Raw genomic sequence first — 60,948 nt, forward strand, 5'->3', positions numbered from 1 at the left:
GGAACTCTCTGGTTTGTGCGATCGTAAAAAGAAATCGAGATCTGAGGTATGTCGAGACTGAAATAAATAACCAACATTTTTATAGATGATAAAAACGTTTTCCACTACAACTATATTTTTTAAAAAAAATCATAGTATTCCTTGAAAAATGATTTTAAAAGAACATTTATTTACTTTAAGCAAAAAAATATGTAATTCATTAATATACATACAGGCTGCTGCGCGTAAAACACTTCCAATAGGAAATAACATAAATTAGAATGAAGTGTCGGAAAGGATTTATACCAACCGCCGGATTGATAGATGATGATGCCATGGAGACTTTAAAACTATCAATGTTGTGCGAGTTGGGTTTCCATTTTTGTAGAGCTTTAAAATGTGGAAGAAGAAGTTAGTCGATTCATAAACGACAGAAGCAAAATGCCATCTTGCTTATTCTCTTTCGTGTAGTTTCTTCTTGCACGTTGCTTGCCGACGCTTCTATCCCGCAATTTTTTCAACCACAATTTCCATACGGTTTTCACCTGACTGACAAATCACAATAGCCCTGGATTAGTGCGGTTTTTTATTTGAGTGTCAAGAGAAGTTATTTTCCTTTCTGAGTGATAATACTGTTGTAATACTGTTCCTATTTGTATTAATACTAATATTTATTATAGTCTTTTAGATTTGTTATTTATTGTTACCTTATAATTTAAAAGGGCCGCAAGGAAAAGGACGGTAAACCGTAGGTCCCGTCTCCTGTATCTTCAGTCTTATAACAGGGGACGTTAAAGAACCCACACACTATTCGAAAAGAGTAGGGCACGAAGCTCCCGGTGTTGTGGTCTGGCCTTTGAGACTTGAATAAGTAGATGTACATGTACAGCGCATTTGAACATATATACATGAAAAATGCGCTATATAAATTCATTATATTTTTTTTTATTATTATTTATCAAATGCTTTTTAATTCCACAGGATTCCTATAAATTTCCTTATTGTCAACCTGGCTGTAGCAGATATCCTGTTCGCGGCGTTTATTACTCCAAGTGTTTTTTCCGACCTTACTTACACCAACCATCCAGACGGAGTGGCAGGTACAGTTCTTTGCAAACTATTTACGCATGGTAACGTCGCTTGGCTTGCAGCAGCCTCCTCGATTGTCACTTTGGTAGCAATCTCCATTGAACGATATCACGCAGTAATGCATCCTCTTGATAACAAATGGAAGCTTACCGTAAACAAGCTGAAGGTTTGTCAACTGAAGGTTATTTCCCTTTCTGAGTGAGATTTAATTTTAGGGTTTTTTAAATTAAATTTATTATATTTTTGCCAAATTTTCAATGACAATAAAGAAAAAAATTGAAATCTTTTTGAAAATTTAAAAATCCAAAAAAATATATTTTGGAGATATGACGTCATTGTTGCATGTGACGTTAAAATAAACAATTTTTGAAGCTCGTTTAAAACATTGCAACTTCCATAAGTATCGCGTGGATACTTTTGGAGATGCAATAATGAAGTTGATTAAGACGGAATCCGCCAGAACTTTGAGTATTCATTGGCCAAAATAATGTACCAAAATTATCTACATCTTATTAAAAACGTCAGTGTAACTGATTCAAATATCTTGTCAAAAAGGAATGATTTCTAACAACACCAAACATCGCAAACAAATTTCGAAGGTACACTGAATTCCACTAAATCGCTTAGAAGGCGGTAGCTACACGTGAAATTTTACCTACAAGATACATGGTTCTTGTGAACTTTGAAATTCATTTTCTCATGCTTTGCTAAGAAATTGTTGTTGATGTTATCACGGAAAATTACTTGCATCTTAGGTTTTAAAAAGGGTAGAAATTACGCAATAGGATTTTAATTATTTTGGTACTCCAACTGGAATATTACTCGATTTCCTGATGGATTCTATCTTAAACCTTACGTTTTCAGTGGGTCATCTCTGGTAGCTGGGTCATTGCAGTTATACCCTCTCTCCCACTTTTCCTTGCCACGGATATTGTAAAGGACGAGCACAGCACATTCTGCTTGTATGTTTGGCCTCAGAGTTGGATGGCGCAGGGTCATAGCTTGGCATGGTTACTCTACACACTCCTCCCAATGATGCTGATGATTGTGTTGTACGCCAAAGTCGTGTACACTTTGTGGTTTAAACGTAATGACAACAGTCAACTCACCCACCAACAAATGGTAAGTGTATAACTGTTGGTAGAATCCACAAAAAAGTATCTGTCATTTCTTGCCACGTGGTTTCCTTAGCTGAAAAAAATGCGGTTAAGTGATCATTTTGAACTAGACAGAAAACTTCAAAAAAGAACTCAGCTGGGATATTAATGTTTGATTTAGGACTTGATGTTCGAATCTCATTGCTTTTTTCTTGCATGATTTTGATTTGGACAATTTAACTTTCGAGATTTGGATGTCTAAGTGATTCCTATTTGTCATTGTTTCAGTTTAAATACGACAACGTTATTAAAATAAAGTGTATCCGCAATACAATTCTTATAAAGAAGCTGAGCAAAACATTAACCACCCTCCTCCGAAATAATCCCACCCTTTTCCAAAATCTCAGATGCAAATCCCCTCCAAAAAGAAGGCCTCCTGAATTTAGGCCTGTTTGCTCAGCTGAAGACGATAAACTTTCTTGAATCTTTTGTCCCTTTCTGTTCACCTCATTATGTCTAAGTTTTATATAGTATTGCTATACGTGTCTTAATAGACCTTTGCATCTCTCTATACACAGGGTGTCATAAAGGTTCGGAAGCGTGTCACCTTGATGGTTGTTACTGTCACTGCCATATTTGGTATCTGTTGGGGTGCAGACGCAAGTCGATATGCTGCCTACAACATTGCTCCTGTTCCAGTTGCCATTACTAACACAATGGTCTTATTCAATTCTGCCGTCAACCCCTTTGTGTATGCGCTGTTGAACCAACAATTCAGAGAGAAGATGAAAGGAATGATATGCTGCACTCGGTCCTTGGCAGCAAGGGTCCACCCAACATCGGAACTTCACAACATGGGCAGTGCCATCAACATCGCCAACTCGACCCACAACACAAGACCAAGTGTCACGCAGTGATGAGTTATTTTTTTTCTTCGGATTTTATTTGAGTGTCGACAATACCCCCATTTGTTTGAATTTAGTTGAACAACACGATGCTGATAACCTCAGCCAATAATAAATATAATTAAACTTTCAAAATGCAAACAGCTGACAAACCACAGGGGGGAGGGTCTAGCGGGAGGGTGCCCCCCCCCCCCCCCAAGATAACTTGCGGCCTTATATTCGCTTCCAAAATATGTTTACGTCACCAGTCACCATTCCTTAGTGGTGCACCACCTCCTAATATCAATACTGGATCCGCCCATGAACTACCTGTGAATTTTCTGCGACAGTAACTAATAAAACGTTTTCCATTTTTGCTAGATGAAGAACGTTCTAACTTAAGAAAGTCATATCATAATTTATCATGGTATTTTTGCTTTCATGAGGTTGCGTTTGCTGGACGCTTGACATCGCAACGTGTTATTACTACAAAAGGAAATGGTTGTATTTTTTTATTATTATTTTGTGCCTTTTTTGTTTGAAATTTGGGTGGTGTAAATCCCTATTTTAGGTGAACTTCTCCGGTTTAGGTGTTTTAACGGTCCCTAATTAAGCAAAACCCTTTTTAGTTAATTTGTTAATTTTAATGTTTAATCTTACACTAGTTCCAACTGTGTGATGTACGATAGCTGCCATCGCTCCTGCTTGTTTGTATTTACTGAGGCGAAGAAGAGATAAATATTTAATAGTGCTCACTGAGTCTGAATATTATTTTACAGGTGAATATCACATTTGTAGCGTAATTAAAGAACTGAAACATGGCAACAACACACGCAAATGCTCCCTTGATGAAAATCATTGTTGGTGACTTCAAATGAATTCTATTTTTAGTTAGTGATTGTATGTAAGATTAAGTCGAAAACAAATACGAATAACGCTCTGAATAAAATAGTAATTCAAGAAGGAATACAAACATGTTAGAAAGCAGAAATGCAGAGAAAAGCAGGCGAAGCATTTTGTAACTTAGAATTGTCAGCCAAAAGAAAAAGGGAAGAACGCAAGATTTTCCTGCTAATAACCCTTCTGCAATATTTTCAGTTGTCAGCTGTTAAACAAAATAAAATAGACCTCATTTTTCATGGTCTTTTTACACCCTTGGTAAACACTCTTCGTGATCTACAGGAAATCAATTAATGTGAAAGTGCATGATATGTTTCTCGATCGAGGATATTTTTAAAAAGGATACGGTGTTTTCTAATTTTTGGCTAAGATAAACTAACATAAATCAATAATTTGTCGTGTTTCTCCAGAGACCGCACGAGTTTCTCTTAAAAGTGAAGTTTGCCACACAAACTGTTCAAGGAAGACCGGACATGAGGGGATAGTGGCCCTTTGCCGAGAGTATCGGCACAAGCGCTTATAAAGAGCGCTTACGGGATTATTGTGAGGTGTGCAACAGGTATAGGGGAACAAAACGTTGATTTTGAGGTTTAATTACAGTCAAACCAGATGTCCTTTTCCGCGCAACTTTGCAATTTTGCAAAGGCTCTCTTTCAGTTGTTTTTCTTTATTTGTCTACCGACCAGCCCAATTTCACTAGCTAGAGAGGAAAACGGGAAAAGAAACATTTTTTGTTAAGGGCTGTATACACAAAAACTGAAAACCGGAATGAAATATCAAACCGAACTTGACAACTTTAACGAGTCAGTTAAATAACAAACTGCCAATTAGTTCTGAAAATGCTGTGTGTAAATACTGCCAATCAGTATTATTATCAATACACGCGGCCAAATTGAAAACTTCCCTATTGAAAACACGCGCTTTGCGGGCCGCAAATGACTCCTAGCGGCCATGCAGCTGATTGGTTCTCAGTTCATCACCCGATTAACTTTAACCAATCAGCGTCGCTGACGCGGGAAAACCATTCAGGTGCGTACGCGTACAGCAAGAGTCTCGAACAGTTTTTGGACAAGCGAATTGTGTTCGGTAAGGACAAATCAGAGTCTATTTGTTGTAAATGGGACAAAATACAGCCAAAAAATCAGATTTAGAAGCAAATGCACAAGACGAAGAGACAAAGAGAGCAACTCCTAGGAGTTGCTCTCTTTGTCTCTTCTTCTCAGTGTTGTCTTGCGAGAAACGAAACGGTCGAGCTAATTTAGCTAAAGCAGTTGCAGGAATTGTACGCCGAAGTTCAATCGGAAAATGTAAGTTTGTAAAGTATTATTATCCAGAATCAAACCATTGCTAATTATTTTTAGAGACACTGCAGCTAGCTCTTTTATACTACAACTACACAATAAGAGCCTCAGTAGCATCGTGTATGTTAATTTTCATTGCGACGAAGTACTTGTGTTATTTGAATTGAAAATCATGATGCTAATTTCATTAAACTGAATGTGTTACCTATCTGGATGTTATTTGGCCTTGTTTATTGACAATAATGATAATAAAATGACTTTTTTCGGGAATATTGTTTATTTGCGCCCTTGTAGTGTCGTTTGTGGCCCTTGCGCTTCGCGCTCGGGCCACAAATGACACTATGCGGGCGCAAATAAACAATATTCCCTTAAAAAGTCATTTTATTCCCTTATTGTAAAGTTGCGAGTAAAAAACTTCCAGACGTCTAGTTTAACCCTCGGACGTACAAGGCAAAGGGGGGGGGGGGGGAGGTGGATGCCACCCCCTCCCCCCTTTGAGGTTTTTTCGAAAGTTTGTTCTTTCATCAAGTGCGGAAATTTTGATATGTCAATCATGTACATGTGGCCATGATATTTGACGCTGCAATGGCAACATCGTATTTACAAGCGGGTCCTGCCAAAAATCGTCATTTTAACATTTTTCTTTATTTTTTTTAGTTTTTTGAAAGACAATTGCACGATTTGAGTATTTTTGCATTCCATAAGCATTCTGGCTTGATAAAATGCAAAATCAATGGTGAAATCTGAGATGGCATATCCAAGGTGGCGGCTATAATGACGTAACTAGACGTCATATAACGTCACAGTCAGCAAAAAAATATGTCACCTTGAAGAGTTCGCTACGGGCTTTCTAGTCAGTGAAAAAATATTTCGCTGAAAACTTTGACGAAAACTCTGGTGGGGTTCCATCCTCCCCTGTACGATGGTGGAGGTGTGAATTTGCTTGTACGTCCGAGGGTTAACCGTAATTAGTAGAAAGTAGGTAACGGGCGAGAACAAAAACTCGGCAGCTGTACAAATGAGTAATTTTCCCCTTTCGTTAAACATGTTTGCAGTTGTTTTTTTTTTTAGTTTAATTTCGTACTGCTTCGTTGTCTTTTCTCGACTTATATCCTTGAAATTACATCACATTCAACGTTTCTTTTAGAGTTCTGTCCCGTCATGCTAAGAGCAGAGTGAAGCCTGGGGGTGCTTACTAGACCAGTTGGCTGTCGCAAAGATAGTATGGGCTGTGGGCCGGGGATGGTTTTAGGAGATGTTATCATAAAAAAATAGTGTTTGGCGTAAGTCACCTCATTGTCTCCTTTTCGGCAATTGTCTGTCTCGAGAGACAATGTGCCATGGGTTAGTCAAATGGAAGGGTTGAAACGCCTGCTCTGTTGGATGAACTCTGCTCGTAAATTGGAGTATTTTGTCTCCAGGCAATGCTGATTAAAAGAGCGTTTTTTTCAAGCAACTAAATTATTCTGAACAGCTGTCTGACATCTTTAAATTAGTAATACGGCGCTGGCAGGACCTCGCAAAGATCGGGGAGTAAATATTCCGTTTTAGGTGAGTTATTTGCAGTTTTGTTTATTGGATGTTGGGGAATAGGGATGTTATTTAAACGAAAAACTGATTAAAGAGGGTGGGGGCGCACTGACTGGGTGCATGTAGTTTAAAGGTGAGGAAGTTGTATTGATCAAAAATACACGGAAGAGTTAAGATAGACAGTTGCTGCTTCTATTTGCGCGTTCTTAAGCTTCAATAGAAAAACTTTCTTTGATTGTAAAACCTAGGCTCAGCATGAAATTATTTTGAATTTTGGTTAGGTGCTAAATGACTGTAAAGAATGCAGCCTTACACCAAATGCGTCATAGAACAACACAACAAAGTCAAAGTTGTAAATGCTAAAACAGCGCTAACTTCTTGGCTTTTACAGAACATTCCGTTTCGTGAAAGAGCAATTTGTTCATTTCTCTCAATCTTTTGGTTTCTATGAATAAAATTAACATGCGTTGAAGATGTTTTAAAATGAAATTCGCTTCGAGTAGCTTTCAATATCGCACCTAATTGATATGCAAGATTTTTATTTTGACTCGAACATTCGCATCCTCGGAGACCCAGGGGCAGTTAGTGGGGCAAGGGAAACGCGAAAAAGCGGGTAAAAAATAGTGCGAAACTGCCAGTTACATAAATCAGCATATAAAAGTTCTATTGACTGAAAGTGCCCCTGGGGAAAGATTCTTACCAGACCAGTTCAAAAAGCTCTCTGAATACTGCCTCGTGATTGGGCAGAAAAATCTTTTGTTTTCCCTTTGTATTATTCTGCCCAATCGGCGAACAGCTTGACTGCGGTCCTTTTGTTGTGTTCTCATGCAAACGAAGTATGTACATAAAGCCAGTTCGCTCGCTATATCTGTCTTGCTTTTTAGCGGAGAATTTGCTCGGGAAGGAAAAGTTTCGGCTAGTGCCTCCCCTGGTCGAAAACGTCGAAAGTTTGACGGCCATGCTCGCGGAGAAACGGCGGATTCTTCAGATTGTGGTCGATCGCAGGAATCGTAACACTTGAATGCTGCTTGCGAGCTATTAAAGTTTGTGTGCGATATGCAGCTTGTTGCACTGCTATAAAAATGGATGTTTTTCAGATCTTTTACGGAAAGATTGATGACAGTTTGAGGCGAAACTTTTCCAAACAAGAGTATATTTTTCACGAACAAACCAGGCAGATGTGTCAAGCGGCCGATCGCGACTAGCTACGCGTGCAAAGCGTGCAGCAGCGATTCTAGCACTGGCTTTTGTGTACAAAAGGACCGAAGTAAAGCTGTTCGCCGATTGGGCAGAATAATACAAAGGGAAAACAAAATATTTTTCTGCCCAATCACGAGGCAGTATTCAGAGAGCTTTTTGAACTGGTCTGGTAAGAATCTTTCCCCAGGGGCACTTTCAGTCAATAGAACTTTTATATGCTGATTTATGTAACTGGCTGTTTCGCGCTATTTTTTACCCGCTTTTTCGCGTTTCTCTTGCCCCACAAACTGCCCCTGGGTCTCCGAGGATGGAACATTCGCAGTTAACGTTCCTTTGAGAAACCGGTAGGAATCGCAAACCATTCTTATTTTTCGAAATAAAAAAAAAAAAAACATTCTTATCACTACAAAATACATGTATACAAATAAGATAAAACAAGTAAAATGCAATGCTAGCATTACGCAAAGGACACTTTTAGTAGGCCAATATTTATTTTGTCTAGTTCTACTAGACTTTTTCAGGGCCAGTGCTATTATGGAAGATAAAAAAATAAACAACAATTCAAATTATAACGTAAACAAAAGTAGTAATAGTTAACTAGTGTACATGACAAAAATCATGTAACAATATAATGTATATACGATAATTAAAATACATGAAAAATACTCGAATGATACACAAAAGATATAAAAGATACAATCTAAAAATGACATATAAAAAACGGCTAAAGGTAAAGTACAATATAGGAATTAATTAATTCTCTAAGGAAGTTTGATTATTGATTGTTTCGTTGCTTTTAACCAGCAGAAGATTCTCTGTCTGTTGTGCCTCTTTCAATTAAGCAAATATTTAATCACCATATACAGTACGCAATGACACTTTTAATACTTATTCAAAATCGCGAAACACTTAATATATATTCTACTATACTCTGTCACCACTTTTCTTTGCGTTAATATTCAAAACTTCAACAGCCGTGTTTTCTTGACAATGGCGCCAAGATGTCTTTGAATCATCGTATTGTAATTTCGCTAATTTTTCATTATTAATTTGTATCACAAAATATTTTGTTACCAGCTCGAAAAAATCGGTCATTGAAGTGATTCCAATAACGGAAATTCAGGAAAAACAGTAGTTAAGAAAAGAGTATAGTTGCTATATATCGACGCTAAATTTATTCAAATACTGATATTTCAGCTAATGGAAGAGAACCATATGGTCCAAGTAATATGAAATAGGTAGGCATTTCTAATAACTTCCAGTATAAACCTTAATGAAAACTGACTTCAAAATTTGTTGAAGAAATGTATGAATTTGTTTTTATGCGTTTTTGAAGAAAGATGTGAAATTGATTTCTGTTTTCTTTTTTTTTTTTTTTCGTTCAATATTCTGAATTCTGTATTTGTATTTAAATTCGAATCTACAACTGTCATACTACCTAATGGTGCCAAGATGGCTTTGAAACGTTAAAGTTTTATTTCGCCATTTTTTATTATAAAACTTATTTTAAATTTTGCCTTCAGTTTTTCAAGGTAAGGATCAAAGGTTTCCTTTATTACCATGCTTGCTTTTTGATGCGAAAAGATCAAAGATCCTACGGAACTAGTTTAAAACTAAAAAATTAACATAATGGTCGGTGTTCCTTTTAATGGTTTATAATCTTTTACGATCGCGTCGCGTTTGAAAACGTTCTGTTTTTAAAATCCGTAGAACCTTTGATTCGCTCATACAACAAAACATTTTAGAATTAAGATGCTTGAAAAAATTAAAACGCTGAGTTTTGTGTCAGAAACAAACTATCAAGTATGCGTTTTTTAAACAATTCTGTACACAGATCTGCTTTTCAGCTGTATCCGGATGAGAACGCTGTCAGCTCGAGCAATATCTTCTTATTGGGCTGGTCTACAATCTTGAAAATCCCAGCAAAGTCCATGAAAAGGAGAAGGTGAATTATTATTATTTTTAATGGGGATTTATCTTATCTTTTTCTTATCTTATCCATCGTATGTGGTTGGAAAAGGAATGGAAATCTGCTTTTTGCCAAGTCGTTACTGGGTTATAGTTATTTAATTCAACTTGTATTCACTGTGTATTGTTTAGGAAGGCTTAAACCTTCAAAATCTCCAAACTTTACCAGATGTGAGAAAAACAATTATAGGTTTGATCCGTTATGGTTTGTTTTAACTGATATTTCAAGCTCAAAATGACCGACTATTTTTTTTTTAAACAAAATGTTATCAAGCAAGCAGTTCGTCGTTCCCAAAGACAGGTGGTTACTAACTATTAGTTTATTTTAAATAAAAAATATTGTTCCTTTCTATTAATACATTGCACTCAAATAGCGAATGCTAAATATCGATTAGCGATTTCCGCGTCGCATGCATCTTAAATCCCTTAAGGTGGATTTCCACTGTCGCGTAAAACGCGCATTAAAGAACGTACGTTGACAAATTTCCACTGTCGCGTAAAAAAGTAATAAAAAGCAGTTCTCTTTTACGTGCGTTGAACAAACGTAAATGCCCGTCATCCTGATTTTTGGCGCCAAAAAGCAAAGAGAACGCGGGTAATTCGATTGCCTGCCGCCAAAGTAATGGCACCCGCTGTAGATAAGCGTTTCCTTATCCTTTTTTAACTCGGCAAAGACATAATAGACTCGTAAGAGAAGACAGAAATACCGCAAGAGATATTGGGTAAGACCGTTAAACCGTTATCAAGCGGGTGAAAACCACATCCTAGTAAACGTTTTCTTTCATTACTGCGTTCTTGTAATTTGGGTCTGTTTTCAGTTCCATATTGCTTGAAGTTGAAGTTCATCGGTGCTTCTACATTTGAATATTTTCCGATGTTTACATCGACAGCGATTTAAAACAAAATGGCGTCTACATGGTAACTGGTGTCATGTGACAAAATTCAAAAGTATGATTGGTAAAACCGCTGCGTAATTCGCCGACAGCCGCGAAAAAAGTTGAACTCAGCTCAACTTTTTCGAAAACCCTCACGATCGGTACGTGCGTATACGTGCGTGCAGCGTACGTTAATACCAAGAAAAAGCGTGGCATTGGAAATTGGACAACGTAAAGTCAACGAACGTAACCGCGCGAGAAAAATTTCATTTTTACGTACGTTTATAATTGCCACGTATGTTAACGTGCGTAAAAAAAAAATATTGGCTGTGGAAATCCACCTTTATTATTTTACAACGTGTGATTAGCTGTTATCAACTCTTTAAGGCCGTTTAAAGGCCTCACGCATCCTAATGTTGTTTTATATCCAGGTCACGGAACAAACCTTGACACCCTCCAAACATGTCTGAATCAGCTGATGTTGCCATAACAACGGTACTCTCCTTCCTCGTCATTGTGGATATCGTGGGAAACTCTCTCGTTTGTTCGATCATAAAGAGAAATCGAGACATGAGGTATGCTGAGACTTAATTAACAATAGTTTATTGTTTATTTGTATTCAGTTTTTTAAATGCACAACAGCAAATTAAACATAATAACCTTATTACTTTTTTTGAGGTGAGACCAAAATGGTTGTTATAAATGACTAATAACCTTCATATCTTGGCCTTAGTATCCTGGGTTTATAGGTTTTGGTCATATTTGTTCTAGTTGAGGTTGCCTTCAAATTCGGTAAGTCGCGTGACAAGAACACAAAAAATCTAAAAAATCACACAGTTTACATTTTTTCGTTTTTAATCAACATCACGGGTAGAATGCATTTAGAAGCAAAATATATAGCATGGATTTGTTGAAATTTACATTATTTATGACGTCATTGATTTTTAAGTAACGTGAATTTTTACAAATCCATGCTTCAGATTTTGCTTCTAAATGCACTTTATCCGTGGTGTTCATATAAAAAGAGACAAATGTAAGCTGTGTGAGTTTTTAGGGTTTTTAGGGATCCAGTTAGGGCTTTCCACAAGTTGCTCGAGATTTCCCAAAAAGTTGCCCGTAATTTCTCAAAAAGTTCTCAAAAGTTGCTCCAAAACTCCAAAAAAGTTGCTTCTGATATGAAAAGTTGCTCCAAAAAATCCAAAACGCTGCTTCTAATCAAGAGAATTTCGTAAAATATATGCTAATTTCTCTTTGAGGGTTAGATTTCTAAGCAGTTTTATGCAAGTTTACAGCACAAGAAGTATCTAAATAACATATCAAGGGGAAAATTTGAGAAATGATCACGTCATGTTTGCTGAGGATTTTTTGTAATGTTTTAATGCAGAATGAGCCGAAAGTTGAAACGTCTTCAAGCGTTTCTAGAAATTCTTCGCCAAACTTCGTAAATCTTCGGAAACGTTCGTATGGTCCTTAAACATCATTCGGATAATCTTCGGAGATCTTCGGTCTGGAAATTGCTCAAAATGCAACAAGTTGCTCGAGTGGAAAAAAGTTGCTCGAAGGGAAAAAAGTTGCTCGAAACATGAAAAGTTGCCAAAAAGTTGCCGAGCAACTTGTGGAAAGCCCTAGATCCAGTGCACGCGCGAAGGGAGCTCAAGATATGACGGTTAAAAGTTATCCGTAGTAGCCATTATGTTGTTTAGGGATCCCCTATTCAAAAAACATAATAACACTTATTACAAAAATTTGGGTAGAAGAAGAAAAACAAAATATTATTAACAAAACAAAAAAACTACTGATGACAATAGATATATGAAAAGAAAGAAAAGGCGACTTCTCTGCCTAAAACTTATTTTGTTTAATTAATTACCCTGATTACTACGTATACTCGGATACTTACACTTTAGTGAACACTACTCACATTACTTGTAAGGCTTGCGGTGCCACAATTTCACTACACACCTTAAAATGCATGCTTTGCAATACTTACACTGCAGAATAATTTCATTATTTGGGTGCATTTTTCGCCATTTTTGGACATTTTTTTTATTTTCCAAGGGGTAGTCTGTTCCCGAGGGTGACGCCAAGGAGCATAATATTGATGTTTTGGAGCACAATTTGCCAACCCCTGCCCTCTATTTAATCCAAACTGCTAGTGGTGTTTCTAATATCAACGTTTCTTGCACATGTGCATGAGCACCGTGCGTCTGTCCGTTTCTGTCATTTTAACTAAATAAATTCTTTTCAATATTCAAAGGATTCCTATAAATTATCTACTTGTGAACCTGGCTGTAGCGGATATCCTGTACGCCACGTTTATAGCTCCAAGGATTTTCTACAAACTTCCTTTCTCCCACCCAGACGGCGTGATTGGTCCAGTTTTATGCAAATTTCTGACAGATGGAAATGTCGCTTGGATTGGATCAGCTTCTTCGTTTGTGACTCTGGTTGCAATCGCCATTGAACGATATTATGCAGTAATGTATCCTCTTAGTAACAAAGGGACGCTTACTCAACGTAAACTGAAGGTATTTCGTACGACAAACTAATAAATACATTTTTTATTCTAAAAAAAATAATTTAATCCGCTTGCTAATGATTACAGCGTAATTGAACGTTCAGTCGTTTTGCAGCGTGCACTGATTTTAATTCTTATTTTCTTTAAAAAAAATATATATTAGGAGGTTTCTCACAGCTCAATGTACGTAGTAACAAATTTGCTTCAAGAATAAGAGTTCCAATAAGAAAAAAAAACTCATTTAACGTCATTACCAACAACAATTGTGTCATATTGTAGGGCTATCTACTCAATGAAATATAATTTTGCTGTGTCTTAACAGAACGAAAATCTCTGGGGTCCATCAGTCTACCTCTTAGATCACTGTAGGGTAATTGGTAGTTTGTACGTCTGAGGCTAGAAATATGCACTAATGGAATAAATATATGTTAACAGGTTTACAATTTACAATTTCAGGTAGTTATTGCAGCTAGCTGGGTCTTCGCTTTAATACTCAATCTCCCGCTGTTCCTTGTCAGGGACACGGTGAAGAAAAAAGAAGAGCGGCAACTCCTGCGTGACTGCCTGGCCTGAGAAGTGGATGAGTGAGGCGTATACCATGACATGGTCGGTCGTGGTACTTCTTCTCTTGGTGCTGATGGCAGCAGTGTATTCCAGAGTCGCGTATACTTTGTGGTTCAAACAAAATGAAGACAATCAGCTCACCCACCAGCAAAACGTAAGTGGAACATGTAATATCAATCAAGAACAAGAGAGGAAACGAGGAGAAAGTTTCCCTTCTCGTCCTATCGAGTGGTCTCCCCATTAGAAAATATAATATAATATAATATAATATAATATAATATAATATAATATAATATAATATAATATAATATAATATAATATAATATAATATAATATAATATAATATAATATAATATAATATAATATAATATAATATAATATAATATAATATAATATAATATAATATAATATAATATAATATAATATAATATAATATAATATAATATAATATAATATAATATAATATAATATAATATAATATAATATAATATAATATAATAATATAATATAATCAAATATAAGAAAATAAATGAGAATATTTATAGGGTCTTTGTCTAAACTGTTCTGAAATAAGTGGTAGGCAACTTAACCCGTGAAAATCATTGTCTTTTAACATTTAAAAGAAGGTATAAACTTTATTTGGGGATAGAAATCAAACTTCTGCTATAAATATCAATTTCATTGAGGGCACTCGGAAACAACTTGAAAACGTTGGATAACGTTTTCAAATTGCAATCCATTTCCATCTGAGCCATCCGCAGACAAACGCGCTTTTAAACAACTATAGTGCTCTAAACAGCAATTGTTAATTAAAATGGACCCTTTTTAGGTATTCTACGGTACAAATATAAATGTGTGCTGTTCAAAAATCTCGGTTAAAATTTGTGACATGGTTCCTTAAAAAATATACATCTGTGAGTTGTTCAACAGTTCATTCTAAAATAGCTTAGGAAATGCAAATTTTGCTTGATGTTAATCAGAATTTGCATCTTTCTGCACACAGCTAGGGGTTATGAGGGTGCGCAAGCGAGTTACCTTGATGGTCGTAGCTGTAACTGCCATATTTGGAATCTGTTGGGGCACGAATTCAGTTGTGTACGTCTTGAATGTTGCTAAATCCTACAACATTGGGCCCGCCCTACTCGCCATTGTTGATACAATGGTATTGTTTAATTCTTCTGTCAACCCGTTTGTATACGCTCTGTTGAACCAGCAATTCAGGAAGAGGATGAAAAGGTTGTTATGCTGTACTGATCCATCTGCACCAAGAGTTCATCCTACGCGGGAACCTCTGAGTCAGGACATCGAGTTTGACAGCAAGCAGCAAGTGCGCACCCACCCGACCCACACAGAAGGACAATGACTAAGACGTGATGGGTTATTGTCGTTTTAAAGTTACGAACCAATTTTACAATGTAACGAATGATAAGCTTTGGAGAGTATCACTTGCTTTACGGGAACAGAAAATCACTCGTCACTGAAAACAGCTATTAAGGTCATTACCCTGAAATAGAACTGAACATAGATATTTAACCAAACTTTGCCCACTGTTTTTTTACTTTAAGGGAACTTAAATTTTGAAATAAAAAAGGGGGGGTCACCAGATTTGTTTAGATGCAGGAAGACCTTGTATATTCCATATAATTCCTTTATAATTCCTCTGGGAATACTAGCAAAGTACACGTTTTTATCGATTATTTAGTTTTCAAACACAAGAATTAATCTGTTTTCATTTTACAGAAAGAATTTGATCGCCATACCCAAAATATGAGAAAAAATTGATAGGTCACCAGACTCGTTTACGAGAAAGCAACAATTTACTTCTCTCGCGGACTAAGCCGCATAGAAAAAAGCCGCCATTATGTTTATGTGCGCGCGCTAATTACGCGTAAAATTCTGCGCAGTAAGGATGCGCAATGCAATACAGGGCAATGACCTTAAAGTGCGGTAGCTTATTTTTGATTTTCACAAACGTTTATCTCAACAAGTATATAACACTTATTCAATTTGAGATACAAAGCGTAATTCGTTTGAAGATTTCTAACTTAATTGGAATCCTAGATTCATTTTCATAACATGCCATTACTCAAATATATTGAAATAAAATACTTCAAATATAGTAACCGATAATAGTTCATTATAATAGTATCACGACCTGAAGTACACGTCATCTTCCCAAAGCCATCAAATGAGAATGAGCTTAAAAGACTACCAAAGATGTCCGAAGATTACCGAAGATTTTCGAAAGGGAAATCCGAAAATTATCTCTAAGATCATAATTGATTTTATCCGACTTTTCAAAAGCAGATAAGAATTTACAATGCTAAAATTTTTCACGAAAAAAACCTCCAAACACTTAACAGTATTTTCTCCGATAAAAGTAAACATTAAATAATTGGCCAATGTAACAGCAAACACTAAAAATTATGGGAAAATAACATTAAACACTAATAATATAATTTAAGCGACTTTTACATGTAACGTTTGTTATGTATTTTAATAAGCGCAATAAAGACATTTTATTTATTTATTTATTTATTTATTTATTTATTTATTTATTTATTTATTTATTTACTAAACCCCATTCAGTCCTCCTCTTAAAAAACCATCGTGGTTGGTTTCGAAAGCTAGTCAAACACTATACTCTAATATGGTTTATTATATTACTAGCTCCGTGAGCGGTCAAGATGAAACGAATCCCGTGTTCTGATTGGCTACCCGAGCAGTCAAGCTGCAGCCATCTTGACCGCTCGGGATCGCCCGCTGTGTTCCCGCAAGCGAAAAACTTTTCAGTTCCGTCGACGCTACTACAAAAAGCCTTTCCGTCGTAAACTTGAGCTATGAAACCATTTTCCGAAACAACACAAATATTCTCTGCCGGTTTCTAGCGAAAGAGAGTCCGATTACAATAAAACAAAAAACAAAGGTCTTGAAGCGAACGAGAACAAAATCAAACAACAAATGTTAACGAGTTTCGTGAATTTTATTTGCCACAACAACCAGCTATAAATACAAAAATTAAAACGCAAAGCGACTTGAAGATATGATATCGGTTTTGTTCGGCGGAAAAGGGAGAGAAGTCAGTGACATACCTGAAGAATAAAGAATTCGGCAAACTTGTCGTTTTCGAGTGTAAATCTTGATGGAGAAAGCGAACGGCAAGACGGACCAGGCACTGTAAGCTTTTAAAACATCTTTTCACCAAAGCCTCTAACGCCCACGTCGAATAAGGTCGGGTCGAACATTTAAATCAATGATGTAGGAAAGTTCAAGCGTTTCCCGTGAATTTATAAGTCTCAAACGATTTCAATATTCAGCTCGTGTCACCGTGACGGCAGGTTTGTACCACAAAAGCACCAGAAGCGAGCAAATACTCTGCAAAACGTCTAATAGTTAAACGCTGGCGGCCAGATGGAATGGACATGCTTGTTTTAAGGCTTCAAACTCAACCTTGATTGGCAATTTTTAGCCATTTCAATACCCTTTTGAGGGTTAAAAAGAGGTGAATTTCGCTGTTGTCGCGTCGTTTTACTTTGTATCGTTTCATTCAAGAATTTGACAGTCACTCATTAAACTTTTAAACCAATGAAATGATTTTAGCGTGCGCCATTGAATGTGCATGCAACTGGCTTCCTTTTCAGTACTCGAAAAAAGTCATCCTTTATTGACCAAGCTTGGTCGGTTTCTGAAAACGTAAATACCGTATTCATTAGGTTAAGCGTCCAAGGCGCTTTTTAAATTTATGGACCTTTAGAGTGGGCGCTTATTCGAGGGGGGGGGGGGGGGGGCGCTCATTGGAGGCTGGGCGCTTATTAAATTTTCACCATTTCAACAAGTAGTAGGTTTATTTTGCAACGAACCATTGAATAATAACAAGACTTGAAGATGTACTAAAGCAGAATTTAAACTGTTCATTGAAAGTTTCTGTAAAATACGAAGAAACCTCGGTCTTCTGAAAAGCCTTTTTAGTAGTACTTAGTTGACAACATTCAACCCAATTGTCACTAAATAAGGTCAATACTCTTCTTGTACATTTCAGGTTTTTTGGAGGATTGAGGCGGGGTGGGCGCTTATTCGAGGCTTGGCGCTTATTAACTTTTACTGCCGATAGATTGTGCGCTTATTCGAAGTTGGGCGCTTAATCGAATAAATGCGGTATCCTGGATGTCAACAAGCTTACTTTTACAAGACAAGCTATACTGTTATACGTTTTTATCTGCACGCTGCTTGCAAACTCATCATTAAATAAATGCTTGCTTATTTTCGAAGTTCAGTGTTCTGTAAGAAGTCAGTATATGGAAAGTTGGATGCCAGAGGGCTTATATCGATGAATTATTGTTTACTTAGCGGGCAGATGGGTCTTTAAGCGGGGGAAAAGGGGGCTGGGGGTGGGTCTTATTATCTTTCTACAGAATACAAAGGAAATGTACATCAACAATAACAACAACAAAACGTTCTCTACCTTAATTTGAAGCACACTTTATATATTCATCGTTGAGTTCTTAAAAACTTCCCCTTATTGTACTAGGATGTACCTCATTGCTTTGATATGTTTGTCTCCATTATCTGGGTTCCAGGCTTTCTCGTGTCCACATGTTTTTGAGTCATCAAGAGATCCACCACATCTAACACATTTTTTGGACTGAAAGGGCACCCCCTTCAGTACGGAGACCTATGTAATTGGCGGGTTCTCGCTAAAGCTATTTCGAACAAACATTTACAATTCTGCTAAAATCCGACCAAGATTATAGTACGTCATGTAAATGTTGTCAATTCCCCATCTCCACATCCAAAACGTTCTTATGTGACAAAAAAACGGAAGTTGGTGTTAGGCCAAATAATTAAACTGTGGGATACCAAACAATGGGTAGCTCGAGTGTTCTACCAGCTAATAATATATAAATTTCGGGGATTTTTACAATTTTTGCTGCCAAACATGCAGCAAAATATTAAAAGTACGGTTGCCAAATCCACCGCCACCCCCATCTTTATTCAACGCGGCTTGTACACTGTATTTATGATTTCATACTGTGTAATGACCTGCTGACATGTGATTCTCTAAAATATGCTAATAAAGATTTTGCCCCTAAGCCTGATACGAAACACTGTTGTACAAAAAGTGCTTATTGAGTTAAAAGAAAATACTACATTGCTGCATAACTCTGCATATGCTAATGCAATATGATACAGGTGGTATATTGTTTGATTTTTGCATAAGACTTATAACGTTTTATAAAGGAATAAGCATTTTTATTTTTTAATGTCCACGTTAATATTTTATTACTGCGATTGGTTCTGTTTAATTTGATTTCGAAGTGTAAAAAAAAGCCTTGAGAATCGCCACATATCACAAGATAACAATCTGGATCTGTTTTTGTTTTGTGTACACTGACGGTCTACGCCAACAAGCAACGTTTTTCCCTCGATATTTGGAGAAAATCGTCAAAATTTAAATGCCTGTTCTATTTTAATCAATTTGATTCCATACGTGAGTATATGGTGATATTGAAAGTGCTTGGTGATTATTAATTGTCAAATCTTCACACATCAGTGCTTTGTTTTTAACCAGGTCACGGAACTAACATTGGCACGCTTACATTATGCCTGAATCAGCCGCAACTATTGCTATAACGACGGTTCTTGCCATACTCGTCATTTTCGATATCGTGGGGAACTCACTTGTTTGTGCAATCATAAAAAGAAATCGTGATATGAGGTATGAAGAGACTGAAAAACAAAGACACTAATAATGTTTCAAGCTATAACTTTTCGTAAGGATTTGAGACGGAATCCGCCAGGACTTCGAGTGTTACTATTTGGACAAAATTATGAACCAAAAATATTTACATCGTATTACAAACTTCAGTGTTGCTGTTTCAAATATCTTTTCAACAAAATCGTTTCTAACAACACAAAACATCAAGACAAATTTTGGATTCAACTAAATTCCATTGAATTGCTTAAAATAACGATTTAACAAAATAGCTACATGTTATATTTTACCTAAAATCAGTTTACATGGCTCTTGTGAACTTAAGATTTCGTATTTTCAGTCTCTGATAAGAAATTTTTGTTAGTATTATCACAGATAATTACTTATATCTTTGAAAACGGTAAAAAATAATGCAAAATGATATGATATTTTTTCTCTATTGAAATAAACATTTATTAAAGAAAAATGCAAAATGATTTTAATTATTCTAGTGCTCTATTTATGTCAAATTAAAATTAATATTACTCGATTTCCTGATGAAATCCGTCTTCAAATTTCCTTGGAGAATTAACTTCTGTATTAATCATAAGTTTTGCATTGCAATATCACAGGACTCCCATAAATTATCTTCTTGTGAACCTGGCTATAGCTGATTTAATGTTCGCGACGTCCAACTTTAATTAATATTACTCGATTTCCTGATGGATTCCGTCTTAAACATACCTTGGAAAATTAATTTCTGTTTTAATTATAAGTTTTGCATTACAATACCACAGGACTCCCATGAATTATCTACTTGTGAACCTGGCTATAGCGGAAATAATGTTCGGGACGTTTATCGCCATAAAGGTTGTTTTCAAGCTAAACAACGTTAACCACCCAGACGGGATGACTGGTACAGTTTTCTGCAAACTCCTAACAGATGGACATGTCGCGTAGATTGGAGCAGCTTCCTCGATAGTCACTCTGGTTGTAATTGCCATTGAACGATATTATGCAGTTATATATCCTCTTGGAAAAAAATGGGAACTTACACACCGTAAACTGAAGGTGGGTCACTTGAAATAGAAACATTTCCCGCGTTGGTCTCGATTTTTCTAGACAGTCAGCTGTTTTCTGTTAAAAATCAGATAATCAAATATCGGGGTTTTGTAATTAAACCCAGAATCAAATCTCGGGGTTTTGTAATTAAACCCAGAGTCTTAAAAGATTCTGAGTTTTAGAATTTTGATGACTTCATGGGAAATCCAAGAATATAATGAAGCTTACACTTTTGAATTTCAGGTGATTATTTCTAGTATTTGGATCTTCGCATTTATATTTAACATTCCACCATTTCTTGTCGCGGGCGTTAAGAAGAAAAGTCGCAGAAACTTCTGCGTTTTAATCTGGCCTGAAGATTGGATGGGGGAAGCTTATAGCTGGTCATGGCTAGTGTTAGCAATTCTTTCCTTGGTACTGATGATTGGGTTGTATTCAAGAGTAGTGTACACTTTGTGGCTCAAACGTGCTGATGATAGTCCTCTAAACAATCAACAAAGTGTAAGTATGTTACTGGTTTTCTTAATAGTTGCTATCGACTTTTGAACTGGAATTTCGATTTTTATGAACACATTATTACTTCTATTACAAGACTAAAGTAATCAGAGGGCCAATAATCGATCGAATTGTCCTATTTGCGTTCACAGATATATTAAACAGATATATTATCAGATATATTAAACATCCCAGGCGTTTACTTCAAATTTGGCCTGGTGGATCCGTCGTTTATTAAAGCCGGCGGTGTCCAGCGTTTATTAACAAAGCGCAATTCTTCTGTCATTTTCTCAGGATGATTTATTATGACCCATCCTTCGAAACCCACCATTTGTGTTGTCCTGCCCCGACAAACCGTCCAAGGGTCTCCGAAGATGAATGTTGCCAAAGTAACAGTGTTGTATACGGTTATAAACGTCCTTTTCTACTGTTACAAACAGCAGTGCGTCAGTCATTACAATATGAACGCGAACATTGCTATGTTAAATTTTGCTGTACAGCATCCATCCTAGTAAAGTTACGCCGAACGTTTCCTTGAACATTATTAAACTAGTTTGTCTTAAAAGTGCTATTAAATAGAATATATATTGTCTGCTCGACCTCAAACAAACGCCGGACCCCGAAACGCCCCCGGAATTATAGTGACACGATGTTTATACGAAGCCGGTGATAAATTGGGTCCAGCGTTTAATCAAGAAAATACCGTTAAAACAGAAATTTACTTCTCTCTATACACAGGGTGTCACGAGGGTGCGGAAGCGTGTCACATTGATGGTCGTTACAGTCACTACCATATTTGGAATCTGTTGGGGTGTAGAGTCAGTTGAATACGTCCTCAGGCAATTTCCCTCCCTGAATATCAATCCAGCCGTAGTCGCTATAGTTGACATAATGGTTTTGTTCAACTCTGCTATAAACCCATTCGTGTACGCGCTGTTTAACCAGCAATTCAGGAAGAAGATGAAGAAAATGATTTGCTGTAATGGTTCCTCAGCACTCAGGGTTCATCCTATACCGGAAGCTCAGGACATAGGGTCTGCTGACAACACTACCTACCCGACCCACGCAGTCGGACCATTCTCTACAGAGTGATGCGTTTATTTCGATCTAGGTGTTTTGCTATCAAAGTGACAAAGATGGAAAACAATATTGCGAAAATAAGGCCTAAAAAATCAGGCTTCTAGTTCGGAATTCAAACCCGTGACCTTTGCGATACCGATCGATGCAGTGCTCTTACCAACTGAGCTATCGAGCTAACAGTACTGCATTAATCTTTCAAGATCAATACGACTAATAGGCATTTAAATACAGATAACTTATTTAAAATTCATCGTTTTATTCTAGAGAAACATGAAGTTTTTTTCCCTAATTTTGGGCAACTTTAATTTCTACATTTTAATCACAGACAAAGTGTATGTAATGTTAACTAAATATATATGGTAATATAATCAATTTGGTGGAAGTCTAGCGTTATTTATGCAAATATTTCAGTTAGATTGAGTGAGCTACAAGTCGTTTTTTAGAGCCTGAGCTGAAATGTGAAGCACTATTTATTTTAGAGCAAAAAAAAGAACAATTTGAAGCGTTCCTAAAATGGTCAATTTTTGGTACTTTTGAATCACGTATTTCAGATGGTAACCATTATCAAACTAGTGTGTAAAAATACATTTCACATTAATAGACACTTTAAATTGAATTTCTTGGCTTTGCTTCGAACTGCGTTTGCTTGACACTAAATCGGCATCCTTGTTATGGGCAAACAGCATCCACGTTTTTTTTCTAATTTGCTTTTTTTTTTTTGTTTTACTTATTTGTTGAAGGAAACGGAAAGGATACTTTTCGTATCGCAACGAAACGCATACTTAAAAAAGAAAAAAACAGAACGTATAATTTTAGGCACTGGGAATAGAATAATTATAATGACATTGAAAACACTACGTGGAGACTATCTGGTAAAGCGAAGAACCGAAGTTAAATAGCGAAAAATATTCCGACGGTTTCAGGTGTCTATTGGCTGTGAATTATGAAGTGATGGCAAAAACAAGCAGGAATAATTTTTCGAAAAAAAGTGTATTGTAAGTGCCAAAAAGTTCATTATAAACCAAACGTTTCGGGCTTAGCCCTTCATCAGTGGTGAATTGGTCGTAAATAAAACGACCGTTAAAAATACACCACGAGAGTATGTATTTAAAGTCATGTCTCTAGCACGCGCGCGCTAGAGACATGACTTTAAATAGCGAACAAAGATTTATTCTTTAAAACTAGGAATAATTTTTGTCCGTTACCTTGATGGAAATGGGCTTTTTTACCCCAGTGATTAATTGAAGTAAATGAAATCTGCATATTTAAATGGAACTGAGGTGTACTGAATTGTACGACACGAACTCAAGTTACCAATAATCAAATTAATAGCAATATCTTTTAGGCAGCAAGTCGATCATATCTTCCATCATTATTAACAACAGTATAGATAACAGCAAGACTCAGAACCCATTTGAATGCACGTAATTGACGGGCGAGTGGCAGCTTTAATTGGACATCCACGTCGCGATCACGCTCCACTTACAAGAACCAATCAGGAACGAGATGTTTGTTATTGATACGTGATCTTTGAACACCTGCCGACGGCTGACGTAGAGGAGCTCTAAGGAAATATAAAACTCATAATAGCAAAAATTGGTTTTATTTGCATTGTCTCTCGAATGAAAGACTTAAATCGGTTAGCTCATCGGCTTCTTGACCTGTCCAACCTGCTACGTTACCTGACTGATCTACTTTTGAGAGCAAGATATAAAAATACAGCAACTTCAGGTAAACCACTTTTTTGCATCAATTGCATAAACATTTGAGTAGCCCTAGAAAGTATGGCCAATATATGGTCGTTACCTCAGTTCGACTATAGTCGACGATATCGTCGACTATGGTTTCGACAATAGTTTTTCAAAACATCGTTCAACCAGTTGCATTATTCAAAGAAGGTTTCCAGATCTCGCTATGAATAGTTAGGTTTGTCGCTTTGCAAACGACAAATTCTTCCCATGAGCAAGAAAAGATACTCGCAAAGAAAGTTAGTTGTAAATTGAAGGTACTGAATTTTATGCTCTGGGGTTACATTTTATTTCTTATTATACTCTGCTATTTCAACTTATGTTGCATATTAAATAACTCCTTAATCAAATCCTTAAGAATATATAACATGACAGTTAAAATATAGGCGAGAACAAAAGCGTGATCACGGGTAAAAAGAACTTTTACTCGTGATCATGCAATAAACTATAATGAGAGGTGAACACTCTTATATAGCTGATAACGTTATCAAGCCCTGAATTACGCCGACATGATCACGTTCGATTACGTGTTTGATGAAATTATACTGGAAATGTATGTAAAATTATTTAGGTTAAATAATACCACGCACTTTCGATGCGTCAACTAGCGGCCGATTGCGACTACGAGCACACAATCCATCGGCAAGCAATTAACTTCTCTAATCTGTGATCATCAATCTAGCTTTGCAGTAAGTTCGTATTTTGATTAGTCAGTTAGCCTGCGTGGCCGGCGTTCAAAAACAACTCTGAAACAACTAAATGCACCTCGATTAAAAAACATTGATTAGGTCTTTATTTGCCTCGACACGCGAAAATATCATCATTTTGCAATATTAATAGAATATATTGTGGACCGTACGAATGAAATCTATAAAAAAAATCTTCTTGAGAAAAAAACGCTACTGTGATTATCTAAATTATCATGTCAACCAAATGAATTGCAAAATAAACGGAATAAACGAATTTTAATAAGCAGCAGTTGGCTGTTCGGTGAGCGCGTTCTGGAAAAGCATCAGTGTGTTTCGATATTCGCTACTGCTCACCTCGATCTGTCTCTCCCTTTCCATCGCAAAATTAAATTAGACAGGAACCTTGTACCCATGATTCGTAGAGTCGACAACCAGTTCATCTTAAAAACAGACTGGAGAACAACTTCCCCTACGAGTATTTTCGCTTCGATCTTTCCTTGATAAGTCGGGAAACAGGGAGGCGACTTGGCCCTTCCTTTTCCCGTCTTTTCTAGAAAGATCGAAGGGAGATCTGCTTTCAAGGTAAGAACAACTTGAAGTAAATTCAACTTGCCGAACAGACTCGAGAATGTAAACAAATATGTGCTTTTTATGATGTATCCATGGAATGCATTGTTCACGAATAAGCAAATATTTTTATATGTATGCGTATTGTTGCATACGTACTGAACATTACAAATCTGTCACCACAAAACCTAAAAATATTTTTCTTAAATTGTTAATCAGAGAAAACTACGCCCTCTATATCATGGACGTGCCAAAAGTCTTGCCAAAATGAGTAGACATATTTCCAGAAACACTCATAATAAGGCGCGCATGTTTACCCACTGTTTCCCAGTTTTGCCACACGGGAAGCATTGTTTCCACCATCAATTATTTTTTTCCAAGGAGCGAATCTTTTTTTCTGCAACACGTACGGCAGAAAAATTACGTGTTTCCGGGCGGCATTGAGCCATGGGAAGATGAGGAAACAATTATGGAAACAAAACAAAAAAAAAACGCTTTTCCTCGTTTTGCCGGGCCCTCTTTTTTTTAGTCCCTTGAGCGTGAAGTGACAAAGATGAACGCGGGTGGAAAATGACCACCCGAAATCTGGGGGTGAGACGAACGAAAAAAAGAGCTTTCCAAATTTTCAATTATCAAATCTTAACTTCGACATCCCTCCCCAGGCATATACCCCGGGCATTTAAGTCAATGGAATACCAAAGCGGGTGATCGAGGTTGAATTTATACTTCAAAGGAAATACGCTTCTGTTCTGTTCTATTGCTTGTTTTCCCCATTTTAATATATATGCCCTAGGGGTAGGGAAATTTCATCACGAAATGTGACCATTAGCTGGGGACATTTATATACACTATTTTTGGCCCGGGAATGGAAATTTGAACAACCAAAACTTCAAAGTTCAAATGCCTTGTGGGTTGTCCCGATGGGATGTTGAAGTTTAGAATTGATCATTACATTAGGTTTTACGCATCCTGATGTTGCTTTTTCAAGGTCACTGAACTAACATTGACCATTAGTCTTGGACCACTCGTTGGATCATGTCCGAGTCAGCTGGTGTTGCCATAACAACGGTACTGTCAATACTCGTCGTTGTGGATATCGTGGGAAACTCTGTCGTTGTTTGTGCGATCATAAAGAGAAATCGAGATATGAGGTATGCCAAGTCTGAAATAATTAAATAGGGCTTAAAGCTAGTTGCTAATAACGTTGTACATAAGTAATGTTGTACATTACTTAATTTAAATCCTGGAGCACCTGGAAACTAGCGAACAGCTATGAGTATACTTGTCCACGTTAAATAAAATATGTCTATGTCTAACGCTTCCTATCTTAACACTTTGTTTTAATTGTAAAATTGCTTTTTTTTTTGTAAAATTCATATTGCACTCGCTCAATATTAGTTTTTCCTCGCAGCATTTGCGCTTTTCACTGCCTTTCTATTACTACTGCCTTCAATCATATTTATGGCGACAGCTAATGAACCTCGAAAAAGGAAACTAACAAAGTGCTGAAAGTGGATAGAAATCTACTAATCACAACCGACAGACGTGACGATTTCATTTCAACCGGTAAAAGCTATATAAGTGAACTTCTCTTTCCAAAAACCAGATTATTACTTATACAAACTAGTAGCAATCCCGCTGAATCATTATAAATGGTTGAATGGTAAATCTAAATTGCAAGTGATATTACTAATACTGAAGTTTTTTACACATGTGCGTTCCGAACATATCTGCGCGTTTTCTTATTTCTATTTCCTATATGTATTTATCATTTCCTTTTCAATACCACAGGATTCCCATCAATTACCTACTTGTAAACCTGGCTGTAGCAGATATCGTGTACGCAACGTTTGTTGCCCCAAAAGTATTATTTGTTCGGCTTTCTTTCATCCATCATCCAGACGGGGTGATTGGTAGAGTGTTATGTACAACGCTGACAGGTGGAATTTTTGCGTGGATTGGAGCAGCGTCTCCGTTGTCACTTTGGTTGCAATCGCCATTGAACGATATTATGCAGTAATGTATCCCCTTGGCAACAAAGGGAAACTTACAAAGCGTAAACTGAAGGTAAGCATGGCTGGGAACCTTTAGTGCTGCTAAATATGAAGTATCTTTTTTTTTTAATTTTCTCTTTAAATTAACAATTGTGTCATGCTTCAGGGTGCACTATCGAGTTATGGCGTCAAAATCATTTTTGCATCCCAGACATAAGTTTGCTTCCGAAACATATGTTGCCAAGTTAAACCACCTTGGAAGCAATGTTGACTAATTTCAAGTGCTTCTGATTAAAAGCGTTCCGTAGCAACAGCCCGCTCGCATATTATGTGCATGATTTACACTTTGTTCGCGGAACATTGTTTCCTAGTTTGGCCATCCGCGCGGACAGCAAAACATTTTCCTTGCTTCCTTGCTTATTTAGGCACCTAGAAGACAAGACAAGGAACAATGTTTCCTAGTTTAGCCAGGTCTTTAAACTAACAACTTACACGGTTTTCTACAGTAGTTCGACTAGAATTTGGTCGATAACCAGAAAACAGGCACATGAGCCATAGTTATACATTGTATATCCGGCCACTCATCGCATTGTTCTTGTGACACAATAATTAATGACCTGACAAATAATTCGATGCCTACTTTCCCAAACATTTTCCAAAACTGTCGATTTAGGAATTGATTTCAATGAATCATTGTTACACTGTTTATGGGTTGCTTATCAAACTATTCTGGTGACGAAATAACAGTGACGACACATGTGGCTCCATATCGGGCAATATGTCGAGAAAGTTCGATTTTGGCACCAAAAGTGTTTAACATATGTATGAATTACGATTGCGATGCTTACACTTTTCAATTTCAGGTGATCATTCCCGGTAGTTGGGCCTTAGCTTTAATCCTCAATTCCCCGCTGTTCCTTTTCAAAGACATTGAGAAGAAAGAAGATGGTCTCTTCTGCTTGTCTATCTGGCCAGAAAGGTGGATGGAAAAGGCTTATGGTGTGACGTGGTTTCTCGTGGTAGCTCTTCCCTTATCATTAATGGTTGGGTTATATTCCAGAATCGTGTACGCTTTGTGGTTCAAACGTAATGAGGACAATCAGCTTAACCACCAAAAGACAGTAAGTGTTTTATATAGGAGTGTCTGGTGAGTTTTAATAGTTTTACCGAATTGATTTATCGCGAAATGCTTTGAAATTTAATCCAATTTGGGATCACTTCTTACGCGATTAGAAATGAGAGTGCTTCGGTTTTATCAACTTGAATTTGAACGGAAAACTTGTTTTTCCTACAAGAACAAAACAAGAAAAGCAACCTAACGCCAGGGGTTAAAACCCGCACTTTCGCAAAATAGTAATTTTGATAAATTACTAGTTTGCGAGAGCTGTTAAAGTCGCCAAACAGATCAGAACTACCAAAAGGTTTATGTTACAAGAACGACAGGTATATATTAACGCAAGAGTAAAATAGTAAACTCTGTAACATAGTAAAATTACTATTTTGCGAGATAGGTTGTAATAATTATGCGTTAGGTAATACGAAATGGAAGAATGTTGGTACAGAAAGGACGAGAATTTTACCGAGAACAGGAGATAATATAGAACAAACATCGTTCTCACGAAAACGCAAGTCCCATGATGCAGTATCTATCCAATAAAAAAAACCCTCCAGTATTGGGCAGCCGCCCAGATACCTGATAATGTCTTGCTGCTCATATATTTTCCATTTCTTAAATATTAACTGCGCTTTGCATCTCTCTATACACACTCAGGGTGTTGTGAAGGTTCGGAAGCGTGTCACCTTGATGGTCGTAGCTGTCACTGCCATATTTGGAATCTGTTGGTGTACTGCCTCAGTTGTCTTCCTCTTACAAAACGCAGCATCCTACAACATTGGTCCGATCCCATTCGCCATATCGAACAAAATGGTTTTGTTCAATTCAGCCGTCAACCCATTTGTGTACGCTCTGTTGAACCAGCAATTCAGGGAAAAGATGAAAGGAATGTTTTGTTGCAATAGCAATGCTCCTTCCATGGTTCATCCTACGGTGAAGCTTCGGAACATTGGGCTTGTCGAAAACAACACCCCGCAGACCCACACAGTAGAACAATGTTCCACAGAGTGATGTGTTCATTATAATCTCGTCGTTTCGAGTCAATTAACACATTCTAAAGGATATTTTTCATTCGCGAGAATTAACATGGAAAATATCCATGCATGGATTGGATATGCATGGATATGCATATTATGTATATTAGTGGACTTTAATTAACATCGAAATAGTACAGCAAGGAATATAGCTCTAGCTAGAGTGCTTGGTTGACTACTACTAACTAAAGACTAACTAAAGTTATTTATTTCCATGCCAGAAAAAAACAATAGCGGAGCTCCACAGAGGCCCAAAGGGCAGCAAAGCGGAGCCCCCAAAAGAAAATCCACAGATATAGGAAAACCATGAACTTGAGTTTTCATGGTCAACAATGAACCATGTTTTCAACCATGTTTTCAATTTTCTTGGACATCACGGCTAGCGGCATAGCTCGCGGGCGCGTGCGTCATTACGTACGTCGCCCACTTCAGAAATAGATTTATCCTAACCTCTTTGATTCAGGGCATCCACGTTATGTTCAATCGACAGCTGTCAGTACAAGGTGTCCGCTGATCAGTATCACGTGACCATATTGCGGGATCAGGTGTATAACTCGTGGTCATGTGGATCGCGGGCTCAAGTGTTATTTTTTATGAATTCAGATATATAAATAAAGGGCAAAGTAAATTACCGTGGAGCTCCGCTTTTAGGCTTGGCTAAATCTATTTAATAATATATTACTGCTGTGTCCTACGCATGTCATGGCGATAGTTATAACTGCTCCTGTCTGTACGTTTGTATTGGATGTTTGTCATAATATTATATCATACGTTATATTTTTGTCGATACCATTGTCACTGTCATTGTTACTAACTATAATCTTACTTAACAAGTTTTATTCGATTTAAAATCAACTTCACGATGAAGGCAATTCAGTTTAGCGAATGTCTGCTGTTCTACTGCATGTCGAAAGTCGTGATAATATAAATTTCACGGAAGACCGTATCGCTCAACAATCACCTGAGACGCCTGTAGATTTAAATTCAAGCAGGGGAGTTCGTGTAAGGGCTATGCCAGCTTTCGTGGGATCTTGATAGTATCTGATGTTAAGCCATAACTACTGAGACAGAGAAGTACTCGTTTCCATTGTAACATGTTAAATGATCTTTATTCATCAAAACCCTGACCCTACATCAAGTGAATTTCTAGTTCTACAGAATTATAGTAGTTTTACATAATGCAGTAGTTCACAATTCATTACAGTAACTAATAATCAGAATGTTAGCATAAGCGGTTGCTATAGTGATGAAACACTGCAATATCATTTGGATGAAACATATCCATTATTTACCAAAAATTATCGATAGTCTGATCTGCTACTGTTTAACAAATGGACTACATTTTCCATTATAGGATTATGCAGTTTCCAGCATCCTCAAGTAAATTTGTTGATTCGCAACAAAGTAGTTGGAAAATATTGCTCTTACACTATTTAAAACCAGTTGGGGGTAAACTTGTTTTAGGATGTGGATTTGATATAAAGAAACTTCCGATAAAATTGCCAAAATTTTATGAGGAATGTTTTCAAATTTTTTCTGAGCATTCTGTAGCGACTGCAGTAAACGTTCAATGCTTGAATAACATTTCTAGGGCGGATATAATCATATGGAACAATAAACATATTTGTGTCGATGATAAATCAATTTTCCGTCACACATTGTTTGAGAAAGGAATAATTACGCTTGAAAATCTTATAAATGACAACAATGATTTAATCATTAAGAATCCTCGTAGCTCAATTTTTACACCGGTAGAAGTGTTTTCTCTGATGCAAGTCATTGATGCGCTGCCAATACAATGGCGAAATTCCTTAACCGCCTGTGGGCACAAGTGCAATAAAGCATTTGTTCTAAATGATCACATTAAATTGCGTTTGAATAATCAAGAAGTGTTGATTAACAAGGCTGTTTCAAAAAACGTTTATCGTGAAGTTCGATCCAAGTATGAAACCCCTCCAACTGCGCAAATGAAATATTCGGAGCAGTATTCTAGTGCGTGCTTAGAATGGCGAGAAATTTACAGTCTATCCTCTAAGGTACTCATAGACACAAAGTCGAGAGAATTTCAGTATAAAATCTTAAACAGATACTTAACAACCAACTCATTTCTTCACAAAATTGGTTTGATTGCCTCACCATTATGTACTTTTTGTGGATTAGAGAGCGAGTCCCTCGAGCATTTACTTATCACATGTTCATTTACCAGTGATTTTTGGCTAGACTTCATTGACTGGTGCAGAAATACAAACATTGTTTTGGAGGAACTTTCTGATATAGATAAGCTCTTTGGAGTTTGGAAAAGAAAAGAAGATTTCTTACTACTTAATCATCTTTTAATTCTAGCTAAATATCACATTTATGAATGCCGGAAGAACAACAACCGTCCATCTCTTCGAGTATTCATTAAAATTGTTAACTATACATACCAACTGGAATTATATGCAATGAAATCACAAAATCAGGAAGACAGCCAAAATGTTAATCTTAAAAGGAAAAAATATACCGAGAGTTTATAGATTTCTTAGTGGGTAACTCCTTTGTAGCCAAATAGTATTCTTTAATTTAGTATATAAATTAAGCCATATAAATTGTAAGTAATGGTTATTGTAAGTTATGTAATCCTGTGTTAATTGTATTATTATCAGCAGCACAAAACGAAATCGTATAGAAGTGGAAGTGATTGTAGATGTAATTGTAGTCGTGTTGTAAATGATGTAAGTAGCGCTTTTAGTATTGTAATTTAAGTAAGGTGACTGTATTGTAGTGCAAGTAGCTGTGTTGTATAACATTTGTATTATAAGTAGTGTGTTGTAATGAACTGTATTTAGCCTCAGTGTTGTAAGTAGGGTTGGCAAATTCATTAAAAAAAAAATTAAGCTAAAAAAAAAAAAAAAAAAAAAAAAAAAAAAGCATCCTCAAGTACATGAAATAAATTTCAGTTCCACTTAACTTAATGCAAGTGCAACGCCGTCCATTCACTTTGTATTACACGAGTTTGTCTCCTTTGCAACAAATTTACTATGCAAATACGTTACGGCGATCTGCTCTTGAAACACCTCTCCATGGAGTACTCAGCAAACGATAAAGAAGTAAAGCAGAGTTGCAGAACTGATAAGCGACATTATATCGATGCGTTGGCCATAGAGGCTGAGACAGCAGCAAAAAACAATGACATGAGGACTCTGTACAAAACCACCAAGAAAATGAGAGGAGACTATGGAACCAGCCAAGATAAGCCAGTAAAAACTGTCGATGGCAGGTTAATCAAGGGGGAAAGTGAGAAAATCAACAGGTGGAAAGAGTACTTTGAGACAACCCTTAGCAGACCAGTACCACTGCAAACACCAGACATACCTGAAAGGGTGGAGGACATCGACATACCCACAGACCCCATCACAGTGGAAGAGGTGAAACAAGCAATCAAGAAGTTGAAATACCGGAAGGCACCAGAGGAGGATGAAGTGTGTGCAGAAATGCTGAAAGCCGGTGGTGAAGAAACTGCCAAGTTTTTGTTTCAGATATTGCAAAATGTCTGGGAGACGGAGCAAATTCCAGAGGATTGGAAAACAGGGCTTATTATACCACTGCCGAAGAAAGGAGATCTTAGCGACTGCGGGAATTGGAGGGGCGTCATGCTCCTTTCTATTACCAGCTAAGTCTTCTGTCGTACTCTGCTTAATAGGATTTCTGCGACTGTAGAAGAGAATATCAGAAACGAACAGGCCGGTTTCAGAAAAGGGAGATCGTGTATAGACCAAATCTTTGCCCTCAGGCAAATCCTTGAGCAACCCATAGAATGGAACAGCAACCTCTATGTGTTATTTATCGACTTTGAAAAGGCTTTTGATAGCTTGAATCGCGAGTCGCTGTGGATCATTCTTCGAAGCTATGGTTTTCCTCGGAAGATTGTTAACATCATCAGGATGCTGTACGAAGACTTTCAGTGCAAAGTGGTATGCGGGCAACATCTGACCGACAGCTTCAGAGTTGAGACAGGGGTTAATCAAGGATGCATCTTATCTCCTTTCCTCTTCCTCCTGGCCATGGACTGGCTTATGAGGAGAACAACAGCTGGCAAGTAGAGAGGGATCCAATGGACACTGACCACAACGCTTGAAGATCTGGATTTTGGAGACGACATTGGCCTGCTATCCAACCGCCATAATGACATCCGAGAGAAGTATCTCACCTCAATTGCAAGCCGAATTGGCTTGAGCGTCAATGTAAGGAAGACAAAACTGATGAAACTGAACACCACAAACAACCAACCGGTTACAATTAACAACCAGCAATTAGAGGAAGGGAATGAATTCACCTACTTGGGAAGCAAAGTCTCTACTGATGGTGACAGTGGGAAGGATGTATCGACCCGACTATCCAAGGAAAACCAGGCCTTCGGACTCCTGAATCCAGTTTGGAGATCTACCAAACTCACCCTGCAAACCAAGCTCAGGATATTTAAGAGCAATGTGCTATTGGTTCTACTGTATGGAAGTGAATGCTGGAAAGCGACCAAGGAAATTTCAAGGAAGCTGGACGTCTTCCAGACTAAATGCCTGCGGCGCATCAAACGCATCTTTTGGCCAAACAAGATCAGCAACAAAGACCTATTGTCATCATGTAATCTTGAACCAGTTTCAATTGTTGTGCAAAAGAGAAGGTGGAGATGGCTGGGACATGTCCTACGGATGAGAGCAGACCCAGTGCCAAGGGTTGTATTGAGATGGACACCCCAAGGAAAGCGTAGCAGAGGTAGGCCTAAGGAGACCTGGAGAAGAACAGTGCAGAAAGACTTGTTGGAGCATGGCCTCACAATGGAAGCAGCAAGACAACAGGCAGAGGACCGGCAAATGTGGAGATCCCTGATGGAAGCCCCATGTGCCACCAGGCACTATGGGTCCTAAAGAAGAAGATCTGCTCTTGACTGGTCTCAGTCATAGCTCATTTGGTCAGAGCAGCAACAACCTTTTTTTAAGTATTTCTTCGCCAGAAATATGAATGACATGATAACAGCACAATAGGCCAGAGACAGACATTGAATGATCTGTTATGTGGCAAGAGAAAGAACTTTAATTGCTAGTTTTCACTGTCACGCCACTGTCAAGCCGCAAAAAAGTCAATCCAAAACAATCAAGTCAAAAAAAAAATCAAGAATATTACAATTTGTAGCAAATTACTATATAGTCTACTTGTCCAAGTCTCAGGTCTGAAAGGTATTCCGTCAAAATGTTCCACACAAATTAAGAGGGCACAGTATGGAAACGCCATGTTCATGTGCCCATGGCGGTAGGGAATAAATGAAAACATCTGGAATTTACTTCTGCTATAAAACGCGGTCAGTTCACCCTCATGAACAAGTAAACATTCACATAAGCTCTTCTTGCAAAATCCCAACTGTTCAGATTGTTAAAAAACACAGGAGGAGGAATTTTTTTAAGCATAAGTGACAGCCTTCTGGCGGCCATCTCAGTTGATGTCGTGTGGCGTGAAACTCCGAAATTTAAAATGCTCCATACTAAAGACGGCGGATGCTATCAAGCTAAAAACCTCCAACAAGATATTTATTAAGGACGTCTTATTGCCAGTGAAGAATAAAAAAAATCAGGGTTCTTGCGATTTTGGATTTTATAATTTAGAGGAAGTCACGTGAAAAACAAGAAAAAAATCAAGAGTGGATACAGCACATGGTCAATTCACAACACAAGGCTGCCAAAAAAAGTAAATAAATAGAAACGAAATGAACTTATTAAGTGAAATTTCTAACACTCAGCGACGCTATCAGCTTCAAAAGTCTTTCTTTGGGTCAGCTGCGAGGTTAGGAATAAATGGAGTTATACATTTTTTTTTTCGTGGGGTGAGTTTGTAAAACTAGTAGACATTCACTGTCTTTGGAAATAACAGAATAAAAAAATGAATCACCAGGGAGTAGAGAATCTAAGTACAGCATCATAGTATCTCTTACACTAACATCCACTTAAGTGCAACAACGGGCAAAAGTGGTGCGTAATATTGCACTGTAATCATGTTGCATTTACAGCGGAACAGTTTCATTGGTGGATGTCACGTGACCAGGAAGTTTCCAATGAAAATAAGAGCTATATAATAAGTAAAATATGCAACAATATTTACGAACTGCTGCGCTTCCCAAACTTCCGTTGGTGGAATGAACACACTGGTCGATAGTTATATATGATTTCGGGCTGCAACAATTATTTCAGATTCTTCCATCAGCTTCCTAAGGTAACAATCGTTTTATTTTTCTATTCATCAGTTTTTACCTTGTTACCAAACATTTTCAATTTTAATATACAATTGACGGAATTGGCTTAAATACGACCATTGGCTGGTATTGCCTTCAATATTTTAATCACGGTATAATTGACACTATGGTGGTTATAATATTAGAACCGGTCTGAATTAAGCATAAATTTTAAATGTAACTATTATGTTATGATTAGGACGCTCGAAAATTTGAAAATTCGAAAATTTGTGACACCGAGTTCAGTAAGCTGATCAGGAACCGTAACAAAGGACGTGTTTTAAGTAAAACCGGTTTACAGATCGGCATTTTGATATTAATGTATTTTCAAAGAGTGACAGTTATTAATCGAAATAATTTTTCTTCGATTTAGTTGTGAAATCTACTCGTGAGAACACGCTTCATTCTTGTTGCAGGTTAAATTAAGGGAAGTTAGTTAAGACGAGAGCAAAATTTGTAGTGTATTCCTATATTATGGTGAACTTTATTCAACGCGGCTCGTACACTGTATTTGAGTGAATGGACACTGTTTGCATAATAACCTGCTGACATGTGAATCTACAATACAGTAAAGTAAAAACCCACGTATAAGAACCTAGATCTCTCCAACTTAGTCTAAATAAAGGTTCCTATATAGAAATCATATTTAGTAGGATTTTAGGCTACTTAGGTTTTTATATTGTTTCTTAATTTAATAGGGGCACTAGCGATCAGCACACAAAACTACTACAGGGCGTATGTGATAGGGAATACATGTATATTGCTTTACAAAATAAATACCTAGAATACAGTTTAGATGATAACCAAAGACTTTTTTCTGTATTTTTATCTGTGCCTTCATTTTTGTCAAATAAGAGCCTATTAAAAATTTTAGGCTAAATGGGTTCTTATGAGAAGGGGGTTTAAAATGAAAGTTTTAGCCAAACAGGTTTTAGGTTCTTATACGTGGGTTTTTACTATGCTAATTAAGCGGTTGCCAATGAGCCTGATACAAAACACTGTTGCACAAGAAGTGCTTATTGACTCAAAGGTAAACAATGCACTCCTGCAAAATGCTGTATATGCTAATGTGATATGATACAGGTGGTATATTGTTTGATTTTCCATTAGCCTTAGCGTTTTAAAAAGGAACTGGCATCTGTTTATTTTACCATGTCGACGTTAATATTTTATTAAAATTGGTTTTGGTAATTTGATTTCATAGTGTTTTTTTTTTAAAGCCTCGAGAATCGCCAGACTTCAAGAGATAACAGACTAGGTCTGTTTTTTTGTCTTCTGTACACTGATATTTTACGCCAACAAGCAACGTTTTGTTCTCGATATTCATTTTGTTTTCTAAACTAAGTATTCGATGATATTGAAAGTGCTCCCAAGGTGATTATCAATTATCAAAGCTTCACGAATCAATGTTTTGTTTTTATCCAGGTCACGGAACGAACATTGACACTCTTCCATCATGTCCGAACCAGCCGCAACTACAGCCATAACAACGGTACTCTCCATACTCGTCATTATAGATATCGTGGGGAACTCTCTGGTTTGTGCGATCATAAAAAGAAATCGAGAAATGAGGTATGAAGAAACTGAAAAAAGGAATTTTAGACGCAAATAGGACTTCAGACGGAATCCGCCAGGACTTCGAGCATTTTATTGGAAAAACATTGAGCATCAAAAATATTTACATATTATTACAAACTTCTGTGTTACTGTTTTAAATATCTAATTTAAAAAATCATATCGAAAAACACCAAACATCAAAACAAATTTTGAAGTTCAACTGAATTCTATTAGTACCAGTAATCACATGATTTCGAGTGCAATTTGGAATAAATAAGCACGAGTAAATTTTTCAAAGGCTAACAAAATTGCACGAGCCCGCAGGGCAAGTGCAATTTGTAGCCTTTGAAAAATTTACAAGTGCTTATTTATTCCAAATTGCACGAGAAAAATCATGTGATTACTTGTTAATAATATACAAGCGACAATTTCGGTCACGCTTTGATAATTTTCGTGACAACTTCAGAGTAGCGCCTGGCTAAAAATTTTGACGTGTGAATTCATGCGTAAATATTCATTCACTCTCTGGAAGTGCTGCATGAAAAGTTTTCAGAACAGTCTTTTGACTCTTTTCGCCGTTGAATTTGAAGAATGTGAATGACAAAGCAAGGAAAAAATTCCTAAGGTTCTGCTGCTGTTCTTGGCTGAATTTTTTTGGTAATAATAATAATAATAATAAATATATTTTTATAGCGCCTATCCAGGCCTGCTCTAGGCGCTTTACAAATGTTTAAAAATATATATATATATATATATATATATATATATATATATATATAATAAAATCAATAAAAAATTTGTTAAAATTAGCTGAATAAATCTTAAAATTAAAAATTTGCATTAAAAGTAATAAAAAGTAAAAATCGCTAAGAGTAATAAGTTTTAAAAAGAAACGTTTTGAGTTTTGATTTAAAAGAACTTAAATTGTCACACGAGCGGATAAAAACAGGCAAACTGTTCCAAAGTTCAGGCGAGGAAACAGAAAAAGCTCGAGACCCATAGGACTTGAGGTGGAATTTGACAGGGTTGAGACGTGAAGAGTGTGATGATCGGAGGGTTCTTGAAGGTTGGTAGTACGTTAGCAAATCTTGAATGTAGATAGGAGATTGTTGATGGAGAGCTTTGAAGGTAAGTAGCAGAATCTTGAATTTAATGCGTTCAGAAACAGGAAGCCAGTGTAGTTCTTTCAGTATTGGAGTGATGTGGTCGTATTTTCGGGAACAAGTGATAAGTCGAGCAGCGGCGTTCTGAACAGACTGGAGCTTTTTTGGTACGTTTTATCAGTGCTGTGTTTAATTTGTGTTCGCTCGAACAGAAATCAACCTCAGTTCAACACATGTTGCTCTAGCTGACAAATTAGTCAAACTAGAATACCGAACTGAAATACTGAACTATAAAAATCTACCGAACGGATTTTCTTAGTACAGATGAGCACTCTGCTACAACTCCGCATTGCTACCTGATTTCACTGGACGTTTTACAGGTTAGATTTGCCTCTTACAGTTGTAAAACTATCTTTTGTGCCTTTTGTTGTTGAGCGAGCTTTTAAATAAACAAGCTTCGGCTATTATTAAACAATCATGAAATGAAATGCTTGCTCCTTCTGTGTTCAAAACTAGGTAACCGGTTCCTTGGAAGTCTGGTCAGTACTTCTTCGCGTTTCGCTTCAAAGAAGTGAAGCAATGTTTCGGCGAGAATTTTAATTTACTATAGGCCGTCGGCCGTGAGCTTATTTCGAGTTTAGTTTATGTCTTGTCCTCTTTGCCTTTTTGATAATTCTACGTCTTTTACAGTAAGTAATGTTTGTTGTTCTTCTGTACTTTGAGTCGTTTTCAAGTCTTTTAATTAAAATTGCGTTATTAAGTTTAAATTTTGTCTCACTTTCGTCCGCCATTTTGTTTGTTCAAGATGTATTTTTCATGAGGCTGTTGTCAATTACACCGTTTTGCACTGCCAATTACACTTTTTGCACTGCCAATTACACGTTTTGCACTGCCAATTACACTTTTTGCACTGGTTTGGGATAAATTGACGTGTTCTTAGCCAATCAGAATGGAGAAATTGCTGCTTGTATATTATTAGGATCTAAATGGTTAAAAAACGATTTTACAAAATAGCTACACGTGAGATTTTCCCTACAGTTTACATGGCTCTTGTGGACTTTGAAATTCATTTTCTCAGGTTCTGATAAGAAATTGTTGCTGGTGTTATCATAGATAATAACTAAATGCTGCCATTAAAGATGTGAATATTGTTCATCGTGGTGTAAGATAGGTAATGAACGTTTATTCGTTTGTCTCACGATAGAATCGCTTTGAGATGTTGATCGCGACGTTTCGACTGCAATACTGCTAGTCTTCATCAGGCGATGAGGTCGATTGTTTACGCGTCGCTATTTATGCACGTTGGTTCGCTGTTATTGGTGCATTTCAATCCTCATTATTATTCCGACTAACAGATCTAGATGATGTTCCCTCAGAGGTCCGCTTTGTAGTTGAACGGCTGTTGTGCTTTCTGATCGTAGGTATCCATGCTTCAGGAATTTCAATTCCGCTATCTCTATTGATGTTAATAGAATGAAGTCTTATTTGGATAGCCTCTTTGACCCTGCTTGTGTATCGGTGAGGGTCACGATCGATTAACTTGACTTGATTCCATAAAGGAATATGCCCCGTTTCGTTTGCGTGCTCCGAAACTGCGGAGGTTTGTGTATGAGCAAGTCTTATGCCTCTGTCGTGTTCTTTTATCCTGTCTTGCATCGCTCTCCCTGTTTCCCCTATATATCTATATACTTTGCCGCATTCACATGGAATTTTGTACACAACACCGTCTTGTTTGCCTGGTTCTAGGGCGTCTTTCGGTCGTACTAAGTAAGACCGAAGAGTTGTGTCAGATTTAAAGACGGTGCGAACGCCTTGTTGTTGTAGGGGAAAAGGTTAAGAATCCGATCCAAACAACGCGTCGGTCAACGCGCCGGCCATATGAACATGATAACCGAGGATAAATTGTGCGTCGGTGGTGCGTCGGCGACTTTTTCTCTTGAAATAAAAGCTTACAATGATTAAGTTTGGTGTTGTCTTTCTCATTATTTAAAATTTCGAAGTCATTTGATTAGTTTTTTTGTCGACGCCATTTTGTTTATTTTCCGACATCGACCTAGTCCCCACGCCTCCGACCTTAATTCCAGCATTCAGAATCTTGTTAGAACAGATTGTTCTCAGCTCACTCAGCGCACGGATCACGGTAGGCTTTGAAAGCCCAGTCAGCCTCGAGATTTGACTTCCAGACAGATTCGTAGACCACAGGAACATTAGATGAAGCCACGTACTCAAGGGGATGTTGGAACCTTCGAAGTATCAGCCTGACCTTATAGACAGCTAGGTTCGACAGCGGCTATTTACACACCGCCACATGTAGCCATCATTTACACACAGTTCGTTTTTCGTCAGTTATGGACAGTTCGTCCGAGAGGCTGAGGAGCGCACAGCTGACTACCGATGATCAAACGCCTGCGTGTTGCCAAGAAACTGCTCCCTCTAACTGTCGACGACAGTTTCTACTCTTAAACAACTCTGTTGAGACTCAAACAAAAACGGCTCCTTTAGGAGCCACCATATTTGAAAAAATTCAATGACCAACAGCGTGATTATTCTTAATTGTTAGTTTCCCTTTTTTCAATAAAGTTCTTTCAAATAATTAAAACGCAAATACTAGCATGTGTGCATGTTTACGTGAATCACCTAAAAACATTGAGAAAAACTGGGTACTAGATTTCTGCTTCAAAGATGGGAGCCTAGTTACGAGTTTAAGTTTTAAAGATGACGTCGGTATTACATAGAGGACGAAGGATAATCCGAATAAGTTCATTGTGTCCAACAATTCAGACCACAAATGAAGATCTTGATAAATAGATTGTTATATTTCGGTATGAACTATACCATCATCAGACTAATAAAATTAACATACAAGCTAGATCTTAAATACTGCGAGTGAGGAGACGAATACAATAAGTTTACTCAGAAGAATATTACGTTGTCGTCTTTCTGTCTTTCCCACTGCTTGCAAAGACTGAAAAGTAAGTAAAAAAATAATAGTTCAACAAACAAGCAACATAACAAAGAATAGTGTACGTAGCCTTCGCATCTGTACTGGGTTTGTCGGCGTTCGTAGCCTTCGCGTCGGCATTGGTAGGCGTTTGCAGTCTTTGTCTTTGTCGGTGATGTGTCGGCCGACGCGTCGGTAATGTGTCGGCCGACGCGTCGATAGTGTGTCGGTGGTGTGTCAGCCGACACTTTGGCCAACGCGGTGACCGACGCGTTGTTTGGATCGAGATTCTTAACCAGCGGCGAAGAACCTCTGATACACCTTTAATGTAGGGTAAAACCGCAGTAGGTTTAAATTCCTGCGTGGGTTCGTTGTTGGCTGTTGGTCTTGTGGTCTTAGTAAGTTTTCGTATCAACGAAGAAAGATAACCATTAGAAACAAGTACCGATGATAAATGTTTCTTTTCTTGAGAGATAACTGATGGTTTTGTTATGAGGTGTTTAGCTCGGCCATATAGACACTTAACAATACCACGCTTCACTGACTGAGGATGGTGTGAGTCATATGCAAAGTACTTTTCAGTGTATGTGGGCTTTCTATATACACTGGTAGTAAGAAGGCCGTTTGAGTCCCATATGTCGAGAAAGGGAATGTTGTTATCTTTCTCGATTTCTATGGTAAAAGGAATAGTGGGCTGTTGGTTGTTAAGATGTTGTAAAAAGCCGTCGACTTGGCCTCGATCTAATATAGTAAAAGTGGCGTCTACATATCGCTTCCAGATCTTAGGTTTGTAGATTGCACTTGCTATCGATCGCACGCTCCTCAAAATCTTCCATGAAGATGCTGGCTATAACCGCGGAGACAGGGCTCCCCATAGCGGCTCCGTCCTTTTGTTCGTAAATTGATCCATTGTACTGGAAATACGTGGATCGAAAAACAAAGTGTAAAAGGTCGGCTATTTGTGTAGGTGTTAGGTTTGTGCGGTCGGCAAGACCGGGATCGTTTTCTAGTTTGCGAAGTGCGGCCTTCACGGCGTCTTCGATTGGCACGTTCCTAAATAAAGATTCTACGTCAAATGATACCATGATTTCCTTTTCTTATATTCTTTCATGGTTGATGGTATTCACGAAATGAGTAGAGTTGGTAACTGCATACTCTGATTTGCCTGTCAGTGGGGACAGGATGTCAGCTAAATGAGCCGACAAATCATAAGCAAAGGTGTTTATACATGATACAATAGGTCTCAATGGTATATTTTGGTTTGTGTATCTTAGGCTGACCGTTGATCCTAGGTGGCTGTTTGTGCTTGGGCCTGCATGATCTTGTTGTAGACAGTTTCTGATAAATGTCCACTTCGTTTTAAGCTAAGAAGCTTCTCACTGAGTTTATGGCAGAGTCGATCCGTGGGGTCTTTATTAAGGAGTTGATATGGACCCGTTTCGATTAGTGTCTTCATTTTATCATGGTAGGTGTTAGTGTCTAGAGCTACACTTGCGCGACCTCAGGGGCGGATCCAGGGGAGGGGGGGGGGGGTGGATTGGGTGGCTAGCCACCCGCCTTGATTCACCAGGTTTCACCAGGTTTCACCAGGATTCACCAGGATTCACCAGGTTTAAAAATTTCCACGCACGTGGGTGAACAAAAAAACGCATATCTTTTCATTCCTGTAAGTTCGTGGCTTGTCAACTTTAAATTTCAATCACTGTTCAGTTCATAACAACTAGGGTTTTTCTCCGAAAAATAACTCAAGGTAAGTTGAAGAAAGAATGTTTTGCCAAATTATCAAGGAAAAACAGTGGTTTAATAACTAAATTGACAACTGTACAAAGCTGCTCCAATTTTCTGAGGGGGACATGCCCCTAGATTTCCCCCCCCCCCCCCAAGGGGATGGAAATAATGGCCTTAGGCCCAAGATAATTTGCACTCCCACTTTCAAAAACTGCCTAAAAACCTAAAACCCCTCTTCCTTCCCCATAAAAAACTGGGGCTTGATCAATATGGTAAACAAAAATATTATTGGTAAACAGCCACCCCCCATTGAAAAATCCTGGATCCGCCCCTGGACCTTTGTCGGCTGGTAGTATCATAATAGAATCGTCTTGTTTTAAGTTGTTTTAAAGGGCTTCATGCTTTGTTTTTAAGGGCTTCATGCTTTAGCTTAAAAAGGGTAGAATATAACGCAATAGGATACAAATTGTTTTGAGAATCGTTTTGTTCAACCAAAATTAATATTACTCGATTTCCTGATTATCCTATCTTAAACATACCTTGGAAATTGATATCTGTATTAATCATAAGATTTGCATTGCAATACCACAGGACTCCCATAAATTATCTACTTGTGAACCTGGCTATAGCGGATATTATGTTTGCAACGTTCATCGCCCTCAAAGTTGTTTTCAGGCTAACCAACGTTAACCACCCAGACGGGATGACTGGTACAGTTTTGTGCAAACTCCTGACAGATGGAAATGTCGCCTGGGTTGGAGGAGCGTCCTCGATTTTCACTTTGGTAGCAGTCGCCATTGAACGATATTATGCAGTAACTTATCCCCTTGGAAACAAAGGGGAACTAACTCAGTGTAAACTGAAGGTGTGTCACCTGATAAAGAAAATAATTTCTTTGTTGGTATCGAGTTTTACTTGAAACTCAGCCGTGTTATGTTTAACTCCGCGAATCTAATTTGTTCGCTCATTGTCTTTTATTTAAACAATAAAGGGTTTCTGTCGAGGAACATGATCGGCTGATAGTTACCCCGCGGAAAGTTGATGTTCTTGGTATGTTCTTAAAACAATTATTAGCTCTGGAAGCGAAGCTTCGATGGCTCATTTGCTAGTTTATAAACAACAAATTTCCAAGGGGTAAATAAGACTGATTGTTCCCAGCGCGATCATCCTGAATTGTTTTTAACTTTTTAAGATAAAAAAAATTAAAAGCCGCATTGAAACATACGAAACAAAATTAGACAAGAAACCCAAATGTAATATAAACCTAAATGTAGGTAAATTAATGTTATTCATCAAATATAGTGTATCTCCGCGAATGAACACTATCGCGTCACGTGATGAATCAAAGCACATCACAATGGGCACTGGCATGTATTCTAACTGTTAAATACACTCACAAGTGGAATTTTGGGAGAACAAGAAATGCTGTGAGAACACAATTGCAAACCGCAGGGTTTTTTTCCTATTCTTCTACGAGTTCCTTCTACAACTCGATGAAAACGGACAATTATTATCATTATCATTTTCATAATCATTATCATTATTTCTTTAAGAAGACGTAAGTTCTCCTTGCTCGCGCCATTATTACATCGACAGCTCTAGTTTTGTGTTACGATCGTTAAATCTTAGCGCTAGCAAGTTAATCAATATGATGATGTTAATTTACACTATTCAATTTCAGGTGATTATTTCTTGTAGTTGGATCTTCGGCTTGATAGTTAACATTCCGCTGTTTCTTGTCGCGTACATTAAGAAGGAAAGGGATAGAAACTTCTGCGTTGTAATCTGGCCTGAGGATTGGATGGAAGAGGCTTATAGCTGGTCATGGCTAGTGTTAGCAATTCTTCCCTTGGTACTGATGATTGGGTTGTATTCAAGAGTAGTGTACACTTTGTGGCTCAAACGTGCTGATGATAGTCCTCTAACCAATCAACAAAGAGTAAGTATGTTGCCGGTATTTAAAATAGTTTTTTTTTTTCAAACTGGCACTTCAATTTTTATCAACTCATTATTGCTTCTATTAAAAGACTAAAGTAGTCAGAGGGCCAACAAGTAAAATCAACCGCTTCAATTGTCCTATTGCCCTTCCAATATATATAATTTCTAAGCTTTGGACGGTGTATTGTCCCGAATACTTACAGGAATTTGCATCTCTCTATACACAGGGTGTCACGAGGGTACGGAAGCGTGTCACCTTGATGGTTGTAACCGTCACTACCATATTTGGAATCTGTTGGGGGGCAGAGTCAGTGGAATACGTCCTAAGGCAATTTCCTTCCCTGGACATCAGTCCAGCCGTAGTCGCTATTGTCGACATAATGGTTTTGTTCAATTCTGCTGTCAACCCGTTTGTGTACGCGTTGTTTAACCAGCAATTCAGAGAGAAAATGAAGAAAATGATATGCTGCATTGGCTTCTCTGCACACAAGGTTCATCCTGCGCTGGAAGCTCAGGACATGGAGCTTGCTGACAACACCACCCACCCGACACACACAACAGGACCATGCTCCAAAGAATGATTCATCCGATCTAAATTTAAAACACAAAATTTTCGGCGGCCTCTGTCCACCTTCATCAGAGTAAAATGTTTCTAAAAATACTTACTCGTTAGAACTTAGTTGAATAAAATGAGCCTTGTCAGGCTTTAAGTAATAGATCAAAAACGAGTGCGAGTTTTTCATCAGGGGTTCCAAACACCGAGGAACAGATGAAAGCACGACGCCGAAGGCGGAGTGCTTTTATTGTTTCGAGGTGTTTGGAACCCCTGATGAAAAACGAAGCACGAGTTTTTGAGCTGGCTTCTCAAACTAGCATGAGAATTTTTTTCGAAGATTGGGCAATTAGTAGGAGTGCTCAATAGGCTATTGTCTGTTTTTTATTCATATGGTAAATGAAATGAATATTTTATATGTGGCCATGTGGGCAAGTTTTAAAGGTTGAATTTTTAATAAATTAACATTATGCCGCGTGATGGAGAGCGAGTCCAGATCAGAACGTTTTCGAGTTCCAAAAACCTCTTCTCAAGAAAATGTTTTGGTGAATGATGCTGTTCCAGCCTCAACTAAGTATAAAAACAAGTGGGCTGTGAACATTTTTGCCGAATGGCAGAGGTTGAGAGAGGTTAAAGTTCCGGTATTAGATTGTGGCGGTCTCTTCAAGGACTACGATTTACACAAGGTTACCGCTGTGAGTTCAGATATTGCTGGAATGGACGCTCTGTCGCTGAACTATTGGTTGTCAAAATTTGTGATGGAGGTAGCTAAAAAGTCCGGTGAAAGATACCCTCCCAAGTCTGTTTATGGTATCATTTGTGCCCTCAAGCGTTATTTGGAGGAGAAACATGGATCAGAAGCTTTGAATCCTCTGGGCGCTAGTGACAAAAGGTACTTGACAACTTTTAGACCGAATTGGTTAGTAATTTAAAATGTGTGTTATTTTTTGAAGGTTTGTCCTTTTCCGACGTTGCTTAGATGCCGAGATGAAGAATGGCGTTCGAAAAGGGCTTCACATTAACGATGTGTAAGAAGGAATAATATGTTGCTGTATTGTTATTGTAAGCAATCATTTAAGCGGGGAAAATGCTGTATTTAGAATTATAATTAAGACTGATTAAAATTCAAGTTTCTTGATCAGTGTCTTGATCAGTTTTTGAACTAATCTACCGTGTCTTGATCGGTATGTTCATTGGGTATCAACATACATGCACCTGACCCAACTGATGCGAGCTGATTGGGCCATCAGCTCATGAATAATTAATGAGTTTGAGAATGGGTTTTAACTTTCAAATTATAACGGCAAGGAGCAGAAGCGCTTGGTAGAATGCTTGAAGATCTCATAAACAAAAACTAATAATAAGATGGATACCACCGGGATAAAAGCAGCCAGGCAGTGGAAAAAGACCCGAGATCGTCAGCGTACTATGCCCTATAAACTTAAATAAAATGAAGAAAACTATGTATGTCACTTAATCCCAAAATTAGACTTTCACAGTAAGACAAGGTATTACAGTTTATTTTTTTTTTAATGAAATTAAAAGTCAGTTGATGAAGATGAATAAATAAAGACAAAATCTGAGTCCCCGACAGGAATCGAACCCATGGCCCCCCAGATACCGGTATCGCGCTCTAGCCACTGCTGAGCTGGGTCATTTCCTAGGTACATATGTGACACGCGTCCTGTATACTGTTAGGATCAACAATGTCAAAGCGTCAAGTATGAAATAAATAATGGGACAAAGAAAAAAGATAATTTCTACCATCATATATTTACCATATCTATTATTTAAAGGTCCTTTTTTTTTAAAAAAAGAATACATTTCATGGGGCTGCGTTGGACTATTATCCCATCCAGGGGGAGTAGAAATATTCCTATTCGCTTGATGCTATGGAAACCGGCATAAACTCCGGCAGTATGGGCCACTTGGCTCGGGGCTTCCCTTTACCTCTGGAGATTAGGAAGTTATAAAATGTAAATAGCTTTAGAAGGCTTTAGAGGAGCTTGAAATATAAAATGCACCTTTTCAAGCAGGCGTATAACTTGTAGGATATTTATATTTTTAGTCTGTACATACATGTAATTAAAATTTTACAATATTTTTTTTTTTAATTTTTGTAATCAACTGTAATAGCTTTATAAATCTAGCAATTTAATTTATAGCAATTAAATTAGTTATGTAAAGCTCCTTGGACAAGTAGATGTTTCGCGCTATATAGATGTTTAAATTATTATTTATTAAAATATTGTATAAGGTTAATGAAATATGTTTGCGATCGAGGTATTTGTATTTTTTGTTCGAGTTATTAATTTTGAAGTTTACACGTAGATGTGCAAACTTTAAATGTTAACCGTAAACAGGCTAACCTAATTGAATAGAAGGCTAACCGAAGTGGAAAGTAGGCTAACCGGAGTGAATAGATGGATAAAGGGTTCTGATCATGAGTTGTTGACAAATTAAACCGTTTACCTTACATCTATTGATAGCTAACCGTAAACAGGCTAACCAAAGTGAATAGTAGGCGCACTCTTGAAAAGGGAAATATTATCACGTGATTCCATTTCATGGAGAAATATTGGGGCCGTGTTTTTGTGGTCAGCGGTTGCAGCAGGAAGGTTATGACACGGTGGCAGGCACGCGAGACCTTTTTACAAGACTCTTAGTGACCGCGGACCGCGGTGGCAGCCAGATAAGGTACGTTAATTAGAGAGACGACCGCGGTGACAGGCTATTTAAACACCAAACTGACCGTGGACCGTGGACCTCGGTGGCATTAACATCAGTTCCGCATTAAATTATGAAATTTACGTAGTGACTGCGGACCGCGGTGGCAGTGATTTGAGTTATGCAAAAAGTGGTGGGGTATTCTACAATCTAGCCGTTTCTTTTATACAAATGAACCCACAAGTTCGGAAGGTCATGCTAGTGGGATGTGATTGGTGGATTTATATCTGTCTTGTTTGTTTAGCATGTCGAAGAGGTAGCTGCTATGCACGTAACACTTAAAGTGGGTGTAATTATTCTATTCAAGTTGATGTTGTATACCATAATGTTTAAAAAAAAGCCTTCAGAATCGCCGTGCTTTACAAGAAGACAGACGAAAAGGATTCTAGGTTGGATCTGTTCTTGTTTAATGTTAACTGATATAATTGTTCTCCAACAGGCAACTGTTTAAAAAGTTTTTGCATAATAAACAGTCTTGGGTATTTTATTAAAAGGGTTTGCATTGACTTTGTTCATTGTTTGGAAGATGTTTCGACTAATTTCTAAGCTTTCTTCAGTAAGCACTGCTGCAAGAAGAACAAAGTCACTGCAAAACCCTTTTAATAAAATACCTAAGACTATTTATCATGTGAAATTTTGCTCGCTTCATATTACTGGAGCTCCATAAATCAGATTAACATGATGAAAAGAAGCACATTATGAAATAAATGGACTTTTCTGTTAAGCTAAAATACTTAAGACCGTTTATGATGCAACATTTTTGCTCGCTTCCGACTGCTCGATCTAGCTTCAAAAATTATCATACAGAATTTTACTCGCTTCAGAAGTCGAACTGCTTTAGCCCCAAAAGTCAGATTTACATGAGCACGTTTTGAAATAAATTGACCATTTCTCTTAATGTCAATATTGAAACTCCTGACTACTCGTATTCAATATTTAAACAGGCAACTTTTTCCTCGATACTTAGAGATGTCTTGTCTCTTTAAACAATTCAATATATAAAGTCTTTCGCGATTTTTAAAATGCTTGGTGTTTATCATTTTTAACAACTTCACGCATTGATGCTTTGTTTTTATCCAGGTCACGGAAATAGCATTGACACTCTTCCATCATGTTCGAACCAGCTACAGCTATTGCCATAACAACGGTACTCTCCATACTCGTGCATGGGGAACTCACTTGTTTGTGCAATCATAAAGAGAAATCGAGACATGAGGTACGATCAAATAATAAAATGACGCGAATAGTGCATAGCTTAGCAGCTAGATGTTTTCTCTCACCCAAACCGAGTAAAAACTGAGAAAACACAACGGCTCATCTACAGTAAGACATTAAGTTTTCCAATGGGAATTGCATAGCAACAAACGAAAACTTGTAAGATCTGTTTGGGCCGAATTGGCGAAATAATGCTCCTTTTACTACTAGACCAGAAGCTTTGGACGAGACATTACTTTGAAAGATAGATAATAATAATAATAATAAATATATTTTTATAGCGCCTATCCAGGCCTGCTCTAGGCGCTTTACAAATGTTTAAAAAAATATATATATATATAATAAAATCAATAAAAATTGTGTTAAAATTAGCTGAAAAAATCTTAAAATTAAAAATTTGCATTAAAAGTAATAAAAAGTAAAAATCGCTAAGAGTAATAAGTTTTAAAAAGAAACGTTTTGAGTTTTGATTTAAAAGAACTTAAATTGTCACACGAGCGGATAAAAACAGGCAAACTGTTCCAAAGTTCAGGCGAGGAAACAGAAAAAGCTCGAGACCCATAGGACTTGAGGTGGAATTTGACAGGGTTGAGACGTGAAGAGTGTGATGATCGGAGGGTTCTTGAAGGTTGGTAGTACGTTAGCAAATCTTGAATGTAGATAGGAGATTGTTGATGGAGAGCTTTGAAGGTAAGTAGCAGAATCTTGAATTTAATGCGTTCAGAAACAGGAAGCCAGTGTAGTTCTTTCAGTATTGGAGTGATGTGGTCGTATTTTCGGGAACAAGTGATAAGTCGAGCAGCGGCGTTCTGAACAGACTGGAGCTTTTTTAAAGCGTACTTCGGCACATTATACAAGAGAGAGTTGCAGTGGTCGAGTTTGGATGATACAAAAGCATGGACCAAGATCTCGGTTGTTTTCGTGGATAAGTATTTCCTTGTACGGGAGATGTTGCGAAGATGATAAGAGGCAGATTTACAAATAGAACTGATATGTGGAAGCATAGTCATGATTCTGTCAAATATCACACCGATGTTTCTGGCAAACTGAGATGGCTGAATTATATCTTGACCAAAACGGATTGGAGGTAAAGGCTGCTGCGGATTGTGCTTCGAGTAAAGGTAGAGAAGTTCAGTTTTGTCCTTATTCAGTTTTAGCTTGTTAATAGACATCCACTTGTCAAGATCAGACAAACATTCCTCGATTTTTCCGATTGTATTGGTTAATTCGACATCGTTGTTTGTTGAAAAAGAGATATATAGCTGAGTATCGTCAGCGTAGAAGTGAAATTGCATTTCGTGATGTCGTAGAATGTCAGCCAGTGGTGCAGTATAAAGTAAGTACAGGATAGGCCCTAAGACCGAGCCCTGGGGGACTCCACATTTGAGCTCATGAGACTGCGATTTAGTTCCATCGATTAAGGTAAATTGTGTACGGTTGGTAAGATATGAACGAAACCATTCAAGAGCAGTGCCACAGATTGAAAACTTGGAGTTCAATCTTCCTAGTAGAATGTCGTGATCGACAGTGTCAAAAGCAGCAGATAGATCCAGTAGCAGGAGTATAACACAGTGACGATCGTCAATGTCACGCAAAATATCATTGTGTACACGTATAAGAGCAGTTTCACAGCTATGAAGTCGCTTATAGGCTGATTGTAGCGGTTCATTAAGTTGGTTGGTTTCCAGGTAGTCCTGAAGACGTACTGCAACAACTTTTTCGATCATTTTTGAAATGACCTTGAGATTTGAGATAGGCCTATAATTACTGAGAATTTCGTGATCCAGTGATGGTTTCTTGAGTAGTGGCAATAAGACGGCAGTTTTTAGAGAAATAGGCACATATCCAGATTCCAGGGACAAGTTTTCAATCCTACATAGTGTTGGTAGAAGCATGTCAAAGTTTTCTTTTAACAAAACAGCAGGCAGAGGGTCCAGGCTACAAGACTTAGACGCAACAGTACGTGCAACCTTCGAAAGTTCAATGATTGAAGTAGGTGAAAAGGCGTTCAGCTGACAGTCAAGCGTCGATTTATCTGAGGTGCAGAAGAGATCAGACGTTACGTTAACTTCGAGTTTACTTCTAATATTGATAATTTTATTTTCGAAGAAAGTAACAAAATTATTGGCTAGTTCTGTAGCCGAGGAACAGGTCGGAAGACACTTATCGGGCTTCCTGTGGAGAAGGCGGTCGATGGTGCGAAAAAAGGGACTTGTTATTGCTTCCAGCCTCGTCGATAAGATTGGAGTAATAATCCATTTTTGATTTGAAGATAGTGTTTTTTACAACAAGGCACTGTTCGACGTAGGATTGGTAATCAGACGCAAGACCGGAACGACGCCAGCACCGTTCACGTTTGCGACAAATGGTTTTCTGCTCCCTGATTTCATTATTATACCAAGGAGCATGAGGTCTTAGGGTGATAATCCTTGTGCGCAAGGGTGCATGTTTATCCAGAATCGAGGATAAAACAGAATCATACTGATCGCAAAGCTCCGTAATATCTGACGAAGGTGATTTGACCAAAGAAGATGAGTTGATATCTTGGCATAGCTTATGTAGATTGACATTGCAAAGCTTTCGTGACGTAAGGACTTGTTTCAGATTAGGTGGTCTTTCAATAGCCAAGTTACAATGGACAGCAAAGTGATCGGAGATAGCAGGGTCATGGCTTGACAAATTTGAGGTCGTTGTTTCATCTAACCTGGTAATTATGAGATCCAAGACATTATGACTTTTATGGGTTGGGATATTGGCATCCATGGCATTCAGATTCGAACACATCTAGTACACTAGCTAGTATACGATGCCATATAGCGCCTTTGTAAAATATAAAATGGACTAATTATTGCCCTTCATAGTCTCAGCTTTACAAAATGAGAAGAGGGTGGGGGATAATTTCGAAATTGCTGTCAACCGTTAAATATTATTGCTACACAGGTTCTACGCGTAAGCTATACAGTGCTATGAATGTAGTTGTGATTCCCAGTTTAGATTGAGTGCCTGAAAAACTCCTTTAGCAAAATTCTAAAAGCTAGTTCATAGAAGGCCTCTTTCTGTTTCACCAGTTTATTTTTTCATTTACTATTTTTAGCGGCTACTAATTTTAGTGATTTTTTCAGAGCAAGATTTAGCGACTATTTAATTTGGCGATTTTCCGACAAAATTAAAAAGTAAGTGATATCGTGTAAACCAGTCTTTAATGAACATAAAGATAAGATGGAAATTAATGTTCAGTTAAACAACAAAATCGCTTGAAATTGAACGAACTTTTGCATTGCCAGAAAGAAAAAAGTTACTGGTATATATTATTAAAATAATTTTTCAAGTCGACTACGCTTATTTTTGTTTTCCTTTGAGGGGAAGGGGGTACTTAAATGTAACGATTATTAAAATCGACTGAGACAAATTTTAGCGAGCACTAAATTTAGCGATATTTGCCCAACTCGCTAAAATTACTAACCGCTAACAATAGTAACCTTAAGGTATCAATAAAGTCTTCTAGCATATAACCGAAACTTCTTGCACATTTGCATGGCTAACTCTTTGACCTCCTTAAGACTTCTATATTTTTTAAGGTCGTTAAGGATACTTTTGCAAGCGCCAATTTCAATCATAAATCAGTTTAAGTAAGAAAAAACAACAAGAAATTTTATAGTTAGAACATATACAGGACTGACTCGCAAAATAGCTTAGCTAACCTTATAACAGCAAAGTCACTTCAAGGCGCCCGGGAAGCGATGAGAAGGGGGAATCAAAATCTTCCCATGTGCCTCGGTAAAATCGCGGAAAACTTATCATAATTTCCACCCCGTTCAAGAATCATTTTAATGATGAGGACTTATAAGGGGGGTTGTATAAGGAGAGGGGGCGGGGGGGAGGAGGGTTAACAGAGCTTCTAAAATAGATAACTTTTTTCATTTTATTCTGTGTAAATGTTTTTTTTTTTTAATCCTTTATTTGTCAAACAGAGTTCACGTAAATTATCTTCTAGCAGATATTCTGTTTGGGGCGTTTATTGCCCCAAGTCTGCTTTTGCACCAAATTCTCGTGAAAAAAAAAATGCTACAAAATTAAAATTGTTTTTTACAATTCCAGGTGATTATTGCCGGTAGTTGGATTTTTGCCTAATAACCAGTATCCCTTATTTCCTTGACACTGACATTGTGAAGAAGACGAGAAACAACTTCTGCGTGGATACCTGGTCTGAGGAGTGGATGGAGAAGGCTTTTGGTGTTACACAGTTTGCCTTAACAGCGCTTTTCTTGTCACTGATGCTTGTGTTGTACTCAAGGGTCGTGTACACTTTGTGGCTTAAAAGTAGCGACAATCAACACATCTGTCAACAAAACGTAAGTGCGTTAGTTACTGTATGTGACAATAAAGTACACAACGATTTTTTGTTCTGTCTCTTTTGCAGCACAGAATTAGTGTTGAGATAATCGGGAAACTCCGGCGAGAGTAAAGGGTAATCTTTTTGCTATACTGGCTATACATCGTTAAAAGAAAAATCCGCCTGCGAGCCATCCTTTATCGATTAAAATTATGGCATTTGAAGGTATTATATTACTGTCCTTTATATTCGCTGTGTAGCTTCTGTGGGGACAGTATCACCAGACGTCCTCTAAGTTTTTGTGTAAAATATGCTACAATTGTGAGGGTGCATGCACACACTGATCAACATATAATTGCCTTTGAACAATAAAAGAATGGCACTAGTTCATTATCCAAGATATGAACAAACCGTAATCAATACACCACGTTTTTACAATTTTCATGACTTGTACAGTACGTTTTTGCAACGCTTGGCAACTATAAGTGGATTTCAAATTAATACCAATACCTTCATTGGATTATTAAGTCCCACTTAATCTCGGTGACACTGTTCTTTAAGCCCTTTTATCCCAAAACTTAATCTTAAGTGTTGCTCTAACAAATACACAGTGTTGCTCTAACAAATACACAGGGTGCTAATCATATGCTTGAACTGTATGTTTGTCATTAAAGAAATGACGTTTTGTTTACCCTCGGTAACTGATTTAGCACAAGCAGAACATTAGAAACAATTTCAAATTAAACGTAACAAGATTAAAAATCCCACCTGGCAGGATGCAGACCAGATGGCTTATTGCAAGCGTGGCCGTGGAGTTGATCTCGGGTCTACCGTGAAACAACTCAATGCAAGCTTGTGGTCAGAAGGGGACTTGAACGCGAGACCTCCGGATTTCAAGTCCGGCGCCCTAAACACTCGGCCAAGATCCCAATAAATTCAGTAATGAAAAACGAAGAGCGATGAACCGAATAGCGATCTCTAAAATGTGAGAGAAGGAAAATTGCATGTGAACAAAAAATGCTAATGAGCTTCTCGTAATAAGAGCTCCGGGATGAGGCTCTTTCGCGCAAAAACATCACCGAGAAGTCAACGCGCTGAGGATTATGACACCTAACTGTGTTATTAACTTTTATTTTAAAAACTTTTTTTTTTTCGAAATAACTCGCGTGCGTTTTAAGATTTTTCTTTAATTTTTGGGGAAATGTTAGATGTATAGTAAATCTTGAGTTTAGTCCAAAAAAAAATTTGTTCGACAAAAGTAGCCCTCTGAAGGTATTGTGTAACCTTAAACCGTGTTTAACTAAACAGCTTAATGTGTCTTAGGTTTAATTTGTGTGAATGGAGTATAAGATACTGAAATAGCCGCCATTAGTCGGGCACATTTCCAACAATCTTTTTGGATACCATATAATAAACTAAAGTTATAACGATCCACGTTTTGTTTAAAATAAGAGAAGGTGTATCAATTTTACAAGATTCCTACTTTACAATTTCAGGTAATTATTTCTGCTACTTGGATCTTCGCCTTGATATTCAATCTACCGCTGATGCTTGTCGATGACGTTGTGAAGACGAAGAGCGGAAACTCCTGCGTGGCTATCTGGCCAGAAGGTTGGATGGGGCCGGCCTATAATGTGCTTTGGTTTGTCGGAATATACCTTCCCTTGATACTGATGACTTGGCTGTATTCCAGAGTCGTGTACGCTTTGTGGTTCAAACGTAAGGACAACGGCGGCCAAGTAACTCAGCAACACGTATCGGGGGTTGAAGCGGAATAATGAATATTGAATACTGGCTTAAAATTGTAAAGGAATATTGAATATTGGCTCAAAATTGTAAGGAATATTGAATATTCAGTTTTTTAATCAAGAATATTGAATACTTGCAAAGATAAAATAAGTTCTCCTCACCCTCTCTGTCTCCAAATGAGAATCGCAGGTGTTCTACATTTTCGATATTTGGCAGGCGCTCTAGATCTGCCTCATGTTAAGCTTGCAAAATTTGCCACGCGGACTACTCCCCAAGGAAGATATTTTCTTGTGACGTCACTTTCAAAGCACATGTTTCAGTTGACCGCTTTAAATTTTGACGCTTTGGTTACGGTCTAAGAACTGTTCGAATTTGTAAAGATGGGAAAGCACAGGAAAGACAGGTAAGTAAAGCTTTTAAGCTATTTTTAACTTGAACGTGCCCCCCCCCCCCCCCCCAGTTTTTTTCCCCAAAAAGTAAAAACAGTCCTGTATAAAACGTTGAAAATAAATTTTATTTCCAGACAGTTTTGAAACAATAACATTTGTACTTCTTTTCATTTGTTTGTGGGGGACAACCAGCGGCGCAAGCCCCTGTTTGACAGTTTGAGAAATTTTCAAAAAATGACCTGCCGATGAAGTCTACGTTTGCCTCTAAGGCAACTCAGACAGTTTAGTAACTACGAACCTACTACGATGACTCTGAAAGGTGAAACATTTGCTGGTTTCAAGATACAGAGACAGTGGGTTTTCTATTTTCATCCTCTCTTGATTTCGTAATTGACATTGCAAGTGTTATACTCTCTTCAATGTGCATTGCAATTGGTTTGCTGAGACAGTGTAGGAAGTAAATAATTCGTGATATGCGTAAATCACAAATAGCTCTTGGAGAACGCTGGAAATAGCATTTCCAAGCCTCTAGATTTCAAAATTTTCTGGGGGGGAATGCCCCCAGACCCCCCCCCCTAGCGGCTCGCGTCTTCGGAGCTCGCGTGCCCCTCCCCGCCCCCCCCCCCCCCCCCACACTTATTTTACCCTTGCTACGGCACTGGTCGCAACCGAGTAACACTGGATCTTTCTTGTGATGAAGAACAGGAGAATGAGGACAATATTCCAATCGAAAGAAAGATTACCGACAACTGTCATATTCAGATTGTCGAAATTCGCCGTATTCAGTTAGTGACGGCGTCGAAGTTGTAGTCAATGAGGGTCTGCAAAAATGAACAACTGTACACAATTTCGCAGCAAGAAGTTTTAAGAACTGAGCGGATACTCAAAGGAGGCTTAGACAGTGACATTGACTCCGAGGATGAGGCTTCAGATGCCTCAGACGACGAACAGCCGGGAGGACCATCCAGGGTTCCTTGTCGTACACGAACAGGGAGAACAGCAACCCGTATTAGATTACGGTGATGTCGAACTTTTTTGAAAAATCACAAAGCTGATCTAACAGCTACAGCTGAAAATAGATAACGCATAAAGCGGTGCTCAATGTAAAATGTGTCATGATATAGGAATAATACTCAGATTGGTAACAGAATGCTACTTTTAAATTATGTGGCCCGTTGACGTACTTGTGGGCACTTGTACCATTCCTGTTATTCCTGAAGGCAAACACTACATTTATCTTTCATCGGCTGTTCACTTATTGGGTTAGAAGTAACTCTTGATAGACAAGTCGTTATGGTTACGTACAGTTGTTGTCTTTGTACATGCTTCAAAAGACTATGCTTCGCTTAAAGCGGGTGTGATATTATGTATTTCTGTTAGGTGCACTAATTTCGACTTGATTGCACGAGTGATGATGTTAAGGAGATAAACGCGTTTTCGAACAAGTTTGTACAATGGCCTACAAAAGAACTGTTTATAAACATCGTGCAACACTTCATTGTTTTCCAGATTATATAGACTCATTGGTTGGACCGCATTATCGTCATTGTTTGTTAAATAAAGCTTTTCACTGAAACATGTTGCTTGGCTAATTTTTTGGGGGGTACTATTTTGCTAGTCAGCAAATAAAGAAGCCACATGCGTCTTACACTTTAGTCAAGGCCATTGAAGGTGTAACTAGAGGGCACCATTAAAAAAGCATGTAATAAGTGATGAACTAACACCTTCCAGAAGGATAGCAGCAGAACAATGTCCAGTGTGCTGTGCACAACTTGTGAATTAGAATAGAATATTTGACCGCTCTCGTTTTGTGGGTCTGAAAATTGTATACCTGGGAACATCAACCTATTTAAAGGAATAATGAATATTGATCTCAAAATCGGCAAGGAATAATGAATACTTGTGAAAAATGGGCGGGGAATAATGAATATTTAAAGTGAAAATATTCCGCTTCAACCCCCGAAACACGTAAGTGTGTTACTTGTAATAAAATAGTAGTGTTGGCTTATTACTATGTTTAATGTACTAATATAAAACTTTTACAACGAATAAGAACCATAACAAAGTATTGTTAGGTAAAAGTAAAGTCTGCGTTGAGCCTAGTGGCCCATACAGGCCGGAGCTTATCTCAATTTCTTTAGCATGAACGGCGACTAGAAGTATTTCAGTTTTATCCCCCTCCTGGATGAGAAGCAAGTCCACCGCAGGGTTACCCCAGCATTAAACCGCCGTCCCCATTTATACAGGTAGAGAGAGGCACTGTGAGAGTAAATGGGTTTGCCCTAGTAGTGTTGGCCCTCTGGTATGTTTGTTGTGTGATTATACAACCAATAAAAAACATAATACTGCATTGTAATACCTACAAATCCCGTAACTTTAATAATCAACGATCTGCAAGCAGAAATATGATTGAAATATAAGCACCATACAGTTCTGTAATAAGGCCTGAGTCTATAATTGTTGAAAGTGATTTGTAGTGTGTTTATTTCTGGAGTGGCTTATTTATTAACAAATGGAATTTGGATTCAAAAACTGGTTGGCATTAAATACTTGACAAGATTTTGTGTATAAAGTGTATCAGTGTACATGCATAAGTATCTTGTATCGTAAAACTCTTAAAAGATGGAATTGAACCTCTGAAAAAGCTCTAGCCTACAGCTGTGAATATAATATGAAAAGTCCATGATCATAAAATAACACTGTTAAAAACTGATGCACAACAAGGTGAATAGAAAAAACGATTTGAAGCAGATGCTATCTGATATTTAACTTAAAAAGAAGTTTTTTTTTAGATCCATATATTGTAATCATAGTCAGACTCTACTGTTTTGGTCTCAGGGTGTGATGAGGGTGCGAAAGCGTGTCACCTTGATGGTCGTAGCTGTCACTGCCATATTTGGAATCTGTTTTGGCACGGGCCAGCTTATATATGTCTTATTGTGCTTCATATCCAGCGACATTGCCGCCATGCTATTCGCTATTGCTGACGTGATGATCTTGTTCAACTCTGCTGTCAACCCGTTTGTGTACGCTCTGTTGAACCAGCAATTCAGAGATAAGATGAAAGGAATGTTGTGCTGCACTGGTTCCTCTACATCAGTGGTTCATCCTATGCCAGAACCGCTGGGTATGGAGCTTGCCGTGCGCATCGTCCAGCCGACCAACACAGCAGGACAATGCTCCACAAAGTGACGTGTTCATTTCTTTCCAGTGTTTCGAGTCAGTTAATATATTCTGAATAGTAATACTCACGGAACTCGATAGAGTTTGCTTATCAGTTTATCTAGACATTTGTGGATTATAACTTTCTAAATAGTGCAGTGAGAAGCAGTAGTGCTTGATTTACTTTCAAGCAAACACTGTTGTGTAAAATATATTAATGGCAATTGGCAATTATAATACCATACTTACTATTGTCTGCTAAGCATATGCTTTGCTTGTATCTTTTGACTCTCAACTACTAAGCATTAGAGTAACTTTTGGTTGTAGATAATAAAATAAAGATGTTAAAAATTAATTTAATTTTGTCTCGATTTCTGTTTTTTTTTTCTGCTGTCTAATTATTCTCAAGCCAAAGCTCGTTGGTTACGTTCACGATACAGTAACACCTCTATAATCTCAAGCAATTTGTGGTTCAAACTTTCTTTTGACAAATGCGCTTTGCTCGTCTGTACAGGTCAAAAAACACCATACACTGGCGAAGTTTTTGAACAGTCGACCTATGTCAGACTGCAGTCCTATGCCAGACTGCTCAGAGCCTGAAATTTTATTTTCAGGTTTTCATTAGTATGGCACAATTGCATTTTTTCACATATATATATTTCATTGCTACTGCTGGACACACATTCATTTATTTTTGAAAAATGAAGACAAAACTAAAACGGGGCCATCACAACCTGTTTCCGTTTGGCCTCAATCTCAATCGGTAGAGCAACGGTCATCTAATTAAGAAGTCGTAGGTTCGAATTCCACCGAGGTCAAGGAATTTTTCCTCGCCTCATGTGATCCCTGTTTTCCTTTCTAGCGCTTATAGTGTATTATTTGACAAATTGCAACTGAAGAGGTGGCACGGTCACAACTTTGTTAGTGATCCACTCGGGTTCATTACCCATGCATATCTCCTTTGCCGCAAATTCGCTGTGTAAATTACCACGACCTGCTCCCATCTGGCCGCAGTTGGCTAGAGTTACGATAACACGTTCCTGACAGCATTGGTTCAAACATTTTCTCTCTCCTGGGGGTCCTTATATATAGTGCGTGTAGCCCAGGGCAATTTTACAGTCCTCATTTCATTAGTGACATTTATTTATAACATTTTATTATTGACATTATTATTGACAAATAAATGTGTTTTTCTCTTCCCTCTTCCAGTAAGCCTTTCACTTGCCGTGCCCTCCCCTCGATCATTCGATACTTTCGCTCAACCACCCCAAACCCCCCCCCCCCCCCACCTCTTCTCGCACTCTTATGGGTAAGGCCACTCCTCAGCTATCTTTGCCAACGTTTTGGTGGTGTTGTTTGCCGTGAGCAGTTCAGAGTGAATCATCGACAAAATGGGCTCGGCCCCGGGCCGCCCAATAAGAGCAGGGGGCCAAGCAAGACCAAATTTGCTTAAAAACTGCCTGTCAGGATCTTTTTAGACTTCTTCGTCCAAAAAAGCTTAGGTTCTTTTCCAGACAAATTGAAGATGCAGAACAACGCCTCCGCGCAGGCGAGGGAGAAAACTAGAAAGGAAAAACGGTAACAGCCACTTGCTACGGATCGAAAGAGGGTGGGAGAGGCAAACAGGTCAATTGACAAAACATCTCGTGGGAAAATGTAAGGTGGTTTATGTTTTGAAAACGTAATTAGTTTCCTCAGTTAGCTCTACAATGAGCGCCAAAAGTGTTGAGACAGTCGGCACTTTTTAAGTACCTTGGACAAATTTTACCCCTCACCCCTTCAATATAACCCCCTCCCCCCCGAAACAATGTTGTATTTGTTATCTGCAAGACTTGCCTCGTTTGAGTACAACATTGAAAAGGGGGGAGGGGGAGTGGTTCAGAAGCGGCAGCAGATTAAAGGTGAAAAAACGGG

General features: G+C 37.9%; 3 protein-coding genes and 3 pseudogenes across 6 annotated transcripts in view; all 6 read left to right on the forward strand.

The window, feature by feature from the left end:
• LOC144634058 (pyroglutamylated RF-amide peptide receptor-like) overlaps positions 1-3,123 on the forward strand; it is a 4,209-nt gene extending 1,086 nt beyond the window's left edge. The window contains exons 2-5 of the mRNA XM_078493004.1: positions 1-46; positions 961-1,234; positions 1,933-2,190; positions 2,744-3,123. The exon at positions 1-46 is cut by the window's left edge and continues 98 nt beyond it. Coding sequence (XP_078349130.1) covers positions 1-46; positions 961-1,234; positions 1,933-2,190; positions 2,744-3,082 — 917 coding nt within the window. The 3' untranslated portion in view covers positions 3,083-3,123. The remainder of the gene's footprint in view (positions 47-960; positions 1,235-1,932; positions 2,191-2,743) is intronic.
• A 5,912-nt stretch (positions 3,124-9,035) lies between these two features.
• On the forward strand, positions 9,036-16,133 carry LOC144634084 (QRFP-like peptide receptor; annotated as a pseudogene). Its single transcript, XR_013567149.1, has 6 exons — positions 9,036-9,218; positions 9,815-9,925; positions 11,255-11,398; positions 13,081-13,351; positions 13,777-14,059; positions 14,909-16,133. The product of XR_013567149.1 is annotated as a QRFP-like peptide receptor (transcript).
• A 2,782-nt stretch (positions 16,134-18,915) lies between these two features.
• Positions 18,916-23,345, forward strand: LOC144634049 (pyroglutamylated RF-amide peptide receptor-like; annotated as a pseudogene). The gene is made up of 4 exons (XR_013567147.1): positions 18,916-19,621; positions 20,395-20,668; positions 20,903-21,160; positions 21,893-23,345. The product of XR_013567147.1 is annotated as a pyroglutamylated RF-amide peptide receptor-like (transcript).
• Positions 23,346-23,854: 509 nt separating this feature from the next.
• On the forward strand, positions 23,855-30,169 carry LOC144634047 (pyroglutamylated RF-amide peptide receptor-like; annotated as a pseudogene). The gene is made up of 5 exons (XR_013567146.1): positions 23,855-23,965; positions 26,227-26,389; positions 27,030-27,305; positions 28,096-28,353; positions 29,004-30,169. The product of XR_013567146.1 is annotated as a pyroglutamylated RF-amide peptide receptor-like (transcript).
• Positions 30,170-43,666: 13,497 nt separating this feature from the next.
• On the forward strand, positions 43,667-45,790 carry LOC144634072 (pyroglutamylated RF-amide peptide receptor-like). The gene is made up of 3 exons (XM_078493023.1): positions 43,667-43,833; positions 44,650-44,907; positions 45,134-45,790. Exons 1-3 carry the CDS (start codon positions 43,672-43,674, stop codon positions 45,485-45,487), a joined length of 774 nt encoding a protein of 257 aa, XP_078349149.1. The 5' UTR covers positions 43,667-43,671; the 3' UTR covers positions 45,488-45,790.
• A 60-nt stretch (positions 45,791-45,850) lies between these two features.
• On the forward strand, positions 45,851-46,491 carry LOC144632204 (zinc finger MYM-type protein 2-like). The gene is made up of 2 exons (XM_078490799.1): positions 45,851-46,351; positions 46,413-46,491. The coding sequence occupies exons 1-2, from the start codon at positions 45,939-45,941 to the stop codon at positions 46,489-46,491; spliced, it is 492 nt and encodes a 163-aa protein (XP_078346925.1). The 5' UTR covers positions 45,851-45,938.
• The last annotated feature ends 14,457 nt before the right edge of the window (positions 46,492-60,948 follow it).

The sequence above is a fragment of the Oculina patagonica genome, chromosome 12 (assembly GCF_052425735.1).
Source record: "Oculina patagonica isolate OP01 chromosome 12, crgOcupat, whole genome shotgun sequence".
NCBI classification, from domain to species: domain Eukaryota; kingdom Metazoa; phylum Cnidaria; class Anthozoa; order Scleractinia; family Oculinidae; genus Oculina; species Oculina patagonica.

Coding starts and splice junctions, on each gene's coding strand:
- LOC144634072 (XM_078493023.1), top strand. CDS start 43,672: ATGACTGGTACAGTTTTGTGCAAACTCCTGACAGATGGAAATGTCGCC. Junction 43,834..44,649: donor TAACTCAGTGTAAACTGAAG/GTGTGTCACCTG, acceptor ATTCAATTTCAG/GTGATTATTTCTTGTAGTTG. Junction 44,908..45,133: donor CTCTAACCAATCAACAAAGA/GTAAGTATGTTG, acceptor CTCTATACACAG/GGTGTCACGAGGGTACGGAA.
- LOC144632204 (XM_078490799.1), top strand. CDS start 45,939: ATGGAGAGCGAGTCCAGATCAGAACGTTTTCGAGTTCCAAAAACCTCT. Junction 46,352..46,412: donor CTGGGCGCTAGTGACAAAAG/GTACTTGACAAC, acceptor TATTTTTTGAAG/GTTTGTCCTTTTCCGACGTT.